Source organism: Photinus pyralis, unplaced genomic scaffold (genome assembly GCF_008802855.1).
Source record: "Photinus pyralis isolate 1611_PpyrPB1 unplaced genomic scaffold, Ppyr1.3 Ppyr1.4_LG4, whole genome shotgun sequence".
Lineage (NCBI taxonomy): Eukaryota > Metazoa > Arthropoda > Insecta > Coleoptera > Lampyridae > Photinus > Photinus pyralis.
Genome location: NW_022170511.1, coordinates 9,876,104 through 9,940,747, shown reverse-complemented (window position 1 = coordinate 9,940,747; position 64,644 = coordinate 9,876,104). Strand labels below are relative to the sequence as shown.

General features: G+C 35.8%; 8 protein-coding genes and 1 long non-coding RNA gene across 15 annotated transcripts; all 9 read left to right on the top strand.

The window, feature by feature from the left end:
- The first annotated feature begins 1,829 nt into the window (after window positions 1-1,829).
- LOC116168244 (RAC serine/threonine-protein kinase-like) lies at window positions 1,830-7,651 on the top strand. Its single transcript, XM_031483950.1, has 7 exons — window positions 1,830-2,030; window positions 2,548-2,690; window positions 4,617-4,826; window positions 4,879-5,236; window positions 5,283-5,672; window positions 5,722-5,955; window positions 6,435-7,651. The coding sequence occupies exons 2-7, from the start codon at window positions 2,557-2,559 to the stop codon at window positions 6,663-6,665; spliced, it is 1,557 nt and encodes a 518-aa protein (XP_031339810.1). The 5' UTR covers window positions 1,830-2,030; window positions 2,548-2,556; the 3' UTR covers window positions 6,666-7,651.
- An 8,958-nt stretch (window positions 7,652-16,609) lies between these two features.
- LOC116168052 (RAC serine/threonine-protein kinase-like) lies at window positions 16,610-19,448 on the top strand. The gene is made up of 6 exons (XM_031483701.1): window positions 16,610-16,698; window positions 16,756-16,956; window positions 18,223-18,502; window positions 18,554-18,943; window positions 18,996-19,226; window positions 19,284-19,448. The coding sequence occupies exons 1-6, from the start codon at window positions 16,610-16,612 to the stop codon at window positions 19,446-19,448; spliced, it is 1,356 nt and encodes a 451-aa protein (XP_031339561.1).
- A 141-nt stretch (window positions 19,449-19,589) lies between these two features.
- LOC116168796 lies at window positions 19,590-31,497 on the top strand. Of its 5 annotated transcripts, none has more exons than XR_004144844.1 (5): window positions 19,590-19,814; window positions 27,174-27,302; window positions 27,428-30,699; window positions 30,760-30,875; window positions 30,921-31,497. XR_004144844.1 is itself a non-coding variant. In XM_031484783.1 (5 exons), exons 2-5 carry the CDS (start codon window positions 27,195-27,197, stop codon window positions 30,975-30,977), a joined length of 3,555 nt encoding a protein of 1,184 aa, XP_031340643.1. In that variant the 5' UTR covers window positions 19,590-19,814; window positions 27,174-27,194; the 3' UTR covers window positions 30,978-31,497. The 5 variants fall into 5 exon arrangements, 4 of the variants coding, with proteins under 4 accessions (XP_031340643.1, XP_031340642.1, XP_031340645.1 ...); XM_031484783.1 differs by having other exon boundaries at window positions 27,174-27,290; window positions 30,746-30,875; XM_031484782.1 differs by having other exon boundaries at window positions 30,746-30,875.
- A 6,646-nt stretch (window positions 31,498-38,143) lies between these two features.
- Window positions 38,144-39,179, top strand: LOC116169482. Its single transcript, XM_031485589.1, has 2 exons — window positions 38,144-38,574; window positions 38,624-39,179. Exons 1-2 carry the CDS (start codon window positions 38,563-38,565, stop codon window positions 39,071-39,073), a joined length of 462 nt encoding a protein of 153 aa, XP_031341449.1. The 5' UTR covers window positions 38,144-38,562; the 3' UTR covers window positions 39,074-39,179.
- A 4,864-nt stretch (window positions 39,180-44,043) lies between these two features.
- LOC116168051 lies at window positions 44,044-47,856 on the top strand. The gene is made up of 5 exons (XM_031483700.1): window positions 44,044-44,070; window positions 44,123-44,541; window positions 44,948-45,058; window positions 45,113-45,227; window positions 47,341-47,856. Exons 1-5 carry the CDS (start codon window positions 44,059-44,061, stop codon window positions 47,761-47,763), a joined length of 1,080 nt encoding a protein of 359 aa, XP_031339560.1. The 5' UTR covers window positions 44,044-44,058; the 3' UTR covers window positions 47,764-47,856.
- On the top strand, window positions 44,914-46,404 carry LOC116169484. Its single transcript, XR_004144965.1, has 3 exons — window positions 44,914-45,058; window positions 45,113-45,249; window positions 45,843-46,404. It is a non-coding gene; the product is annotated as an uncharacterized LOC116169484 (long non-coding RNA).
- A 59-nt stretch (window positions 47,857-47,915) lies between the features above and the next one.
- LOC116169483 (cytochrome c oxidase subunit 6C-like) lies at window positions 47,916-48,410 on the top strand. The gene is made up of 2 exons (XM_031485590.1): window positions 47,916-48,240; window positions 48,299-48,410. The coding sequence occupies exons 1-2, from the start codon at window positions 48,068-48,070 to the stop codon at window positions 48,369-48,371; spliced, it is 246 nt and encodes an 81-aa protein (XP_031341450.1). The 5' UTR covers window positions 47,916-48,067; the 3' UTR covers window positions 48,372-48,410.
- A 5,791-nt stretch (window positions 48,411-54,201) lies between these two features.
- LOC116169481 (heparanase-like) lies at window positions 54,202-56,391 on the top strand. 3 transcript variants are annotated; one of them, XM_031485585.1, is made up of 10 exons: window positions 54,202-54,307; window positions 54,356-54,539; window positions 54,605-54,759; window positions 54,880-55,053; window positions 55,099-55,327; window positions 55,377-55,513; window positions 55,563-55,741; window positions 55,790-55,925; window positions 55,971-56,073; window positions 56,123-56,391. In XM_031485585.1, the coding sequence occupies exons 1-10, from the start codon at window positions 54,280-54,282 to the stop codon at window positions 56,280-56,282; spliced, it is 1,485 nt and encodes a 494-aa protein (XP_031341445.1). In that variant the 5' UTR covers window positions 54,202-54,279; the 3' UTR covers window positions 56,283-56,391. The 3 variants fall into 3 exon arrangements, with proteins under 3 accessions (XP_031341445.1, XP_031341448.1, XP_031341446.1); XM_031485588.1 differs by lacking the exon at window positions 54,202-54,307 and having other exon boundaries at window positions 54,411-54,555; window positions 56,123-56,387; XM_031485586.1 differs by lacking the exon at window positions 54,202-54,307 and having other exon boundaries at window positions 54,411-54,559; window positions 56,123-56,387.
- Window positions 56,392-59,229: 2,838 nt separating this feature from the next.
- LOC116168403 (transcription factor IIIA-like) lies at window positions 59,230-60,594 on the top strand. The gene is made up of 5 exons (XM_031484209.1): window positions 59,230-59,421; window positions 59,468-59,757; window positions 59,802-59,947; window positions 59,995-60,233; window positions 60,286-60,594. Exons 1-5 carry the CDS (start codon window positions 59,275-59,277, stop codon window positions 60,571-60,573), a joined length of 1,110 nt encoding a protein of 369 aa, XP_031340069.1. The 5' UTR covers window positions 59,230-59,274; the 3' UTR covers window positions 60,574-60,594.
- The last annotated feature ends 4,050 nt before the right edge of the window (window positions 60,595-64,644 follow it).

Here is a 64,644-nt window from a genome sequence, read left to right as displayed (position 1 = left end):
GTACATGATAACTCGCGAACGGTTTCGCATTTTTCAATTCTGTTTTCAGTGATAGTTAGACAATAATTAAGGGACTAACTGATGATATTTTGGTTATTGGACTTGTCGCTCGTTGTCTATATTGGTTTGAAACAGTTTAGAATTTCTGATCAATTATAAAACTATACAGGGTGGTGACTTGCGTAGCGCATCATAAGGATTTCAATGTAAAATTAATAACATGCGATTATTTACTCCCCAAATTATTTTAGAGCAAAAATGTATTAAGGTTTTTTGTAGAAATAAATTTTTTTCGTCAATCAGCCGTATTAGTTTTCAATTTTTTGCATAATAAAGACAGAAAATTGGAAAAATAAAACCCCCATCTTTTTCAATAATCTGTGATGCCATGGAATTTCATAATACAAAAACTACGCCAATATCCGTCATGCCATGGAATGTCTGCTATAAAACAAATCAAATTCTATCAAAAAGTATTATATTTAGAACAGCGAATTCAACATAAAGAAAGACCAAATTACAAAAAACGGTTTCCTAATATAACAATTTGCAGTAAATGTTCGAATAAATCACCATTAACTGCAAGATAGTAACCAAGTCGATCATAATAGTTATTTGTACAACTAGTTTTGAAATTGATACTTTTTTGCATGAATTTGCAGTTTGATAAATGAGCGCGAAGCCCGAGTTAATCAAGCAAATTCATGGAAAAAAGACACTTTCAACACGTGTTGTACACGAAATTTTTTGCATAGTGATCCATAATAACCGAGATAATAAGTAATAACCCACAATTGAATAATTTGATTGACATTCACGATTTACTGTCACTCAAAAGTGGATACTATTGTTCGTCTTCATAGACAGGGCTAAACTCCATGGAAACGCATAGTAAAAATCGTGAAAAAAGTACCACTTTCCATACGATTTTTCGTTTAAAAAAGTCCGATAATTTCATCACTATGTAAACAAATCCATTTCGAATTGCTGCTAATTGATAACTGGATCTCTTTTGTTTTAGAAAATTCCATGGCATTGCAGATTATTGAAAAAGATGCGGGTTTTATTTGTCCAATTTTCCGCCTTTATATGAAAAAAATGTAAAACTAATACGGTAGATTGGCGTAAACAATTTTTTTGTACAAAATACTTGAATACATTTTTGCTCTAAAATAATTTGGGTGGCCAATAATCGCATGTTATGAATTTTACATTGAGAGTGTAAGTTTGATAGAATTGGCGACATGGATGCAAAATTTTGGTGGGTTGCACGAATTGAATTCTCTAAACACTATTTTCTTATCATTCCGGTTCAATCGCAAGTGGCCATAAATTTCAAATTTTATATGAGATTCTACAGACAACCCTGTATTCCTGTATAAATTATTGAAAACAACCTATCAGGTGTAAGATTGGCTGTAGTGTTAAAAAGTTTGAAAGCGTACAGGGCCTATATACCATTTAAATTTCGAAATGTATGGTCCTGTTCCTGTCAATCCGAAAGTGATAGAAAGATACTATTTCGAGCATTCCATTTGTTTTTACTTAGGTATAATATCACCTACCAAAATTTCATATTCGGATCTCTAGTTTTGCCAAGGTGTATCTATTTTCATCAAATAATGTGTATTTCGATTCCTCTTATTTAAATTAATGCGATTCTTATTGGATATTTTTAAAGTTGGTTTGATGTAAAATTCTCCTGCTGTGTGGGCAACACACATTGCAATCTATGCGTCAGTGTGCGCAATTTTTTTGAATTTACCTTGTATATTGGCGCCGGCGCCAGTAGAGTGGCGTTATCTGTTGAGTGCGACAAGCAGCATCGTAAATGAATACATGTTGCGTCAATCAAAACAGTCGGTCAAAACACGTCCTTGTAGGTGTAGTAATTTTAAAAACACCTTAAAATTGTGGACATTTGCGTGATTCACGTGTGTACTGCCACTATTTCTCATTAACGATATTAACAAATCGTTCAGTTATGTGTAAAGTGCGGTTTACTCAGCGAGAATCTCTCTAATTATTCGGTATGTAAAACGTGCCAAAATCGTGCCTTATTTCAGTTTTCTCGCTTCCAAAATATCATTACCGTTCGCGAAAATGTGCTAATCCCATGGAAAATAATCTAACATTACTTTTCGATAAACATAACCTTATTTTGGGTGTCGCCTATGTTTACTTAATCTACAATTTTTCTTTTGAAAGCACTTCAATTACTTTAAATAGCGTGTTTTTAATGATTTTTAAGTGGTTTCAAAGGAAATAGCATTATTAAGTGTAATGAAAATATTATCAACATCTGTTACGTCATAACATGTTTGTTTTGCGACCGAATTTTTTTGCTCAACACCCACTTTCTACCCAATTCTTTGATATCGTCGTAATGAACTTGCTCCAATTACCTTCGAGGGTATCTCTTGTTAGTATTGAGCAAATGTGCGGTTATGCAACTGTCTGACATCATATGTAAATAAATAAAAACGTGGAAGACGTCATTGCGAAATCTGGTGGCAAAACAATTCAGGTTTTTCTTTTAATTGCAAGGTACCTACCATGAATGAAGTGGCGCCGAATGCGATAAACAGCGCCACCGGGGGCCCACCGGTCAATCCCCTAATCGGCGCCAATATTGTCAAGGAGGGATGGCTTTATAAGAGAGGCGAACGTATCAAGAATTGGAGACCGAGGTAAAGTATCCGAACTATGTTTCTTTCGGGAAAAGTGTGCGATTCTAGTCATTGCGTAGAAATGTTCAAGGTACGTCCTTTCCATTTTGATTAAGTGTTTACACCGACTGCTAGATAACTTATCTCACAAAAACAGCTTCTATCAGTTGTTAGACGAACGTAATGTGCAAAATATCCAAAATCATCCGCACTGGTTACGGTGCCTTCTGAAAGTACCAAAATCAATTATCAAAAATATATTCTTTCAACATTTCTGCTCAACAGCAACTAAAGAAAATCAGAATATTAACGAATAATCAATTTGCCAAAAGTAGTCATCTTAGTGTCACAAAGAAACAGAATCTCTAAGTACTTTATATGTTAAGAAATCGCACGTTGACGTTTATTAAGGACTTGACAGGTCCTTCTTGAAATTTTGCAGTTGGAAGGTCTAGGAACTAGCTCTCTCTCGAAGAAAAACTGTAATTAATTTGGGTTCAAATCGAAGATCTCCGAAGTCACTAAATATAATCAAAATAGGTATGTCCCTGAAGCGGTTCCGGAAAACATGGTTGGCTGAGTAGAGCAACCCTGCCTGAAACCCCTCCCACTTAAAAATAAAGACCACAAATAAATAAATTTAAGAAAAATAAAATTTAAAAAGAAAAATTGTTACAGGAATTTCTCCAATACTGTTTTCAGATTTAAATTTTGATCGCCCTTCTACAGGGTGTTTTCAAACTACTAATGGTCTATTTTAATAACTTCATACCCGATTTTTTCAAATAAAACATTTTTTTGCACTTTCAAATGTCGAAAATCATTTCATCAATCAACATTTTGGTTTAAAATAATGTTTTCCTCGATGTTTTCTTCTCTTAAGAACCAATTATTCAAACTAGATAAACTGTGCAGTAAGTCCTATCTGGCCAATCCTCGATGTTTACAGAGAATTTTAACTGTTGTAACTTTGGAGATATTAGAAAAATGCTCGGAAAAATGTGGAGAGGAATTAGAGTCTAGACTTCCCTGAGAATACTCAACAATTACTAGAAAAATTAATTTTATGTCACGTGATTCCATTTTGGTGCAGTTGTAAATATACAGAGTGTTGAATTTGAAAAATACTAACTTTGGGTTAAATCTCAGAAACGGTGGTCCAAAACTGTTTTTTGACTACGCCACTGGATTCTACGTAAAAATATCTAAAGCATGCTGTTTTTACCTTTTTTCTATCTTACTTGGGTAGCAAGATACCGGGTGATTCATTAGAAGTGAGGACAATTTGAATTTCCCGCAAATCAAAAAAATTATGAAGTTGGTACAAACTGATGATCATTTATTTAATTGCAGTGGTGTATCATCATACTTTCAGTAAATCGTTTACTTATTTATAATCTACAAATACTGCTTCTGTTTTACCACAAATTATAAACTAAACACTAGACACAGTCACGTTTCTTACATATTTTAGTGCATCAACTCTAAAAATTGTTCAAAATGGAAAAAGTAATAAACCGCAAATGGCACACAACAATTAACGGCGACACTGGTTTCTTAAATGACAGTCATGACAGATAAAAATTACTAACAAAATTCAAACCGTCAATCTAATAATGTCAAAAATACTAAAACCTTACGCGCGAAATTCAAGCGTTCATCACTTCTAATGAATCACCCGGTATTATGATAACATTCCAAAAAGTCAATTTTTTTTTCTACCTGTATCTCAGAGACAAAGATAGCTAGATTGATTCTATTTGTGGTATTAAAAGATTCACAAAAAAGTGGATCGAGGTCGCGAAAGCCGCTCTTATCTTTCAACGAAAATAGGCCACTGTACATTAGGCATAACGAATGTAGACCGTCAAAAACTTGTACTTTCTTAATTAAAATGTTTCTGGTTCTGTATTATGCATACAGTGTTTCAAAATGAGAGTTTTACAGATACTTTGTGCTGCTCGACAATGGCGCTTTAATTGGATTTAAAAATAAACCCGACGTCAACTCGATGGGCGATCCTCTTAACAACTTCACGGTCAAGGGATGTCAAATTATGTCAACGGACCGACCCAAACCATACACCTTCATCATTAGAGGCTTGCAATGGACCACAGTCATAGAACGCATGTTTCATGTGGACGGCGAAAAAGAAAGGTACCTACCCCACCTCCTAATCCCCACAATTAACAACCTGAACTGTTTACAGGGAAGATTGGCTAGCGGCAATTAAGATGGTTTCCGAAAACTTAGCGTCCGAATGCGAGGATGTGGACATGGCGTTCGAGAATCCGATGGTGGAGGATTTGTGCGAGAAGTTCTCCAGACAAGGCACGTCCAATTCAAAAACCAGCGGAAAGCGAAAGGTCACCTTGGAAAATTTCGAGTTTTTGAAAGTTTTGGGTAAGGGCACCTTCGGGAAAGTCATTCTATGTAGGGAAAAGTCGACGCGGCGGTTATTTGCAATAAAAATTTTGAAAAAAGAAGTGATTATTCAAAAAGACGAAGTTGCTCACACCCTAACCGAAAGCAGAGTGCTGCGATCTACAAATCATCCGTTTTTGACCGTATGTACTTATTTACCGACCGATTTTGTTTTAACGCGTGTTTTAGTCATTGAAATATTCGTTTCAAACCAATGACCGCCTTTGCTTCGTGATGGAGTATGTGAATGGGGGCGAGCTATTCTTCCACCTGTCCAGGGAGAGGGTCTTCTCGGAGGATCGCACTCGATTTTACGGCGCCGAAATTATCTCCGCACTCGCCTATCTGCATTCGCAAGGCATCATTTATAGGGACCTCAAATTGGAAAACTTGCTGTTAGATAAGGATGGTCACATAAAAATTGCCGATTTCGGACTTTGTAAGGAAGATATCACCTACGGACGTACGACGAAAACGTTTTGCGGAACGCCCGAGTACTTAGCGCCTGAAGTTTTGGAGGATAACGATTACGGGAGAGCGGTCGATTGGTGGGGAATTGGGGTCGTTATGTACGAAATGGTGAGTTGGTGGTGGTGAGTTTGAATCCATTCCGAATAGGGTGTTTTAGATGTGTGGTCGGTTGCCGTTTTATAATCGTGACCATGATGTGCTATTTACTTTAATTATTATGGAAGAAGTTAAGTTCCCACGCACTTTGAGCGCTGAGGCGAGGGATTTATTAGCAGGTTTGTTAATAAAGGACCCAACTCAACGACTAGGAGGAGGACCGGATGATGCCAAAGAAATTATGGTTCATCCATTCTTCACGCCTATTAATTGGAGAGATCTGGAACAAAAAAAGGTGGGTTGAATTGAACTAACGCTATTTGCGATTCGAATTAAGGATGAGACCTCTAGCGTCAATAAAAAGAACTTAAAAATGTGAACCAATTTCTGAAACGTTTAAATAGCTACTTCTAGTCTAAGATCCCACATAAGGTCAACCTTCTGTTTCCTGAGTGAAATGCATTTTTTAGCAATCTTGATATGTAAACAAACACATTGCAAATGGGTTGCACCCGGGCGGCTCGAATTCTTTTCTTTGGTACAAAAAATTTCTTTCTTGTGAAATTGTACTAATTTGGAAGTGAAATGAGGGTTATCCTGCTGTTTGGAATTAGCTCGAACACGCAATTAGCGGTATTTTCTAATTACAAATAAAGATAACAATTTATCATTCAATTTCTAATGTACTCGTACAACTTTTACAACAACTCCCAACAAAACCCTTAGCTTTAATACTTTCCCTTCGAAATTAGTAAAAATAACAATTTTTCCCAGATTCCACCCCCTTTCAAACCTCAAGTTACGAGCGATATAGACACGCGATACTTCGACTCTGAGTTCACGGGCGAAAGCGTCGAACTGACGCCGCCCGAACAGTCCGGCCCGTTGGGAGCGATTCAAGAGGAGCCCTACTTTCCCCAGTTTAGCTTTCAAGATTTGTCTTCCACCCTCGGCAGCTCTGCGCATATTAGTAGTAGCATCAGTAGTGTAGCTCCTATGCAGTGACCTATAGTCGATTAGACGACGGTAAGTCGATCGGTAAATCCATGACCACCGCGCGTTCTTGTAGAAATCGTACTTACGTGTGAGGGGAAGAGGTGTTACTTTAAAAATGAACGACTGTTGTTGCATACATTTGTGATATTTTTCACGTACCGCATAGGAATTACCTAATTTTAATTTTAAGATTCGCCCACTGGTAGATGACTGTCTTTGTATATACAAATCTGTATATAACTTTCTATATTAAATAGATATAGTCGCTTCCATTAAAATTATGTACGGAGACTCCGATTATTTGGGAAATTTTAAGGAAGTGGGATTGTTGGTATCAAAATAATTAATATTTTGTAAAAACTTTTTGGATTTTGTAACTAATTATCTAGGTAAGTGTGTACATAGGCTCTATGTAAACTAAATTAGCTGTAATTATGGGGGTACTAGTGTACTACTACTTTGATTTAATTAAGTTTTATGCTGCCAAAATGTTCGTTTACTAACAAAACTTAGACCTCGCTATAGATTAATTGCCTTTAAAAGGTAGGAGTGTCTTAAAAGATTAGTTATGCCTAGCAAAGTTATATACCTAGTAATAATTTATATAGACAAAGTACCCCGTTAAATAATTTGTTGTGAAACTACTTAAATTAGAGAATGTTGTAGATGCTAACGTTACAAGTGCAACTTGCTAAGTATACTGCAAAAGTGTTTTTGTTTTTCTTTGCTTCACAGATTTATATAATTAGTGCAAGTATTTATTAATATTTACCTATTGATACTTTTGTACTCGGTATGCCTAATAAAGGAATTTCTAAAGAAATGTATACGATAGGACGGTAGAAAATATTTATTGTGCATTGGGTTGATTGTAGATTTTATATAAGGAAAAATTTGAAGGTTCCCAACTTTGTTATCTGTTTCTTTTTTACATTATATAAATAATATATGTTTGGTGCTTGTTAGTACGAAAAAATATATTTACTTGCACATTATGACATTTTGTAAAATGTGTTTTATTTCTTTCAGCTGTAGATGTGGGCCAATTTGGATTAGTATTTTTCCTACGTTTATGTGCTTTGTACTATTCTACTCTAACTTGCGTACATTTTCAACTACTAAATCATTCCATCTTATGGATTATACTTTTATATATGAAAAGAGTGTGTATGTGACATTTTGCTGTAATGAAACAAAATAAAAATTTTATATTACCCTTTCTGCAGAGAGCAGTTAATCTGTACTCTTTGTTTGATTAACAAACTGGTTGAACTCTTCGATATTACTATAATAGTCCTTCATATGTACCTTACTTTGCAACAGCAAAATTCAAAGTACTTACCACCAAAATTGTAACTAGCACTAATAAAGGCCAAGACAATGGGCTCTTAAGGGATGTGTAATTTTATTGTAATGACAATTCGACTCCTGTATAAAAAATCGCATAAGCGGCAAAAGTTAGCTGTAACTTTTCCAGCGACAAATGTTTTCACTTATTTTCGAACCAATTATCGCATTATTCTTTCCCATATGACTAGTTTGACGTCTGTCAATAATTAATTAGTTTGGTGAATTTCTTGTGCGTTAAATTGTCGTGCTGAATTACACTCGAGGTTCATATTTAAACCGAGGAAATTTGTGTTGTTGCAATTCAGACCTGTTGCCTTTTAGCAATTCAAAAATCTATCAACTAATAAAAATGCAGCACCAAAGTCTAATTGCTAGGCAACAGATTTTCATTACCTGAACAACCCAAATTTAGTCTGTAAAATACAAACCTCTTGTGCAATTATAAGTGAAAAATTGCTCTTACACCACGTATACCCTACACAAGATACGAAGTCAAAATATGCTTTCATAGCCATGTGCACCCGAATTTTAAACAAATTATGCAATATATCATTACCATTAGAAAATTACAATCCTAGCACTAAATGAACGGCAGGACAATGGGCTTTTTTCTTAAAGATTGTGTAATTTTAATGTAATGAAAAGCTATTCTTTTAAATAGGGTTGCTTTTGAATCACATCCTACTGGAGATAAAAATTGGATGTAGGTACCTATCAAAATACTAGAAACCCTTCTGTAGGTCATTTTCAAACAAATTATACATCTAGCACTACATGAAGGTCTGGACGACTGATTTCCTCCTAAAAACTGTGTACTTTTGATGTAATGAAAAGTTACTCTTTTAAGCGCAATTGCACAGATATAATTGAACCACTTAAAACATATCAACAGAAGATGCACATCAAAAAATTATTACCTACACCCCGGCTTTTGTAGGGTACATAAACCCGAATTTTAAACAAATGTACGAGGCTAGTCTCTAACTTTGAATAAATTCCGTAAATCGGAAGGTTTTTTCAGAAATATGCTCAGACCCGTCGATTGCTATTTTAAACTGCGCTCTTGAATGTGATAACATTTTATTTTATACGACTTTAAAATCTGTTACGAAATATAGGATTTTCTTGATCAGAGAATTCGTAGCTCCTAGTCCATCTCTTCTGTTACTCCATTTTCGCATCCATAACATCGCTTTACTTCCATCTCACACTAATTTTTTCTTCCCCCACTTCCAAAATAGCCCTTGCAATCAGTTTTATCATCTTATTTGCTTTATTGCGTGCCTGTTCATCTTGGTACACCACTCATTCATTGTAACCGTCTAATGTGAACCCTTTTGGGCTAGTACTACCCAATTTAGTTACTAAATTACTCGCCACTCGACTAAATTACTGTCCTAATTCGAATCAAGCTTTAGTGATACTTATTGCTTTATAATTAACAGGTTTGGTTGCGTCTTTTCTTGGTTTTGGGATCGGAATAATTATTGCTTACCTCCAGTTATCTGGGTAATTTTGTTATAAATGGTTAACAAGTTTTTCGTAGGTAGAGGTTTTAACATACCGTCAACCGGGGTTATATCTGACGATATTTTCAATTATCTGCCTGTAATTGTTTTGTTATACGAAATTAAAGCTATTTAAGACATCTATAGTCTATAGCAAGAAGTTAACCTAGTAAATATATTTAAATAAATAAATCTTCTAAAATTTATAACGGTTTTTCTTTTTTTTTTTTAAAAAAGCCCCAGATTTGGGTAATTTCGGACGATTTATTTTTTACATTGAAAAAGTACGTTTCGAATCAGGGCTGGGCAGTATTCGATTTTGTAAATACTTTTTAGTATTCAATCCTTTAAAGTATTCAAATACTTTGTAATTAAATACTTTTATGGAAGCAGTATTTGTTTTTGTAACTCAAATACTTTCACAAATATTTAGTATTCGAATACTTCGCAAAGTATTTGGATACTTTGAGAAGTATTCGAATACTTCACATAGTATTTGAATCTTCCTTTTTTTTTACCAAAATTCGACTACACCAAAATTTCTCGGGAAAACACTTTTTCTTATTAATTTTGGTGCGTAGAATCGAAAACAATTCGTACGTTTTCGATTAGACCTCTCAATAAAAAGTTATGGACAAAAAACAAATTTCGAAAAAAAATTCAAAGGGCTGTAACTTTTGATCTAGTAGCCCAATCTTCAAACTGTTTGAAATTATGGACTCTCGATCGATCTCGATCTCAGACAATTTTTGTTTCCCGCCTCAAAAAAAGGCAGTACTTTTAAGTTATTCAAATATTTGAGAACAATTTAGAAATGTTTAGGGAAAGTTTCCATTGTCACAAAATCAAATATAAAAATCTACATCTGAATACCGAACTCGATAGTCTACGTAACTTAAAAACAATAGGGACCTTTCTTATATCCTTAAGACCATGTGTACCAATTTTCAAAGCGATCGCACGTTTCTAAACAAGTTATCGTGCACACGGACAAACGGATGGCCAAAAATGGATCTGCTCCAAAATCGCTAGGATTAATTTCAGAAAGGCGTACGTATCATGTGCACGACGTACGATCGCTTTGAAAACTGGTACACGTATTCTTAAGGATATGACTGGTATAAGAAAGGTCCTGGTAGATACCTCCTATATAATAATAATACGCTTTACTCTCCTTAAATTTGTATATAACATGGAAATATAAAAAAAGCTAACCCCATACAAAGTATAACTTGATTTTTTAAGTAGTATTAAGCCTTTTATCTAGTATACTATTTTAAATTTTTAATGTATTTGAGTGACAAGTATTCGAATACTTTTCAAAGTAAGATAATGAAATACTTTTCAAAAGTATTTGAATACTTATTTTTTAAGTATTTGAATACTTTTCAATGTATCTGTATCTAGTATTCGCTTGTGCTGGACGTAAAAGTATTTAGTATTCAAATACCTTTGATTTGTATAAAGTATTTACTATTTAGTATTCAAATACTTTTTGAAAGTATTCTGCCCAGGTCTGTTTCGAATCTACTATACTTATTTGGGATAGGTTTGCTCTAAAACCTTTATCGAAAATTTTTAAACGTCCATGCCATATGAAGGTGTTAAAATAAAAGCGATATTGTAGAAATAAACGCCTTTATTAATGGAATGGATCCCCAAAAAATTAAACACAGAAATAAACGTCAAACAGATAAAAAACGAAAAGTAACATTCTGTAAAATATAAGTAGGTAGATAGGTATACCTATATGTAGTAGGTACCATTGAATAATTCACTCAACGGTGGTACCTATTTATTCTCTTATAAGTAACTCTGTAACTGTAGACCTTCAAACACATGTACATACGCCACAAGCCACGATGGATTTTAGGTGCACGTGTTGAAGTTTGATTTTGCTCTTGTCTTCAATTACGTTTGGAAAAATAATAAGGAATCTTTTTGACCTTTGTAAAATCTAAGGCAAATCACAGCAATGTATTTTTTTGCAATCTTTTCAATTAGCGCAACGAATTTTTTTCCTGTTTTGTCCACAGTTTGGTAGGTCACTGGTCCTAACAGTCACACGATCTTCTCCTGCTGTCATTTCGAATCTTCTCCTCCCCCAAATTTTCGGGCCATCACAGACGCTAACTATTCAAACATTCTTGCAGTTTTCATAGTCTTTTCCTAGTTTTATCGAACTTTCAGACGGTGATGTTGTAGGTGGTGCTCCTCTTGTGGTTGTTGCCGTAATATATGTTGAGTTATCCAAAATCGATCCATTTTGACTTCCCAATCTCCCGTGCTCCGTTTTTTTTTAACTTCTCTTGCTTTCTTGTACCATTCTTTGCACTTGGCCATTTGAGGCTGGATGGTAGGTACGACTAAATAACTCGAGTATGTAGGATTCCATTCTTCCTAGTCCACAATTGGAATTCTTCTGACGCAAACGAACTTCCATTGTCATTTACAATGACCTCCGTAATTCTATGAGTTGCGAAAATAAGCTAGCACCCAAATCTACTTCAAATTCACATTCCCTGTTATTAACAGATAACAAAACCCGATATGGCGCTTCACCTTGCTCGATATTGTGGAGCCCTAGAATACATTTGTCGTCATCAGACACATCGCTGTCATCACTTACATTCGATTTTACTAAATATTGTACGCTCTTATTTGGATTCTTGATTTTACCTACCCTTTTTTTGTTTGTTTGATTGCCTTTAGCACGTTTCTTCTTCGCTACGTAAGCACGCTCTAAATGCCTATGCTTTGAACAGAATCTGCACTCAGCATCCCAACGACACGTTGTCTGTGCACATCCAACCCTTCCGGGTATTTGACTCCTTGGAACGTTCCATTTTGTTGACAGTAGCACTGTCTGGAGTTCTTCAAAGCTCCACTATGCTGGCATGCGGCATTTTCGGCCGCTATCACTGTGTCAAATGCCATCTTGCTCCCGCCAACAAGGGTCGTTGATTCATCTCTCGCGCCACACACGATACGGTCCCGAAATTGGGGTTCAAGATCATTTCCATAATTGCATAAACCACCAATTTTACCAAGTTCTGTAACCCCCTTTTTAATGCCTTCGATTAAATAAAAACTTCTGTAGAATTTCAGATTGTTTAGGGTTAATATGTGTCTGTGTCGTCAACAAATCAATAATGCGATCAAAATTAGTGTCAGCTAATTAATTTGGTATGCACAAGCTTCGCGCATCTGAAAAGTCTGTTCTCTACAAATGCTAAGAAAATCCGCACGTTTCTTATTCACGTTTGCTTCGAGATAATAATCTTTTGATGTACGAGTATGTACACAGTCTATGTCTCAGGTGCTGTTACATTAAAATGCTCTAAACTTACCAAACCAAAGGAAGTCATCTTCGTTTTTATCCTCGTCCCCAATTTGATATTTCCGCTTTATTATCAAACGTTTATTACATTAAATACATTAATTATTCTGATAGGAAATAAAGGGCGATCAAAAATAAGTTGCTGTGGAGTCGCCTTTGGAAGCTTAAGTTAAGTACCGCGATTTCCCATGTAAACAAAAATTCCAAAGAATTATTATTATAATAATAATTAGAAGAGTCATCAGTCACATTAATCTGACAATAATTCTTTGTTTGTATTTTTTTCTTTCGAAATCTTCCCCGTATGTGATGGTTTTGTCCGACTGTCTGTCCGTTCCTCGTCTAACTCGAGAACGAAAAGTGACAGAGATGTCTAACTTTCGCCAATAGATTTCTATGAGTCAAGGATCAGTGCTATTGAATATGAGCCGGATTAAAACTCTGCTTTTCGAATGCGAGCTGAGTGTTAAAAAATTCCCTACTGAAAACCGTATGCGATTCTTCGTATCTTGTTTATCATTCTCTCTGGTTTGCCCTGGGCAATACATAACAATAGCGTAATGAATGTTGTCAGGATCTGGTGTTGAATCTTTTCTAATATGCAATGCATCGTCCAAGTCTTGTAATGAAAAGGGTTTATTGTACCTAGTCCACCTCATGTACGGGCCTGATACCTAGCTCATTAATTCTTTTGCATAAAATCACGACTATAACTTATTCAAAGCTACTCATAAACATGAAATGTTCCGCCAGAGTTTCTACAATCTCATTTAGGTACTCAATTAGTTTAATTCTCTTCCAAACCTCGGATACTTGAGGTTAATTGAATTAACGTAGTGTTGCTGTTGCCACGTAGTCCTCTTGCTTTCTAGAGTAATTTTTCTTGACTCGGCACGTGCCTTTTTAAAAGCAACTAGGTTCTCAATACTCTTGCACATTCCTTTAGCATTTGCTTCTTTAGAATGTCCACCAAAGAATCCATGTTCTTTTGCTTACCCCATTCGTTTGGGGAATATAGGTATTATTGGACCATTGTTAAGATTGTTGTAAACATGCCTAATTAGCTATTAATTATAGGTACTCCATGTTATCTTAACATACCTCAACGAGTGCTCTATTTAATACCTTTGAATATCCTTCCCAATTAGCGTTTTTAATGATTCATTTTGGTGGACCCACTTCGTGTCTCTTTTTTGTAGATAGCAAAATGCTTATAGGACACTGGTCACTATATTGAAAATCATCATGTGCTAGGCGGTTTAGTGCCATTGCAGAAGATGTTATTTGCTTTCAGAGAAGATGTATTAAATATCAACATTTATTGTAGAAAACTTATTATTGACAATATGTATGAGATATCCCGTGTGTACCAGGGAGAACGCACCATAGGGAAACAGAATTAATTAATTTTTCGCGAAGAATCCACGAGGCCTTTGATATGTATTTGAAGTTAGCGTTCAACGTACGCTATTGCACTTGCTTGATGGTAGAAAGGGTTGAAGTATAGTACGTTTGAACGCTAATTTCAAAGCCCTCGCGGATCCTTCACTAAAAAATAGATTGGCGATTATCTATGGTACGTTGGACACACTGTATATTTCAGAAAAACTCGTAAAACAAGCAATCTTTGAAAACCATGGCCCACTGTAATTTATATTTAAAAAAATTACCTTCGAGTTGCAACGCAGTTACTAAAAGGGCTAGAAACAAGCGACTGACGGCACTGATTACTACGCTAAAAAGTGCCTGAATAGGTAATGCAAAAGCGATTTTGTTCTAGCTTCAAAAATAAAGGAGTTGTCATAAATTGAAGGAATCGGTCATTTTTCAGTTTTTCTCTTTAAGGAAAAAACATAAGACGACAGATTCTTTCTGGCAACGATAATGGAATAATCATGAAGAACGTACGAGTACGTAAGTCGTTTTCATTTATCTGCGCTAATAAGAAAGTTAGCAACAGCCCTCGCAATTTACAAATTTCCTTCTCGTTTTAAACTTTCATGTTTTTTGTGGAAGACACTTATTGTGTCTCGCTTTAAGCTTGCGTAAGTAATTTTTTAGGAAATTTACGTGGGTTGCAACCTTTGGGCACACCAACTATATTCTGGTTCTCTGGCCGATTAAGTGTGTTTAAATGATGTACAAGCAACTGTCTAATTGTCGTCTACAAATTAAATCTCATCCTTTTTAGATACATAATTTTTTCTAGAAAATTGTGTCTTACATTATTTACATACGTTAGTATAAGTATTTTTTCTGAAACTACTTTAGAAACAACAACTTTCGCCTCTAAAAAGGGCGAAGAAAATGTGATTTTCCTCTCTAGTGAGGAAAGTAAAAAACAGTTGCTAAAATAATCTTAATAATGACATTTAAAATTGAAACGTACCCGTATCTAGATTGCTTTGTGTCAAACCTCATTATTGCATACGCTAATTTTTCAATTTTGATTGTAGTTTTTTTTCCGAAAAAATTATTGGTAAAACTTGAGAAGAAAGTGTTTTTCAACCCTCCTTCAGTTAATACACTCGCTACGCTCATGTGTCAAACTTTGAACTCGAGTTGACAAACTCCACCTTCTTCTCTAGTTATACAAATAACTATTTCCTAATTTTACTAATCTTTTTGGAAATGAAACGGGACATTTTGGTGGTGAAAGGTTTATGAATTGATATACCCACTTTTTTATTTTTGCACAAAAGGAGCGCATTACAAGTAATTAATGAACGTCCAGCTTCAGTATTGGGTTTTTTTGCTACTTTTACTTGGTGCTCATTTTAATCACCTATACCAATCGAAAAATAGCAATATCCTTGCCTTGGAACTAAAAAATGTTAGTTTATAATTTCCTTTTGTTCTTAGGAAGAATGGCCTGTTTAGTATTGGTTCTTCCCCGAACTTTGTTTAATAATATACAAATTTTCCGGATTTTCATTTCATTTCCATCTTATTGGCCAAAATCACGGACACGTAAAAAACAAAAGAAAGCGCTAGCAGATATTACATTACTGAATTTTTAAAATTGTTTTCAATTGCGTGGAAGATCTCTACAGGGTCTGATTTTTATCAGTTCCCACATTTTTGTGTTAATTTGCTACTTACCTACACTATTACGGGAATTCAAAACGATTGGGATAAAGATTATTGTGATTAGCTTCCAAAGGTGTTTGTACTTCACAGTCCATTAATCCAAACATGCTACAATTATCAAAGAATTTGTTGATAAGATGCCTTATTACCTCTAAATGGCCATAAGCCGAACTTTCTCTGATGAGATTAGTAATACCTACCTGTTTTCACAAACGATGATTAAGGTTAATCAAAAATATTAGAATGTTTGCCGTCTGATATCTTTAATTAATTGTAGATTAATCATTTTGTGAATTTGTCCATTAACTTACCTTTATGAAGGATTAATTTAAACAGGTTCAAGGTGTTTTTCAGAATGCACATTAGAAATTTGCTAATGAGATTATCATCATGGATCTTTTTTCATATTTCTGTTATTACCAAGTGGACTGTTGTCCGTTACGTGTCGCGTAATAACCTGTGATTAGTGGAGAAGTTCTTTTTTAGTGCGCAACGTGGTGAATGGACAAACGTGTTAAATACTACCTTTAAGCTGTTTTTTTTTCTAAATAATTAGGAATTCGTACATACGCACGTACCAATAAGGTAATTGCTAGTTAACGCGTTCTCAAATCTTGCCAGTCCATTGTAGTTACCTAAGCCATTCGTGTTTTTATTGTGACAAAATGCAGTGCCAACGGGAATTAAAAGGCGCCATTATGCGAGACGGATGGGTATGGAAAAAAGGCGAGCACATACGGAATTGGAGGCTGAGGTATGCCTTTTAATCTTTTTAGAGAAACTTTTGGGATTAATTTTGGGCTGTTTCCAGATACTTCGTGTTAATGGACAACGGGTTGTTTTTGGGTTTTAAGAAAATCGGCGATTCACATGTAAATCAAAATGCTTTTAACGTGAAAGGGTGCCACATTTCGGTGGCTGATGGAGTAAAGCAGTTTAAATTCACCATACGTTGTCTACAAGGAAGTTCTTTTATTGAAAGAACATTTTATGTGGAAACTGAAAGTGAGCGGTAAGTTATGCTATTATATAATGTGCATAAGGTACTTAGGTATTATTTTTCGCTTTATTGTTTTGTGACAATCCAAAAAATATTTACAAAAAAAATGTATATTCAAAATTATCGTGAGCTTAACAATATTCCAGTAATTTTGAATATAAAAATTAGAATGCTTGCAAAATTTAAAAAAAAATGGTGGAATGAACACCCTGCCTAGTCAATGCATTTCATTAGTTCTTAATTTTTATAGTCACGAAATACAATTGATAGTGGTATAGAATATGCTTTGAATATAAACATCAGAATATTTGTTATGTGCTCATACTCGTCCTAAATTGAGGTACTGTGTTTTTTCACAGTTTTTCATTTTCTAGGACATTTATGATGGTTTGAATGATGCCAACTCCTAGTTCGTGATGTAATTGTGATGTTCTTATATATCATGGCGTGTTTACTCATTTACTGTTAGAATTTTGTTCTGTAGTATGTGAAGTTAGTTAAACCAGTTCACATAGAAATTCCAGTTTGTAATAAAATCTACGCCAAGGGATATTTGCGTATCCCATCGTGGGAACTCAAAAACTCGTAGGTAATCGCTTTCGTAAGCGAATTCCTTAGAAAACTTTAACTTGTATCGGTGGAGTGCCATTAAGCCAAAAAGGCAGGTCATTTTAGTGAATGCAACGCACAAAATTGTAACAAAGAAAACTTTTAGTAAAATCAAATAATAAACGTTCATTATTAGTGTCACAAAATCAGTGCGTGTATGCAAACGCTTTTTTCTGAACAAAACTATACTGACCAGCAAAAGAATTATCATTAGGTGCAAACCTGTATTTTCCAATCAATCATTAAAGTCCAACACAAAGAGTAAAAGCCGGCGGGTTTAAGTAGGCAGTCTTTTAGAAACAATTTGCCCCATATCGACGAGTCAAAAAAGTCAGCCGTAAGAATTCTAACCCCACGTCAAAGAAAAAATTGTAAATAAAGGTTAAAACTAAAAAAAATTAAACTAATGATAGTCCATGTTACCCGCCTCAGAGGGTAATAGTTACAATTTAATTTAGTTTACAAAAGTGGGTTGATTTAATTAGCGAACAACTCGTTCAAGTTTAAGTATTAGATAAAAGCAAAGGCCACTTATCACAGAAAAATTTTATCACGTCTATACTGTTCGAATGACCGGCGTGATAACAAATCTGATACAGAGTGTTCGGTAGTCATAGACCAAACAATTTCAAAGCAATTGCAAAGTTCTTACAAACTTGACGTTTGTAGGCAAGAATGGGTGTCAGCTTTACAGTCATTCTCATCAAACCTGGACGCCATCCACGACACTCCTTTTAATTCAAAACGGGTGACACTTGCCGACTTCGAGTACCTCCAAGTATTAGGCAGAGGAACATTTGGCAAGGTGATGCTGTGTAAAGACAAATCGACAGAAAAACTTTACGCAATGAAAATTATCAAGAAGGAAGCGATCGCCACGAAGAACCAACAAAATCGGACGTTGACCGAAAACAAAATTTTAAAATCCATCAATCATCCGTTTCTGGCAGTAAGTACAACTAATTGTTTATAACGATCTTTAATAATCTTAATTTTCTAGTCACTAAAGTACTCATTTCAAACGAGTCACCATGTTTGCTTCGTAATGGACTTCGTTCAGGGAGGCGAAATCTTCTTTCACTTAAGGCAGCGTACAACATTTTCAGAAAATGAAGCTCGATTTTACGGCGCGGAAATTACCTCCGCTCTGTCATACCTGCACTCGCTGAACATTGTGTTCAGAGACATCAAATCGGAAAACTTGCTTTTGGACAGAAGCGGTCATATAAAATTAGTCGACTTTGGACTTTGCAAAGACAACCTGGATCAAGACGAGCGAACCAAGAGCTTTTGTGGTACTCCGGAGTACATGGCGCCGGAGGTCATACGCCGCTGTGCTTATGGACGCTCGGTTGACTGGTGGAGCTTGGGAATTGTCATGTACGAAATGGTAATGTCCCATCAATACTCGCATCGAATTTCTGACAAACTTATTTTTCTAGATGTGCGGAGAGTTACCGTTTTATCATTCGAACTACAATAATCTGTTTAGCCTAATTTTAATTAAGAAACCTAAAATTCCTTCGAGACTTAGTAAGAATGCCAGAGACCTTTTAACGAGTTTATTACAAAAAAATCCAGTGCAGCGCTTGGGAACAGGGAAAGGGGCGCAAGAAGTAAAAAAGCACCCCTTTTTCGACGAGATAAATTGGTTACATTTGGAGGAGCGAAAGGTACGTTTCCCTGATTTAGTAAACTACCCTCGTATATAACCTTTTGTTTTGTTCCAGATACCGCCGCCGTTTGTACCACAAATCGAAGACGAAACTGACACCAGATATTTCGACTTGGATACAGCCAGTGATGCGACTTCGCTAACGCCACCTTCATCCGTTGCAAATTTTGACGATGAAATGCTGTTTCGAAGATTTTCGTTTAGAGACAAACGCGATTGACTGTTCTTTTTCATTTTTCTGTAAATAAAAATTTTAGAAGTACTTCTTCACACGACATTATTGATTGATTTTCCATTATTGTATAGGTAGTAGCTCCAGCTATGGGCCCAGCTTAAAAGCAAATTTGTACTACTACTCATGCGTCGCGACACTCGACATCGACGTCGTGCGTAAACGTACAACCAATTCTTAGTGATTTACATAGTGGTGCTGAAATGTTAAATAGAGAAATAGTCGAAGGCAATATGAATTGTTACATAAAAGAAATAAAGTGCCCAACGTAATGTAGGACTAATCGAGTCATATCACAATATTCATTTCATAAAGTCGGCGAACAATTAACACTTTTTGGATAACCAATTACAGGTAAACGTTTTATTTTTTTGTTATACATTCCGATTTAGTATCCTCGGTAGATTTAACCCCTTATAGTCGGACGCCAGAATGGACGCACAAAAGATCGCATGTCTTCGAAGTCAGAATTGAATAATTATCGATTAAATTATGTTGATATATGCTTCCTTTTAAGTGCATTAATAATTAGATCAGAAAAACTACAAACGGATTTTTAAATTAGTGAAGAACCGAGTGCCCTTTACGTAATTGCAGCGGGTAAGGGCAACCTGTTAATCGACACACTTCAGAAAATTTGGCCCTTTTGGTCGTAACATTTACCTGCTGACGGTGCTGCACGTTACTGGCACCGAAATGATGAGCACTAATCATATTGTTAATGCCCCTCACGAATGGGTGGCGTGTGTGCCATTATAAGGGGATGAATTCTTAGCATTCCTTTTCTAGCAAAGTTCAAAAACTGCTTTTAATATAATTTTCTGTCAGTAGAGTAAAATGAATTAGACAAATTAGCTCGAAATGAAAAGCTCGAAACAATTCGCATTGCGCATTTTAATAATTAAAATGATCTCTTTTGTGAAATGGGAATCAAACGTTTCACGCCTGATAATCAAATGCGCCCAGGGGAATGAATAGAAGAGGGACCGCAATAATGGAGTAGGTAGATATTTTGGGATTGGGTGCATTGCTTAATTTAGGGAGTACAATTTGATGGTTTTTATTGTGTACATAATCATTCTCTAAGTGGGCCGGTCGTAGCATGATGGTTCATCCCAAAAAAACTATAGCCCAAATTAAATGGTGCTTTATTTCGGTTTTTAGTTAAACGATAGAGTGCGCGTTTTAAGGGAAAAAAATCAAATGAGGCGTGTAAAACCCTTCTTAGCTTTATGCGTTGGCTGAACTTTTCTATAAAGCGGTGAAATTGAAATCTCGATAAATTATAGAAAGCTGAAATGGTTATTTCCATAAAAGTCAGAAGGATGGCATATTACTGGCGAGGAAATATTTAATTTCCGAGTCAAGTATAATGTCATTTTACTCACGAGTTTTGTATTACCTAAATTTTACCAAAAATCGTATTTTAATATAAAATTTCAATTTTTATAGAACTTTTTATTAATTTCAATCTGTCAGTGATGACAGGAGTCATTATAGACATTTAGCAATGTCACAGGTGCGGCCGGTAAGGTGACAGGCGGCAAGAATCGTAGTCTGGTCCATGGTCTTGTTTGCCTCTGTCATGGACACTAAAATTTCGTGATATAAGTAAAGTAGGCTTCATGAAAATGAAGGTTTCATGACGATTTTGGGTAATAGTTATTTGAGCAAACTCGTTCAACTGACATACTCGCTACGCTCGTGAGTCAAACTTTTCACTCGACTTGAAAAACTTCACTTTCTTCTCAAGTTTTACACATAATTTTTTTCTGAAATTACAATCAAAGTTGAAAAATTATCGTATGCAATAATGAAGTTTGACACATAGCAATCTAGATACGGGTATGTTTCAATTTTAAATGTCATTATTAAGATTAACGCAGCAATTGTTTTTTACTTTTCTCACTAGTGAGGAAAATCACATTTTCTTCGCTCTGTTTAGAGACGAAAGTAGTTGTTTCTAAAGTACATTCAGAAAAACGATTTTAATTCATTCTAAATGAGAGTTTTTAGGTTTCCCAGTTTTAGATTAGAAAATTTGGTCGCACTTAATTTGCTGAATTTTATCGTACGTACAGAACATTTCATTTTTTAAAGTTCTGTACCATGTTATCCGAAAAGCGTGTTAAGCCAAGTTTTGGGTGCTTGTTTTTCATAATAAAAATTGTGACGTAATTAATATCAATGTGGAGAGAGCCTTTTTTAGTTGAAAAGTAAAAGTATGTCCCCCTACTACGAGAACAATTGTAGCATACCAAATATTTACATGGTATCTAATCAGGGTGCTGATTAAAAAGTCTTCTAATACGGAAGATTCACTCTGCTTCCGAAAAGATTCGCCCTCTTGAATATTCGTCGTCGGAAGACAGACAGACAAAACCATCACATAACGGAAATCTTTTTTCTTCCGAAAAATTCCTCTAACAATTCGCCATCTGATTAAAAATATTTTTTAAGCTCTTATTCCATTTAGGTACACAAAAACTAGGTTACAAGATTTTCAAGTAATAACATTTAAAATTACTCTTTGCATCCGTCATTTATTTCATAAAAGTGAAATTTCAGAACCATAAATGGAAGATATGACATATGGGCATCACGCGAAACTAAATTTCAAGCAGAATAAATAAAAAAAAAATAAGAGTTACTTCGGTTTTCAGAATAACTCCTACCAATAGATTTTCACATTCTATAAGCGTTCCCGCAAACGTTCAACTATAACTCTTGATAAGCAAATTGCACAGTTCAGTCTAGATACGCTCAAAAACTTATCAATTTTTGAGTTTAGAAGAGACGCAAATATTTTAATAGCAACCTGTTCCAGCACCTGAGACACTTGACAGAGTACCTTTATGAAACCTCTAATTTTTCCTTTTGTCATTTTTCGCGTGCACTTATCGTACAGAAAACAGTAGTCTCGTATTTTAGAAATCTGACAAAATTCTCTGTGTGGTTATTGTTTTTAGCGCATTTTCCAACTCATTATGCGCACTTTCTCCGTCCGTCCGATGCCTTAACTGCTCCTACAGTTTTCGATAAATTTAGTTCGCTCTGGCACCTCAACTAAGAAAAGGAATAAATTATTATTATTATTCTCCCTTTATTAATCGTTCTTACTTTGTACTTAGTTTTAAAATAGGGTGAGCTTAAAGGGATAAAACAAAGTAGTGCTCGCATATAAACATATAAATCAACGTTTTAAATGTCTCTATCTCACTTAATTTTTGTTATATAGAAAATTCCCGGTGAGTAACATTTTTAGAATTAAAAAAGCTACAATTTGAAGCTGTAGCATTTGTTTACGTAGCTCCAACTGTTTTGGAGTTCTCTTGAGGAGAAGGCCGTTTTTCACAAAATTGCAGAAATTCGTTTTTCACTTTTAGCTTCAAAAATTTTCTAAACTGGTCACACTTCTAGAATGTATTACTAATATGTACGTACCTAATTAGAGAAAACTGGTAGTTAGGGTGGTAATTAGGGGGTTGCTTTCGCTGAAAGAGTAGGAACCTGGCTTATTTTCATCATCACTCGCTTAATTTTTATATTAAAGTTTGTTCTTAAAAAAAAGAAGAAAGGGTTTTTAAAGTTTTTTTTTTTAAATGCCTAATGTTGCCATTATTTCTGTGTGAAACTCTCTAACTTAGCGTTTCATGAACAAGAGGTAACCTATAACAATCCACAACTCGATTCGTATTGGTCGTACAGCAATAATTTAAAAAAAACATTTTCTTTGTTTTTTAAAAGCTATGATTTTGTTCTTCACAGTTTTTTTTAATAAAACGCATACTTTTCGAGATTTTCAATTAAAAACATTGGTCTGCTCTATGAAAACTCATGCTTTATGTCGGAAAAACTGGAAAAGTTCCCTTAGAATTAATTTTTGCATCTATTTCTGTAGTCAAAGAACAATAAAAAATTTCCACCTCTGAGATTAGGTGAAGGCTTGATTTTGATCCTTAGCATATTTCCTACCTACTGTCAAAATTTCAAGTTAATCGGTTCATTTTGAAAAAATTTCCAGGGAAAAGTCTTCATCTCCTGGACTATAATTATACAACACACACATCGTACTATTCCAGAATTAAAAACACGCTCTTTAAACGTTTAAACACATCCATAAAGTAAATTGAAAGAAATCAACTCGCGAAAGATCTACTAAAGTTAAATATTTATGAAAATGTAATGATGCAATTGCAACCCTCAATAATGAACATTGTAAAACATCAATATGGTAAACAATACAAATGCCTCGTACATTTTTAAAGAGGTTTAATAGTAATACAGGGCCGTAGGCAGGAAATTCATTCAAGACGGGCTGGATTTCCGATTGATCACATATTTATTACCGAGTCATATTCATAAAACTACAGCTATCAGTCGTATCTACTGCAGACCATATGCGCCCATCTCGACAAGGCGCGGAGAGTACCCTCAGTGAAATTTCGGAGGGGGCTCAGCTCCCCCTCTGGTACGTGCCTGTAGTAAAACGTATAAAAGTCGAAATACTGTACAGATATGTAATGAAGATCTACTATTAGATAATGATAACGACTTGATATTGTTAGTACCGAACGAATTAGTAATCAAATTGCTTCATACTTATTACTCTAACTTTACTTGATAGATTTGCAGTTTTAATTTAGCAATTTTTGCGGTGTTTTTGATAAGATCTTCCAGCAGTGGCCTACATTATTTTTAACGATCTGATTTAAATATACTGAGCTATGATTTTCGTTGAATATGCAGTTTCAGAGGGCAATTTTTGAAAATATTTCAGTACTCCCCCGCTGCCACGCAAGGTCTCGAGATGGAAAATCTTACGAGCTTAATACGGTTCTGAACTTAAAATCAAAACAATAGTCTATCTCTATAGCCTTACTATGGGGAGTCACGTATCAAACATTGAATAGCAGCTACATTTCACGTACCTACGTCACCATTCATTAAAGGAGTAATATATGGTGACCAATTCTATGAAACGCGTATAGGACGTCCGGAGAACGTGCAAATTAATGTACCTACGTGTCCATTTTTATGAATACTTTTTGTCTTAATTTTTTGGACGGTAGTTTATAGTTATATTGATGACGAAAAATTAATTTTCATCTACCATCGTCTGTTCCTGTACATCGCCCATCCACAATTTTTCGTACTGTTTACCATATACAGAAAATTGTCACGAGAACGCTGAATCCTAACGTCGAATGACATATACTCCATGGATTTTAGGTTTGCAACGCTCCACATGATGTAATAAATCATTATCTAACACCAATTTTATCGGGGAACTGCAAAACACATTAGCACATGAGCTAAATTGTGTGCTCTTCTTGTGATACTGTCATTTGGGTTAAGATGGTGGAGCAAAATTTTTATTTTATTAACTTCGTCGCGGAAACTCCAAATTTATTGCCTTGATGCATAATAGGACGTATTTATAAGAAAAAGGATATCCTTTGAAAAAATCAAAGGATTTACTTCACATTTTATTCAAAAAGAAAAAGAAGGAAAAGGCATACGCCAGATTTACTTCAGAAAATGTGCATCTAGTCCGAAGAAGGTTTTGTTGATTTAGTTTATTCGTGTACAATCAATTGTAGAGCAAAGGTGTTTAGTTTTCGAGATTTTGATACAATCCTAACTACCCAGTGCCCATTCGATATGGTGCACGTACGCCCACGAAAAGTGTACAAAAAAAGGCCCACTTCACCGTTTATATGTGATGCATAGGTACGATTTATAATCCTAAATCATTTCAAACGCCAAGAAGAGATATTTCATTGTCATTGTCTCTTTTCTTAAACGGTCGGAAATGTACGGTTCCCGTTAACACTTTCTACGGGCCGTTTTTCGGAAAATTTGAATGTACATAACACTAGATGTAGAATTAGAAACTACACCCATACTTTCTTATTTCTTATGGACGCTATATTGGATTATTACGGAATAAGATAGAGGACAAAAAGGAAATTCATTTGAATGCATCGCCCTAGTTACTCGTGTATGTTTTGTTGAGAAATCATATTTTTCTTGTACATTTATGTAAAAGTATAGAGTGTGACACGTCATTATTTTTCTTTTTTGTTCTTTATCTCATTCTGAAAAAATCCAATATGGTTCCTAAAAGAAATAAGAAAGAATTCTTTAAAAAGTAATTTAACTGATATTCTTTTTCGGAATGAAATTGTAGCGTTGTTAAAGGGCAACAAATAGTGGTCTTACCACCTAATAAGTTAACAAATAATTCGTTTCACTTTCTATAGGTAGTTAGTAACTACCAATTGATAGTGTGATGGGGATACATATCGATACTGTCGGTAAATCTGTCAATCGTTTAATACGACGTAAATAAAAGGGGTAGTAGCTTCTTAACAATTATACAATTATAAAGTATAATGAACAAATTTCTGAAATCAAAAGCGGTTTGGGGTGAGCTAGGGTCCCACTATCTGTCTCTGTCGTGGATCATCATTGGGACCTACCTAACGTTGAGAGATACAATGTATGTTAAGTCGGGTCCTCTTTTCCTGACAAAAAAAACACATTTGAAATTTTTGAAAAATCTTTGAAAATAACTGAGGTATCATCGAAAAACTGAAAATTCTGTTTTCAATTTCCCTAACTTGAACGGTTAACATTATATGGGCCTTTTTTTTCGGAGAATCTAAATCTGTTCAGAATTTTCATAACAGGCTAGATGTAGAAGCTACAGGCCACTAATTTCTTATCTCCTATGAACGCTACATTGAATTTTTACGGATTGTCGTAGAGGACAACTCATATCAATGCATCGCCATCACAGCCATATTGATTCAGCAAGATCTAGTTACCTGTTTTGTTGAGAAATGAATGTAAAGCATTTGATTTTTAAATTTTGATTGTAAATTTATGTTAAAGTGCTATTTTTCATTTTTTTGTCCTCTATCTCATTCAAAAATCCTATTGGCTCTCATAATAAATAAGAAAGTAAAGTAGCCTGTAGCGTTTATATCTAGCGTGTAGGGAAATTCTGAAACAGATTCAAATTCTTCGAAAAAAGTGACCATGGAAAGTGTTAAAGGAACCGTCTATTTGCGACCATTTTCAGTTTTTCAATGATATCTCAGATATCAAAGATTTTTCAAAGGCGGTTTAGTTAGTCACAGAAAGGGGCAACATTATCCCATTTAACCTACACTGTATCTCTCGCACCGTTACGGAGATCCCATGGTGAGCCACCAATTTGAACCACCCTGTACAGTGTACAAGTAGATAATATTTATATTATGTTTAGTAACTCCCTATCATTCCCCTTTCAATTGGTTCAACCAATTTTAATTTGGGATTATAAAAAAAACTGTTTTTGTATCTCCTGTGGAACAGTTAACGCTTTGTTGAATGTTGACATATCTTAACAAATAACAAATTGCGAATTAGTTGTACTTGAAAAATACTGTAAAAGTTAACTCTATTGGAAACTTATCAAATTCATGTCGCACTTCAAAAGGAAGCATTTTGTTCGATCTTTGTTAGATACATGAATAGAACAAGCTGTTGCCAGTTCAACTTTTTTCTGTTTAAGTATATTACTTGTTATAACGGTGCTGCAACAAGTGGCAAGCTGTCACTCTACTTCGATTTTAACACATGAATTTGTTGCACTTGTGGGTTCTGAATGGATTCCTTGTTTAGTAGATTAAGAAGTAAAGTAAATATTCCTTTCCTTGCCAGTGTACCCCATTAATTACCATCATGTCCGCTCCTGGAGTAACATCAAGCGCTTCCAACCGTCGTCAGAAACGTATGGGCCCCGCACCTTTTGCTTCTTTCGAGGACCTCTCAGACGAGGTGAGAACCCGTGTACGTATCAAGTAGCAAATCACAATGCTAACGCAACACTTTCACCTATTGCACTTCTCACACACGTAATTTCTCTGTTTAATCAGAGTTCTTTCATTTCCTAAATAAAACGTGTAACATTGCAGTTGGATAGTCCGGAGGATAAGCACCTGGGGCCTTCTGTGGTTCGTCTGCCGGGCATTCGAGAGGATGCGACGCCATGCACGCCGGTTCCGGATTGTATTTACACGGTAACAGGGGCACCGACCCCTGCACGCTCTAGCACCCCACCAAGCACAACAATTTCATCATTGTCAACACCGCAGGAGTCTCAGACTAGTACCAAAATGAGCCTACAAACACCAAGTACGCCTAGAATCGATATATCAAGAGCTAGTAGTTCCTCACATCACGAAGATAGTCGAGACAGCACACCTGAAAGAGAGCTTTTTGACGGACACGAACATGGAAGTGCCAAATTAGGGTTAGCGTTTAAAGAAGAAGGCGCTCTCGACCTGCGGTCTTCCACCGAAGAATTAGACTTTCACGATCCGCAAGAGAAAACGAAAGGGCACAGGGAACGGCCACAATCGCCTTGTTACCACGATTGTCAACGTAAAGATTCGCAAAGCTCCGAAATAGGCTTACTCTCAATTTCTGGAAGAACCTCACGATTATCTAGCATCGGTAGCCAGGGATCTGCACATAGCAGAATATCTAACGTTAGTCATTTATCTATCGTATCGGGGCAGTCCGGAAGATCACCCTCGCCTCACAAAATGTTATTGGAGACTTCCTTCTGTGGATATAAATCGCCAGTATCCCTCCCACAGCCGGTGGGTCAACATGAAGGCAAAATTGACGCGGAAGTTTTAGAAAAGGTACTGTTGGCACGCAAACATGATCCACGAGAAGCGATTTTGGCGGAGGGAATCACGATGGAAAAGAAAGCAAAAATGGAATCGAAAAAATCCGCCGAGAAAGTTCCAAAGTCGTCTCAAAAGCTAAACCCGGATATCACCATAACAGTTCAGAACCCTAGCGAAGTCGACAAGCCGAAACTTCCAAGAACTTTTGTATCCCCTAGCGGGGTGGAATATATTTACATACCTCTGAAGGGTCCCCTACCGCGCGACGACAGAAAAGGAAGCATCCAAAGGGTGGTGTCGGCCTCGCATGCGAGACCGACGGTTCAAGCAAAAGGCAAGGAAGCTCCTCTCGGTAAAAGTCGGTCAAAGTCGGCGTGTACTTCGCCATCTATTCAAAAATCGCCTTCGGTTCGTAGCAATGAAGAACCCAAGTATATACGAATTAAATTGAAACCTGATCACATGTATGAAGACGACGATAGTAGGACAGATGTGAGGAAACCTGCGTGTTTAAATTTGCACGAAGGTAGCAAAAAACAATTTCAATCGTTTACGCAGGTAGTTAGTGAACCTCCAGCTGAAAATTTGCACTCTATAGCTCACGCACCCGAGAAACCTATCGCCGGAGCAAGCCCTCAACCTACGCGGCACAAAGTCCTTAAAGAGCCTGCGAGTAGTAAAACACCGTCCCCGTCTCTGTCTAGAAGAAGCTCATTCACATCGCTGTTTAAAAGCCGCGAGACCGTGGTCAGTCCCGATTCACCCACTGTAGCCGGTTTTAAGCGTAAGAACACCATATCGGGTATTTTGAAGGACGCAAGCGAGAATATAAGGGAAAGAACTAGGAGTAGGTCTAAAAGTAGAGAAAGGGATAAATCCTCTGTATCCACTGCCCCATCGTCCACCGAAAGCATCGATAGCGCTAAATCGAAACCACAAAAGTCGGTGTTGTCCATCTTCAAGCCCAAAAAAAGCACAAAATCGAAGTCTGACTCGGCGAGCACGTCGCCCGAGAAGTTTCCCAACATTGATGCCATCACGAACGTAGAGTTTCAATTCGACAGTTCTCAGTCGAGTAGTAAAAAGTATTACGAAACCCCCCTCCCCGGTGAAAGTATACGGATACCACTCCATTCGCCTACTCATTACGAGGACCAATCTATTTTACAAGAATTTAAAAGTTCTAGTCAAGATTCTCAAGAAACTGTCATAGACACAACAAAGCGAGTGGCTGTTGATATCGAACACGACACCCCAACTCCAACACCGACAGTCAGCGCCGAAGTTAGTAAAAGACAAAACAGCCCCGGTAGCGAAAATGTAGTTTTTACAACGCAGTTAGGTAGCAATAACGATTTATTCACAACAAAGATACCGAAGGAGAAACAAACGAGTAAAACGCCAAACGAAATTAAACCCGAAATTAACCAAAACGGGATTGTAACTTTTCTAGCGAGTAACGAAAAAAATCCGCCGGCGATCGACAAAAGCGTAACACTCAACGAACTCAAGAGAGTGGCCGTCGATGACGAGGAACGAAATAAGATCACGAAAACGGAAAGCTTGAATTTGACAAAAGCCATCGTGGCGTCGATGAGTGAGCATCAGCTTTCCAAGGAAGCAGTCATCAAGGAACTGACCGAGGGTTCGAAATTTTTGCGGAATTCCGTATTGGGTTCGCTGACTAACGAAGAGCGTTACTCCTCGGAATCGGAGAAAGATAGTGAACTCGATTATTTAAAGGCGAAGAAAGAGGAGGAGAAAATGGAAGTGGAAGTGGTCGAACCGGAGCGGAAGGGTCTGGTGCTTCAACAGGATTCCTTCGACGATGAGTTGCCCTACGTTCCAACTACGCTGCCGCTGGAAAGATCAGTCGCGGTTCCGATAGTACCTGTAAAACAACGAGGAAGTTTCGAGGTGAGAACGTATCCCATCGAAAGGCCCAGATCGACGACCCCGATTAATCTAAGCACGCTGGAAGATTACTGTGAAGACGTTGTCGGATATATCAACACCGATAACATTACCAAAGCGATTGAGAAGTTGAAGATCTCTCTACCAAAGGATGACGCACCCGAACGTGTTACGAAGGCAAAATCTCCAAGAAAACCAACCGGTGGTGGCGCAAACTGGTTTGCGTTCACGGATAAGGGGGCGAAGTGGACTTCTCCTACTCAAGAAGGATCTCCCCCACCGTTACCCCCCAAAGGGATGCAAAAGGAGTGGATTAACTTTGAGGAAATTCCGGAACGGCGAAAACCCCCGCGTAGAATTCAAACAATTCCGTCTCGGGGAACGATTGAGGTACCCGAATCCGTTTTACAGGAGCACGTCGTTTACAGTTACGTAAACCCCGAAGATTGCAAATGCGAATGCCACGAGTTGGCGAGGGAGCGAGAGCACCAAACCCGGCAGCAGGAGGAGACTCGTGTCCAAGAAGACGAGGTACCTTTATTGGAAGACGAGCCGATAGAAGAAGAGAAGAGTTCGCAGGAGGTGGATCGGATTAAAGTGGAAACGACACAGTTCGACAGGCGGAGCATTATTAGGTAAGGTTCGATTTCTTCTTTGCGCTACCTAATTAATTGTGGTTAGTGATTCCTCTTTAGATCTAAGTACAAGTCTTGAACATCAGGAGGCCTCGACGAATTTAGATGTTTCTCTTCGCACTCCTTTTACTGGCGATTTAGGTATTTCTAGTAATAGATCAAGTATTGTTTCACAGGTAAGTGGCCGAGGGAGCTTTGCGTTTTTAAACGTCTTCTTTTAGGATGAACCTGCATCGCCCGATGTGACCTCGCCAAATGCCTTTCCTAAAACTTCGTAAGTTTAGTTAGAAAAATTAAGGAAAAAACAATCATACATTTTGCTGACATCAGTACTGTGTTAATTATAATTTTATTATATTTATAGTGACCAATATTCTTATGCAATTGAGGTAGGGAACTTAATGCTCCAATCCTAAACCAAAGCCTTTTATGTGAAATGTAAATGTGAGCCCAACTCAGTCCAATGTTAATTATGACTGTTGAGGTTGTATTATATCTTGAATTGTTATTGCGATTAATTGTTATAATTAATGATTATAATCCGGTGTTCTGATCGGAACTGTTATTGGTTGTTATATCTATCATCATTACACTATTATTCATTGAATGACGTATATGCCACTTTTGTTATTTCGGCAAAGAAAAACGTACACAATAATTTGCTTCTTTGGACGTAATCCGTTCGGTGCAATAAATATGCACGTTGTGCATAATTATCTTATTTAGTGTATAACTTCTTTTGTATTTAAAGTGTTACCCGATATTTTAAATAGGAAATTCTATTGTACATAAATAATTAACTTCAAATTAAATTATACGTGTTATAAAAAAAGTTGCACTTTTTGAATATTTTAATTTGTTTTTTTCTAAAAGTGATCCCTTTTTCATACACTTACATTCTGAATGCATGCAAGGATTCGTGTAGAACAAACACTTCATAGATAAATTACAATGACATCGAACTTAGAATTTGATCAATGCTCTCCCTTTCCATGTGATCAACCCTCTGTACAAATACGGACCGTCATTAATTTTGCATAGAGTTTACCTCTGCGTAACAGGGTAAGAAATGGAATGAGGTGCATTCAATACATAGAGATATCAATGGTACCTATCCTTCACGTTTAATCATATTTGTTAATAAAATCGCCGCCAGTTATTATTCAATTACACAGTAGCAATTTAATCAATCGTGAGACCTACCTATTTCATTATGAACTAATGGCATAGGCATTATTAAGCAAAGTGGTTTCAGCGTATTTTAGATACATTCGTCGCATTGGAACTTGAAATACGTACAAGAAACACGGAGCATTCGAGAAAATTTCCGAACGGCTAGCTTTTAGCCCCTACGATTAAAAAGAGAATATCCACTTCCGTTTGTTGTTTAACTTCCTAATTATATAAAATTTGTATGTAGTGAGGTTGCATAGGTTTTTAAATGTCGTCTAGAGTTCGAAGTTTTTGAACATTCTAAACACTGTAAATATCTTCACGGGGCTGCAACTTCTGAAAATTGCAATTGTAATGATTATAAAGATTCTTGAATGACACACTCACATTCTGAAAGTACTACATTTTTTAGTATGTTCGTAACGTTTTGCAGATTCCGTCAGGCATTTTTTAAGATGCTGTTAGTACTAATAATAGATTCCTAATGCTTAGGAAGATTCTCAGGGTTGGAAATCGGTTCTCAAAACGTTAAGATCGAAATTAGTTTATTAACGAGCGACCCAGCTCCGTCCGCGAAGGGTTTCGAATTTTCTAATTCTGTTTTAAGTAATAAGAAGACAATAGCCAAGGGCTAGGCCATCAAGGGACTTAAAAGAAAAGTTTGGTGCGCTACTTTGAAATAACTTTGTTAACTTAATTTAAAATTTGAACATATCGTGCTTTCGCAAATACCATTGTTTTTTATGTGTACAGACTTTTTGGTATGGCACGGTCCTAAATACGTAAAATACCGTAATTGGTTTCTACTCTATAACTTTTGATTAAGAAGTCTAATCGAAAAAGTACGAATTGTTTTGGATTCTACGCACCAAAATTAATAAGAAAAAGTGTTTTCCCGAGAAATTTTGGTGTAGTCGATTTTTGGTAAAAAAAGAAGGTTATACACTGCCTTTTTTTGAGGCCCGAAAAAAAAATTGTCTCAGATCGACCCGGAAAAAAAATTTTCTTATAGAATGGGGCCTGTAGAATCCATAATTTCAAACAGTTCCAAGATTGGGCTACTAGTTCAAAAGTTACAGCCCTTTGAATTTTCTTTCGAAATTGGTTTCTAGTATATAACTTTTGATTGAGAAGTCTGATCGAAAAAGTACGAATTGTTTTGGATTCTACGCACCAAAATTAATAAGAAAAAGTGTTTTCCCGAGAAATTTTGGTGCAGTCGATTTTTGGTAAAAAAGGAAGGTTATACACTGCCTTTTTTTGAGCCCCGAAAAAAAAATTGTCTCAGATCGACCCGGAAAAAAATTTTCTTATAGAATGTGGCCTGTAGAATCCATAATTTCAAACAGTTCCAAGATTGGGCTACTAGTTCAAAAGTTACAGCCCTTTCTAATTTTCTTTCGAAATTGGTTTCTAGTCTATAACTTTTGATTGAGAAGTCTGATCGTAAAAGTACGAATTGTTTTGGATTCTACGCACCAAAATTAATAAGAAAAAGTGTTTTCCCGAGAAATTTTGGTGCAGTCGATTTTTGGTAAAAAAGGAAGGCTGTTTTTTTTTTGAGGCACGAACAAAAAATCGTCTCAGATCGACCCGGAAAAAAAATTTTCTTTTAGAATGTGGCCTGTAGAAACCACAATTTCAAACAGTTCCAAGATTGGGCTACTAGTTCAAAAGTTACAGCCCTTTGAATTTTCTTTCGAAATTGGTTTCTAGTCTATAACTTTGATTGAGAAGTCTGATCGAAAAAGTACGAATTGTTTTGGATTCTACGCACCAAAAGTAATAAGAAAAAGTGTTTTCCCGAGAAATTTTGGTGTAGTCGATTTTTGGTAAAAAAGGAAGGTTATACACTGCCTTTTTTTTGAGGCCCGAAAAAAAAATTGTCTCAGATCGACCCGGAAAAAAATTTTCTTATAGAATGTGGCCTGTAGAATCCATAATTTCAAACAGTTCCAAGTTTGGGCTACTAGTTCAAAAGTTACAGCCCTTTGAATTTTTTTTCGAAATTGGTTTCTAGTCTATAACCTTTGATTGAGAAGTCTAATCGAAAAAGTACGAATTGTTTTGGATTCTACGCCCCAAAATTAATAAGAAAAAGTGTTTTCCCGAGAAATTTTGGTGTAGTCGATTTTTGGTAAAAAATGGAAGGTTATACACTGCCTTTTTTTGAGGCCCGCAAAAAAAATTGTCTCAGATCGAGCTCAAGAGCTATTTTTGCGCTTCTATTTCATCAATTACTTTCGACTATAGTAGTAGAATTAAATCATTATTTTAAATACTGTAGGAATAATTGCGGTCGTGGACGATAAACAACACCGTTAAGCAGACTCTTTTCTGCCAAAAAAAATGTGTATATAATAGTGCAGTATATTCAATTTGTGGGTAAAGAATTTGAACCGAAGTGCACCAAAATATGACACGCAAATAATATTTCTGACATTATTTGGCAGCAGATTAGCACTAAGGTAGCATCAATCTTTGGTATACGGTGCTATCATATTTTCGACCGGAGGCGCATAATTCTCTATATTCAAATACATTTCCACGTTATAAAAAATTGTTTCGTTGGAGGGCTTCCCAAGTTGCTGGAAGGATAATTAACCTGTCAACCAAGCATCCAATATGTTTCACTTTCTATCTTCTTTATTTGTATTAACATACTTATGTTTATAAATTTTACTGAAATTTTCCCGAAAGATGGCACACTATTAAACTGAGATGTGATCAAATTTATCACCTATCTATGTTTCTTTCATCATGAAAATCAATTGGCTGATGAGTAAAAAGTCTTACAAATCACAGATAAATTTTTGCATTTTTGTATGTCTCAAAATATTGCATTACATTATTACATTACATAATCATTTTTTTTATTATACCTGAATCACAATCTCCGTTTTAAACACCCAAATGCGTGCGAAAAAAGGCCTTTAAAGCTGGATTTATAGTTCCGTAGCCGTAAGAACGTAAGAACGGAACCGTAAAATCTTACGTTAACGAAAATAATACGATTTATAGTTCCGTAGTGGCAAGTGATGAGCTTGTGCATTAGCGCGTAGCGAATTCTGTCATTGTATGTCATCTGTCAGTAAGAGTAACGTGCATTTCAAAATAATAATAACCAACAAAGTGTCAATAATTGTTGTAAATAAACAAAACGAACGTCAGGATAAACTCAACTGTTTGAATTATTCGAGTACTACCGAAGACAAGCGCGTTAGCACGATTTACCGTAAGAAATAAGATTTGGGCATTTCCTACGTACCGTAACCGTTCTAACGCAACGTTAAGGCGAATTATAAATGTTAACGCGCAACACGTAGGGTTTAATTCCAAACGTTACGGTACGGTGTTGCGGATACGGAACTATAAATTCAGCTTAAAACACACGTGCTTTAAAGTTGCTAGTATCACAGACAACATATACTAATAGTATATGTTGTCTGTGCTGGTACAATGATAATTCAAGTATGACTTTTAAAACTGTCATCTGGGGTTGAAATACAAAATCCTCTTAGGTCGCTTTCTGTAAATGGAGAACCTTTCTTTGGCTTGTACCTATCCTTTGGTTGAAGCTTTCACAAACGCCCGTAATTTAGGGTATGCTTCCCAATCTGTTCCACTTTTAATCGCAGCATTGTTTGAAGTTTTGAATGAATGCACCAAAAGATAGATGATTTAAGTACCTTTGACATTTCCTTCATATATGCCAGCATTATCGATGCATTTAAGACTTTATTCGTAGTAACTTCCTATTCATCCATGGAAACAACTTTTCATATTCTTTATTTTGAATTTTATACCTACCAACGTTTCTTTAGATTTTACAACAAGCGATTTAATGGACGGTGTATTATGTTTTTCAACGGAAATCGTTTTATTCACAAAGACGATGATTTTTATAAGCAAACGTCAAGTGCATTTCCATGGCAATCGTGAAATTACGAACACCCAGCCCACTTAATTATAGACATGTATTCGAGTCTAACGTCAATATGATTTCATTGTATTCCTATTTTTAAATTATACTGCAGGTATAATAAAAAATACTATAAGATACACGTGTATAATTGGTCTTTAAAGCACTTGCAACGTTAAAGGCACTCCGCTTTGCATCGTGCCCTTAAACTCGTTGCGCGTGCTTTAAAGACTTGATTATACACTTGTATCTTAATATACTATTTTTTACTTGTAAGAACGTACACGCCGTATTATTGATCTGGCCGGCTCGTGTGGCGCAGTTGAGTTGAAGCTCGGTTGCGATACTTACGGTCCCTGGTTCGAATCCGGATTCGGGCATGGATATTTGTAAATGTATAGTGGGTTGGATAGTAGAACAGCCTTGGCTGAAACCCCGCCGACTCAAAAATAAACGCCATAAATAAACAAATAAATAAGGTTTACAAAAATTCACCAGGCCTTCTTTTTCAGTGCAAATTTGTATGTTTTTAAATTATAAAGTGTAGTTAACAATCCTTTTAGCATTTGTTTTCTTTTCAAAAATATGTATACCATAAGCGGGGTCAATTCTTCCTTTTTATCCTATATTTTATAGGTAATCTACTAATTCTAGGTGTCAAATATTAAATATCGCAATCATCGTAGTTGGCGGTTTGCAAATGTTAGTTTAGTCGACAGCGCCACGCCACGGCCACATTTTATATTTTTTTTCGTAAGCAACAACTGTTGACGATCGATTTTTAGTGAAGTGGAATTTTGTCATTACTATCTTCAACAAATTCAGTGAGATTCATTGTTCTACCCTCTACAGGAACACTGACAGTGATATCAATTAAGCAAGTTTTCAAATCATTGCAGACCGCCAACTAAAATGATTGCGATATTATTATTTTACACTTTGAATAACAGCTATAAAATATAGGATAGGATAAAAAAGAAGAAAATAAGGGGGCATATGATATGATATCACCATATTTTTTAAATCAGATAATAAAGCTCTGTCTAGTGTTGAAAATGAAAAGCTGATGATTGTTTTGAGAGCATTGCAAAGCCATTCAACTCCTCTCAAAAAAGTGTAGGAACGTAAATATATTCCCGATAACTTAATACACAAAGAAGTTATAGGCTTTCTCTGTCACTATAGTTACTCCCATATTAACAACGAAATTTGGCTATCCTGTGCGTCTTGCTAAGCTTTATACTATGCAATTAATGTCGTTTACTTTGCATAATTTAACCTTTATCTTACATTGATCTTGGTTGATTTTAGTATCAAAATTTACCAAAACTCTCGTTTGCTTAGAGCGGCATTGTGCTAAGGTTTACGTTTGTTGGTGGAATAGATTTCTTGCTTTTTGTTTCAAAAGAGCATAGATTGTTATAAAATTATTAGTAAATAGTAGTGTGATTAAAGAAAATGCAAATATTAGTGAACGGTAACATTTTCGGTTTTGGATAAAAGAACGAAAAACGTAATTTTTTAACTAATCTCGTTAATAATAATAATAATATTTAATAAATGTCCAACAGAAAAAACGTTCCAATTACAGGACAAACTTAAACTAATCATTAAGGAAGTAGTGTTTCTTGTAACTAAAAAATAACTAAATTAGTAAACTTATAACTAATATAAAAAGAATTGTAACCAAAAATTAACATTAAAAGCGTAGATCAAGATTTACCTTAAAAATGCCGGTTACTTAAAGAAAAAAACGAAACAAAAATGGTGACAAAACCGTGAATTTCCATATTATGTATATAACATAAAAAAGAAGAAGCAAGATAGATACAAAATGGACTTAATGGAATAACGACAACATTCCATTATTACCCAGCACAAACTATAGCGACGACGTTAGAGATACCAACCCCTAACAGACTCCAGAAACTGAAATGTTTGAATTATTCATAATGGATAGCCGATTTGTGTACTTTTTATTTACCCTTCACCAATTTACAACACCCCAAAGGAAAATGTAGTCATCATTTGTTACTCTGGACAAGACGACAAAGTTTGAGTGGTACCATTGAATAACATACTCAATACTGATACTTCTACATACATGTTAGCATTTACCGAAGGATACAAGGCTGTGATGAATAGGTAGAATGATGGGCTATTAGCATCCCACCAATATAATCTCAACAGACTTGTAGGTTTCCAAAACGCGGTAAAAAGTAGTTGTAGAAACGGTTTAACTTTTTTTCAATGCATAATTCATGAATCTGGACATTCACTTTGCGTGAAGTTATTTGACATTCAAGTTTATTTAGCTTTTTTAGGTACAGTAGGAATGTAAGTGCGCATTTATAATAGGTTAAATCGTAATTATCACAAACCTTGCCTTTGATTATTACTGACTGTAAACATAGAGACTAAAAAATTAGTCCATGAATAAAGAAGAGATCGACTTACTTTTTGTGTACGTGTGATTAGTGCGTAATGTGGAAAGACGAGCTTCTCTTTTACTCATCCTGTCATTCTCAAAAGCTGCTAATGACAAGGTGAGTCAGTGGTGGCTTCTATAAGGAAATTCTCATTGATAAAAATTGCGATGCAATCTAATTCCTTAATTAGAACGTTAGAAATAGGTGGAGTAAAATGAAAGGGGGATTAACAATTTGTCATAATTACTAACGGAGTGATGAAGGACAGGTGCGTATGTATAAATTGGAGGGTTAAACAAATGAAATCAGTGTACAGTCTTATTTTAAAAGAAGAACACAATGAACTCCTTCGTAAGTTCCTTACTCGTTTTTATTTAGATACTAAGTTCTAATTTTACAGGTCGTTGCATTCGCTTGCTTGGTCGCTTGCGCTAGCGCCAAACCCTCCGGTTTATGGGCTCATGGTCACGACCACCTCCCCTTAATCGGAGCTTCAGGTGTTGTTTCTAGTCACGGAGCTGCTGGACCAGCTGGCATCGTCACCGGTCACGGAGCCATTGGACCGCACGGAATTCACAGCGGAATTGGACATGTCGCCCATGTAGGCCATGTGCTCGCCCACGGACACGACGATGGACAATGGCACGGAGAAGGCCTTTTGGAATCACAAGACTGGGCTGGTCACGGCGCACACGTTATCGGTGCCCATGGTATCGCAGTTGGACACGGGCTTGCTCTTGGACACGGACTTGCCCACGGTCACGGTGCCGTAGTTGCCGGCCCAGCTGGCGCCATCGTCGCCCATGCACATCCAGGTGTTGTGATTGGTCACCATCATGGTCACTGGTAAACCTACAAGGAACCAGCAAAGAATCATTACACATGTGTAAATTAATCATTTTATTTAATGCATTTTGTAAATTTATAAAAAAAAGTATACGACACAAGATTGACACTCCATTTTTGTTCGTACCCTCGCCGCTTCTATAACCCAAAGCGAACGGTGTGTAGGACAGACTTAACAAACAAGAAAATATTTTCTTACAGTTTCATCCCCAACAATACTTTGATAACTATAAAATTGGTTGAGTGAAAAATCCACACTTCACTCAACGTTAATTTGTATCAAGGTTCATTTTGAATTGCCTTTAATGTGTATTAAACTTATTATTTATTTAACTTGACTTGCATGAGTATTCAACTTTAAACATTATTTGGAGGTTAGTTTCAAATGTTTCTTAAAAAACGATTCGATCTCTCGATTCCTCCATGTTGCTTGTAACGCGACCTACCAAAGTTATTTTTGAATTTAAACCGTACTTACTTATAGAATAACAGGCGTTAATATTACTTTCAAAGATGTTATAACTTGACATAACTGATAACTTCTTAATTTTGAAATTTACTAGATCTATGTGCACATGGCACATTTAAAGGGGTTAACAATTTATATTAATATTTATTAAATATAAAATATTTCTTCCATTGAACATGTTTGAGAAAAGGTGCCCATTATACAAGCTGCGTTTGCACGTAGTATATGCGATACTAATTTTTTGTTTTTGCACGAATTTCACCAGTAACTTCAGAGGTTAGTTTTCCTAAATGATCCACAAATTTTATCGCTTTAAAATTCCAAGGACCTAAGGTTTTTACAGCGAACGGGATAAAATAGAAATTTAACGCACCGAGAAGATTTTGTCAGTCTAGTTAGCTGACTTGGATGAAAATTGATTTTTGACGAGGATTAAGGTGGCGCGTTTACATTGAAAAATTGGAAATTTGTTTCCACAATAACTTCCTTCTGGGTACAAATTTTTGTTTGAAATAACTTTCATTCAAATATATAGCGTTCCGACATTTGCATGAAACAAAAATTATTTAGCTAATTCCGGTACTTTCGCTGTTATTTAGGAAATAAGTTCTTAAAAAACTCCCATTTAAAATATATATCTTTCATTTTTATCACACACATAATAATTTGTTATATCAAATTTAACTTCATTCACAAGCTTAAACCTTTAGCAACCATCGGTCGTTAACAGAAGTTCATTTTTTCACCTCGAAACAAAGTTGTTGAGGAAATTGCAAGGAAACTTTTGCACTTTTTGTAAACGCCACCTTAAGATCACTGCATACGTTGGTTATTGGTATTGGGTTGTCCGATGTTTCCCGTGAGAAAAACTCGTGCATTTGCACAATTGAAATGATGTAACGTATGAAAGAGCACCAACTTATGCAGTTTTGATCTTAATCCTCGATAAAAACCAATTTTCATCCAAAATAGAAATTCCGATCAATGAAATTCCTACATTTGTTTTCTGATGTCATCTTCAGAAGCCATAAGAGGATCAATTACATTAGGTAAAGGGTCAGGAATTGATAAGGACCTTGACGGAGCAGGATGTTCATCGCATAATTTAGTGAAAGTCTCTAACATCTTCTGGAATTACTTATTTAATTTTTACCGCATTTTCAACAAACCCGTAGAACTCAAGCTAGATTATAACGTCTGTTTGTCTGCCGCTTTGGCAGTGCGAACAGGCGTGTAGACAGTTAAACGTTTAAATTTCGTGCAGTGGCGATACCTTACCCTAGATCAAAGTAATAGAATAACTTCGTAGAAAGAACAGCCAAAATTCAAATGATAGGTATAAAAGTAGTTTCTTTCTTTTTCTAATTTAATCTGCGGTATTCTTTCGCTTTGATGATTGTCCAAGAAAAACAAAAAGTTAGGGATAATATTAAGTTTAACTTTTTTCTTGGTTGAGGTGCCAGAGCTTACGCTACCTCATGCAAAAAGAGCGAACTAAACATCTTGAAAAATGTAGGAGTAGTAATAGCCTCGGACAGACGGACGGGCGGAGAAAGTGGTCATAATAGTGCCTTCCAACGTGAGTTTGAAAATGCGCTAAAAATCCGTTAAAATTTCAAGACGATATCGGTACGTTTCTGGGTGAAAATTTATTTTGAGATGTATATATGTAGGGGAGAGGGTTGCATATATAACTAGGAGCTAATTTTTCTGGAATGGAAACGAATCACCTGAATCTTATTTACCTGGGAGTGTGTGGGAAATTTTCTGAAGCGAATATAGTTACCATGTTTTCACAGAAATCAAAGAGAACCGAGACGATTGTGGAGAGGTATTTCGGTAGAACCAAATTTTCGTTGTGAGAACAAATTCCTGAAGACCTAAAGAAGTGTTTCTTATGTTTTAACATGATTGTTTAAAAGCTGTTCCAGCCTGTTACAAAGACAACTGTAGAATTTGTAATTTTACCCTACATTTGGGGGGTAGATTCTTCCATTTATCTTCTCGATCTGCGAAATTTGTCCTTGCAAAAATTGTTGATTTTAACACAATATAACTACCTCTATCATTTCCATGACTTTTCTAGCGTTTGTGGCTTATTACAACGTTAATTATTTAAAGATTCTTATGGGAATTACTTCTAGAGGGTAGTTGTTGTTTTGTATGTTTATCGTAGTTTGTTTAAGTTATTTTCATTACGGGCATTTGCTTTTTTCCCTCATATGTTTAATAGAATCATACTTTGGTAGAACTTGGTTGGTCGACTGTAATATTTGTGTGAATTCAAATTCGAGTTCCAGAGAAAAAACTAAGAGGTTAACTGTTTAGTAGAAAAAAATGAACGCAATTGTTCTATTTTCGTGTTTTCCTATTAACACGCATAATTTTACTACAATACTCAAATCAACACAGAATTAATCCCTACGTTTGGATACCCTTGCAATTAAAGTGATCACTTCATCTACCCTTACGGTTAAAAAAAACACTACACATTCAAATTTTAAAGTGTCAATTTAATATCTGCCATAAAATAAATTATTTGACTCTATCCAAACGTAGGGATTAATTCTGTGTTGATTTGAGTATTGTATGTATGATTCTATTAAACATATGAGGGAAAAAAGCAAATGCCCGTAATGAAAATAACTTAAACAAACTACGATAAACATACAAAACAACAACTACCCTCTAGAAGTAATTCCCATAAGAATCTTTATAATTAACGTTGTAACAAGCCACAAACCAATTTCATAGACATCTGTCATTCTTATTAAAAGTAGGACGCGGAGCAGGATATAAAATGAAGTTCCCAACAGAATATACATCCATGGAAACGACGGGAGAATTTAAGCTTGTCATTTTGGGCGTGTAAATTAAATACCTACAGTTTTAAGAAGTTTCATAATTATTCTATGGCTTCTGCTATAAAAGTTTTGTATTATACACGTCGATAAAGGGAACGTAACACACTTCATACTCATGTACAATTTACGCATTTTTATTTCAGATTCATAATCCAAAACGCAGAATGACTTTACGTTGTACGTTTATACATTACCTTCAATTCAAGTAAGAACTCGTATATAAAGACGATCTATTTAAAAACAAGTTGTAAATCAGCATATACATGATTAAAGCGCATTTTTGGTAATGCAGGTCAGTATTTTATTAGCGAAGCTTAAAATTATCGATCTCACGAGTAATTTTGGCTGCGTTAAATAATTAATTTTATTTAATTTCAATTGACGGTACGTCTTCATTTTGTAAAACAAATTTAATGTTTTTATACTGGTAGCTATCTAACGGTAAAATTATAGACCTCCGAAACCCATATCGAAATTATTTTCTTCAATTATCGATCTCATAATCTAACTCAAAATAGACTAGTGCCTGCACATCTACACTTAGCAGAAAGCTTTTAGTGAAAATTTGAAGTCTCTAGCTATTGTAGTTGTGGAGATCTAACGCGGACAGCCGGCCTGCCAGCAATAACGAATATAATAGCGTATTTTTTTCAAAAATGCGCTAAAAAATGGGCAAGTTTACATTTTGTATTGCTTGAATTAATTTTGTCAGCTTTGAAGATAAAATCTTACCTATTTTATTATTTAACTATCTTTATCTTATTATTAAAATTAAAACAACTCTTGCTAACTCATCCGTAGGTATTACAGATTCATTACAAAAGGTGTCACTTACAACTATAAGTAAAACACTACGATTTTTAGTAGTAATTTTCTAGGAGAGAAAAAGATTCTGATACCCTGGCGCTGTCCCGTTCTGGTTAGCAGTCATCGTTCATTTTTATTTTAATTCTTGCCATATGTAGAAAACCATTTAAGTGGAAAATCCGAAAATGTGTTTTATAGGCGCAAACACCGTATATATTTATTAAATGTAAAATGCGACTTTAAAAAGGTCGTAATCTCGGTCGTAATTGCTGGTGGTGAACAGTGGTTTTTAGAACTTAAATCCCACTGACTTCTGAACTCCGACTGATTGGGACCAATTTCCTAGGCAGATCCCTTTAGCTTTAAAAATAGTTATATCCACTCGGTTTTTAAGTTACACATCGACCCCATACACAAATTGAGCTTTTAATTTCCTTGTGGGTTAAACAATAAGCTTTCACTTAAGGACCAATTGATTTGGGAGTAGGGAAGCAGAGATTTTACGTTTTTCTCGCCCTCGTTCAGTAGCTGACCAACGCCTCCGCGAAATATTTCACACCAGCAATGCGTATCCGTTTGTGGGAGCATTTTTTCCACGATCATTTTCTTGGAGGTTACGTTATGTAGGCAAACAAGAATCTTAAATGGGTTATTGAAACGATAGTAAATTGTCATCTAAGGCGGGAAACGCCCTGATGTAATTGACCACGAACATTATACGCAATGAAAAATAGATTGTCTAGGTCTTATGACAAGCAAGAATACGGAAACAATGAGCATTGAAGGTTGTTGATCAGTATAAAAGACGAAGGGTGACTTAAATGAAGCATAATCAAACACATCGGCAACATGAACGCTTTGGTAAGTAACTGAGTTTCTCGCCTTCCATTGAGATTAACTCTTTCATTACTAGGTCCTTGTCTTCGCAATCGCCGTGTCTGTAGCACACGCGTCCATTATCCATGGAGGTCCCGCGGCTTTAGTTGGACCTGCAGCACTTGGTGCAACAATTAAAGGACCGGCATCTCAAGCTTCGGTCGTAGGACCTGATGGAAGCGCAATTTCCGCGGTTGCTGATTCGGGCGCCGTCGTTGCCGCTCCCATTCCTGGTGGAGTAGTGTCATCCGCCGTTACCCATGGTGCTATTGCAGCACCTGCCGTTTTGGCAGCCCCAGCAGTTATCGCAGCTCCCGCTTTGGCAAAAACCATCGTTGGCGCTCCAGCTGGCGTCATCGGTCACGTTGGTGGTTACGGATGGCCCGCAGTCCACGGATGGCCAGCAGCTCACGGATGGCCAGCAGCCCACGGATGGCCCGCAGCCCACGGACTTTGGCTTTAAATTAAAAAGGCTGTTCTCGCCCCAGGATTGTGTTCAAATTATAGTTTCCTGAACTGTACAGAATAATATAATAATTTAATGCTCGAAGTTGTGCATTTCTAACCACAAAATCTTACGTCCCAATTGGTATGTTCCGCATTGTTACAGCTACCGTTTAAATTATGTGGTGTACCTACATGCCACACCTAACAATTGCATTCCTTCGGATTAAAAATAATTTTTTGTAGCAAATACAAGAAGAAAGGAAGCTAACCTTGATATCAATCGATCGCATATACAAACAACAAAAATCTCAATCCTGATTTCTTCTAATGCATACTGCTATTTTTAAAAAGAACTGTCTCGCCTTGCTGTTATGAATGTGGTTAATTCCAAAAATGACTTTCATTTCCATTGCAGGACGCATGACGCGTCCTCATTAAGTGTAATTAACACAAAGCGCTATAATTATGTTAAAGTAAATGGTGTGAAAATGTCAAAACCTGACGCTGGACCAGATAATCCCGAAGAGTAAGTAAAAATTCAACTAAAAAATGACACCTGTCTTTAGACAAATCCTTCTAGGGACTCCCCGAAGAAGAAAGTGAGGTTTTGGCACCGAACAATTGTAGTTAAAGGACTTGAGCGAGCAACAACCTTCATCATGATTATGTCCGCAATGTTTATAACGACCTTTGTCGTAACACTATTGGCTTGCATCAGTGAGTATTCGTGTACGCCTTCTTTAGAGAACAACCCTTCTGAAAAATCTCAATACCAACCCTAATCCTTTTTAACACCACTGTACCACCTAATTTTAGGAATAGGTACGATGCTCATTTACTAAAATAACATTTGCAGTGCTCAAATGTCCTTTTTTTAAATAAACATCGAATCTTAGCGAGTAATTAGAATATAACCAATATTATGCAACTCTGGTTTTGTAAAAAAAATACTCAAAATGTCGTGTGCATGACTAGTTCCATGCGTTTTTATGTCAATGTTAATTAAAATTAGATTAAAATCCTTGATATTGACCCGATACGCATGAAAAGTTTGATTTCAAAATCTATCGAATTACACAAATTTGAAACAAGTACTTGCTATTTTTAATTTTCAATTGAAGAAATTATACTACAAAATTGCTTGTATTTTTTAATTTTAATTTTTCGCTAAAGTAATACACGAAGAAATATTCTCTTTTATCTAAGTTTACAATTAAAATACGCAAGCTATATTGTAAACCGATATTTATGAATGGCGACATTCTCAGCAAATTACTCGAAACTATTTAATCGAAAATATTTACTCGTAGGTTAATTCCACTCCAAGCGTTGACAGTTTCTATGAAGAAGGTTTACTGAGGAAATGGAATTAAGCAAGTTTATGGCTGTTATTAGCAGACTCTGCACTGTGAAGAGTTTAGATTTTGATGTATCAAATGTAAGATTTACGCAATAAACTCATTTTTTTACTTTAATCTGGACACCATCTTATACAGAAGGGCCACCTCGAAGTTTAAATTCTGTGTATCTCTCTCTTCATATCCCACACTCTTGCCAAAAGTTTTACATTTTAGGTTTACAACATTCAAGACCCATGGAGATTATTAATGTGAATTGCTATCATTTTCACTCTTTTACTACGTATACCTATAGTGATCTTCAGGTGTTTCTAAAAAAGACTAAGTTGAATATAATTATATTAATTTAATATTACCTTTTTCCGCAGAGTCCAGCATTTTGAAATATAATACCACAATAATACCTAAAATTATAAATAACCAAAAAACAAAAAGTTTACTTGCAAAGTGCCTTAATTTGCCCATGCTCCCATGCGTACGAAAATATAGTTCGTTGTTTATCTCTTACACTTATTTTTTGGCCATCATCTCGATCACGAAAATTGTTGGGGAACCAATCCTGGACAATTGCTCCGTATCTAAAGGTGTTTTCTAAGTAGTACGCCGCATCAGAAAATTGTCCGCGTCGTGCTTTTAAAACTAATCCATATAATCTTGTCCAATGAAATCCCGTAGAAAATTTCATCAGATTTTTTAAATCTCTACAAAATTAGACTAAATATCGTTCTCGGAAAAGTGCCAGTAGATATTGGAAAATGTCCCTCAAATTTAGGCCCTCAACGCTTGCGTTTGAAATTACTTTCATCTGTGCTCTGCTTGCAAAAACACAAAACGTAAAAAAAGACATTTTTACATCAAACATGTCATTTTAGAAACGATTTGGATGCCTATAATGCAGACATTAAAATATAAAAATGCATTCTTTACGAACATGTACCTAAGTCAAGTTATAAGGTTAGTGCACCTACAAATTGTACTTGACCTTATATATTTCCTATACGTCATAGGTAATTAATCAAGTTTTATAATAGATCGCGTCCTCCTCCCTTGATCGATCACGACATAGTTAACGCTTAAATGATTCACTATTTATCACTTAATTAATATAGATGATTCTAATGGAGCTTTAATGGGTAGCAATTGGGTTTTTGTTAATGGCATCCTAGTGCTTTTGGTCTAAGAAAACCCAGTCCAGTATTTCCTCTTCTGGGTAAATTTAAGGTGTTGCACATGATAATAAGACACGTGTCCTTTTTAAATATTTGGCTTTGTGTCTGGAAGCTGTGAAAAAACGTGAATGGGTGTGTGCGAGGTCGCCCAAGAAGTATAAAACGCATTCTTCCGACATATGGGCATCATTCGTCAGTTTGTGCACCTACAACACAAAATGTACTTTTTCGTAAGTATACCACTCGCGTAATTAATTGGGGGATTAACGTCGCTCCTTTAGGCTTTTGCAGTTTTATGCGTCGCAGTGGCAAATGCCGGAGTTATCCCCGGTGCCATAGTAGAGACCATCGATGGAGGTGCTATCGTCCAAGGACCTAGCTCAAGCACCGCTGTACATGGACCAGACGGTAGTGTTATCGCCGCCGATGCTCCAGGTGGTACCGTTATTGCCGCTCCCAAATCAGCCGGTGTTGTAGCTGTCGCTCCTGCCGCCGCAGTTGTTGCCCACGCAGCTCCTTTGATTGCCGCCCCCGCCCACATTATCGGTGCTCCCTTGATTGCGCATTCGAGCCCACTTATCGCCCGTGCCCATCTCGGGTATCCCCTTCTCGCACCAGGATCGGGCCTTGAAGGACAATACGTGCACGACTACACCGAAACCTTATACGATAACGGGCAGTACCATGGAGAAATCTACCACTAAAGCATAATTTTATTGTTATTTAGGAGTGCGTTTTTTCTGTTGTACACGTTAGTCAAACAATTTAAAAAATAAAGAAATAAATTCAAATGTGAATATGGTAATGTGAAAAACGAAGGCGGTTCCATTTCTTCAATGCCACATATCTGGTAATTACTAGGTAACAGCGCTAATAATGGAATCGCGTTTTGGATAAGTCCGCCAAAAAATCACGATATCCGCATTTTGTTTGGGGAATGTTGGTGATGTTGCTGCGGTAACCCAAAAGTGATCTTTCAATCAATTAATTTTTCTGGTTTAACGAGCCATGGAGGTAAATCCCGCTAAGAAAAAGCTAGTAAGACCCGAATTTACTGGTCACTTGGCACGCCAAATTCAGAGAAATTTGGCTATGGCTATTGCTGGTGGGGTAACCAGTAGTTGTCTCTTTTACTTCTTCTACATTCGTAAGAAGAAGCAAGCGTATGCGGACTATCATAGGTATGCAAATTGGTGTATACCTAGATGTGTTTGTGTATTATTTCAGAACGTTTTTTAGGCAGTTGGACCCCGACGCTCTGTTTGAGGAAATGAGAGAAAACGGTGTGTTTCAGTCTCTAGGTGGTGCTTGAACTTGATATGTATCTGTAATAAACTGTTCCATTATGAAAGAAGGTATTATTTTTTGCCCCAACTCCTCGAGGCGCGAACCACAAAGCACTTTGCTTAGCTTTATAGGAGAACTCCAATTTTTGGATATCTGTGATCGTATAGACAAAAGGTTTTTAAAGAGGGACTTATATTATGATTGTGGTTGCCATAAAAACTAAAGAGACCATTCCGATCTTGGCTTCATCGGGGTCGCAGGACACGGCTCTTAGGGATTTTATATGTGGCGCTGTCCGGGGCAGGCGACTGCCATAAGATCGGAAGCACATTTGTCCGGACTGAATCGGTCCGGACCGGCCGGCAAAAATTCCGGAGTTGGGTATTCTGCTGTGACAATAAATCGTGAATGTCAATGATATTATCTTAGACCATATAGTACATGGACTGCTATTAGCCCTATGCTTTCAATACAAAATGAGTGGTCACGGATAGAGGGCACTGTAGTCGTGGGTATGTGAATCTCAGGGTAAACTAAAGTCGTGTAAACACCATTCTGATCCCGTAAAGAGTAGCTTTTATAGTAACCGCGTAGTACGGGAAGCTTTAAATCCTCTTGATTATCTTCTATGCGTCCACAAATAGCAATAGGTTTGTTTTTTGGCATATCTAGGCGATTAATTAATTGACGTTTATAAATTTATAGGTTGACAGTCTCAAATAGTGTCTAATCGGACAACTTCGGACAGACTCGTTTACCCTGAAACTCACATACCCAAGCGATGTCCTTGACCCTATTTTAGTTACAATTAGCAGTCCATGTACTATATGGTCTAAGGATATTATTCAATTAGGAGTTTTAAAGATCACTTTGTAAAAAAATTTCGTGTGCAACACGTGTTGAAGGTGTCTTTTTTGGTTGTCGAAAAGGGGATACGTCGGGATGGCTGACGAATCATGGATTATGCAGTGACAGAATTCTTCTAATCCATGATTCGTCAGCCATCCCGACGTATCGCCTGATGATGGACGAGAAATAAAGTCCGAAATCGATAGCGACTAACATTTTTATAATAAACAAATTAGTGTAATATTTTCGACAACCATAGACCACACACTAATTCAATATGGAGCCATTCATCAACAGTGTCTTTTTTGCTTGATTAACTCGGGCTTCATTCTCATTAATCAAACTGGAAGTTCATGAAAAAAAAACTATCACTTTCGAAACTTTTACAAATAACTGTTATGTGTCATTTTTTTCATTAAATTTATGCAATCTTTGCTACCGCTTCAAGAATCACTGGAGTCATAATACATAACACAGGTCAACAAAAAAATATTTTTTTTTGCGCATGGGATTTACATAATATATTCTGACTATAATAAGCAAATAAAAAGTGCAATTAGACATCGAAAATATTTGCTTTTACAAAAGTTATAGCGATTTGATTGAAAGCTTTCAGGGGCGAAAATTAAAACTGGAATCTTTGTTTTCCCTCAAATAAAAAGAAAAATGGAGGGTGATATTTTCCCGCGGTTACTTAGCAAAGAGGAAAAGAAATCCTGGAACAGTTTTAAGGCGATAGTCCATGTTTTCCCGTTCAGTGTTTCCTGGGAAACCATCGAGCTGAAAATTATGACGAGCTGACAGGTTTTGGTGTTGCATCATCGGGTATAGAATGTCTCTTAAGATGCACAGGTTACATTTTCATTTAGATTAATTTAAGGATAATATGGGAGCTTATTCGGAATAACAAGGACAACCCTTTCATCAAGACATATTGGAATTTAGGCACGTTACCAAGGCCAGTAAGCTGGAAGCATGATGGAAGGTCATACTTGGGGGGTTGATGAGAAAAACTTCAGTTGAACATGACAAAAACAGCAAAACTGTTCCATTTTTAAACATTTAGACTCTAAGACAAACAAATTTTAAATGTAGGAACGTTACCTTATAATAAATCATGCCAATGTAAGTAAGATTTTATAGGTATTTTTATTTTTTGGTTTTTTGCATTTTTTTCGCACAAAAACAAATACATAACCTTTTTTTGTTCTAATTCTTATTTGTGGCTATACAAGCAATACAAATAAGGTATATATGTCCCATGCGCAAAAATGCTGTAGACCAGTGCTGTTTTAAGTACAGCCTATTATTATATCTCTTTGGATACGTGTCACGTAATTGAGACCAATTTCCTTTTCAACTTCTCGGATTAGGTAGTAGTTGTAGTGCGCTATTCAGTCGCTTTTCTGAAGGAACGTAATAGGGACGATCGATGTCATTTTAGGGATGAATGGGGAGCAATTGTTCAAATATTTAGATCGATTATACATTTACACGTATCGTCCCTTAAAAAACGCTAATACATTTTGTTTCGGAATTGTTGACCACTTGAATGAAAATATTTTCCTAAGTGGGTTTTTTAGGGAACATGTAATGGGGACTATCAGGATCATTTTAGGGATATTAAATCGCAATTGTTCAAACATTCAGATTTATTATAAATCTACACGTACCGTTCTTCAAAAAGCGCTAATAAAGTTTGTTTCATTCTGAATATTCAGGTAGGGTTTAGTCAAATATTCGATTTATAAATCAACGTGTATCTTCCCTTATTATTATGATCGGTGTTTCTTGTGAGAACTCAGGTCTAGCCTGGTTAACTAATCGCACGGATAAAAATCAAGTAACGATTAGTGTCTGGTGAAGTTATGTAGAGTCCTTAAAAAAAAAAAAAAAAAAAAAAAAAAAAAAAAAAAATTCACACACGTACATTGGACATCTAGGGATAATGTAATTCGTACTTACCAACATACCTATTGATGGGCACAATAGCCAACGCTATCAGGAAAGAGGAAAACAAAACAAAAAATCATTATAATAATTCCTGTAATTTTATTAAATGGAGTTTATTGTGTAAGTGTTTCTTTGGCTTTGCGTTTGGGTTGAATACGAGTGGGTTGTGATAAAGTGGTGTGTTTCTGTGAAGAAGGAGTTTTGTGTTTTTTAATTGTATTTATGGTGTTTCTTTGNCGTCAGTTAGAAAGATATGGAAAACCTTAGAAAATGAAGATAAACTGATAAGTTCTTTAAGGGTTTTGGCACATAATGAATTGAACTAAAATATTTTCAAGATGGCGCCACTTCCGGAAATACCGGAAGTAGCCATCAACTTTGTTATTTTAAATAGGGACCCACTATTTTTTCTACATTTTTCGATTCTACGTCAAATTTAGAGTACAACGATACCCCATAGTTGACCCTTTGCTCCAAGGGCTTCGCCGATATTCAAGTTTTTATTTCAAAAATTGAATTTGCAGGGGTAATTTTAAAAATTTATTATTCGAAAACGGTGAGAGATATTGCAACACAGTTTTCACTGATTTATTAAAGAAAGATCCAATGGTATGCGTAACAGCCTAAAAAAGTGAGACTACGTCACTTTTTCAAAGCTCTCAGCTTTTAAACTTTTAAGTAACTATAACTCCATTTTTTCAAATGACACCCCCCATTTTGTTCTTCGCCCTTGTTTTCCTTTTTCTCAGACTTTTAATTTGATACAAAATGTCAAAAGCTCCTTCAAACGGTTTCTGAGATATTCCAGATTTTTAGTTACTTCTTGTGGCAAATTGATAAAAAAATTAAGTCGCTTGATGTTATTCTTTTGTTTTTATTATGATAATATTTAAACGTCAAATTTTTGCTGCTTGAACTTATACTTCTCGTCAATAATGGCTCGTTTGGGTTACACTATTGAAGATTTTTTGAATTTAATATTAATACACGGTGAATGTAATTGAATAGCGGCCAGGACTTGCCGTCTTTTTTCCGAAAAATACCCTGACAAGGCGCAACCCACAGAGGCTATAATTCGCAAATTAATACAAAATTTCAGGAATAACGGTACGTTTCAAACAAAAATACAAAAAAAGGAAGCCTATGGTAGACCCTGAAGAACAAGAAATAACTGTAAAATACGACAGTACAGAGAATTCTTTGTGCACTCGTGTCTGATATGTCAATTTCTCTTTGGATATCATTATGCGATGCAGTTGGATTTGCAGCAAAATACGCCAGTACAGCTGTTATTTCTTGTCCTTTAGAGTCTACCGCAGGCTTGCTTTTTTGTATTTTTGTTTGTAACATACCGTTATTCCTGCAAATTTGACGTTTAAACATTATCATAATAAAAACAAAAGAATTACATCAAGCGAATTAATTTTTTTATTAATTTGCTACAAGAAGTAACTAAAGCATGGAATATCTCGGAAACCGTTTGAAGCAGCTTTTGACATTTTGTATTAAATGAAAGGTCTACGAAAAAGGAAAACAAGGGTGAAGAACAAAATGGGGGGTGCCATTTGAAAAAATGGAGTTATGGATATTTAAAAGTTTAAAAGTTGAGAGCATTGAAAAAGTGGCGTAGTCTCACTTTCTTAGAGTATTACGCATACCATAAGAAAATTCGATCTTTCTTTAATAAATCAGTGAAAACTGTGTTGCAATATCTCTCACTGTTTTCGAATAATAAATTTTTAAAATTACCCCTGCAAATTCAATTTTTGACATAAAAACTTGAATATCGGCGAAACCCTTGGAACAAAGTGTCAACTATGGGGTATTGTTGTACTCCAAATTTGACGTAGAATCCGAAAATGTAGAAAAAATGGGGGGTCCCTATTTAAAATAACAAAGTTGATGGCTACTTCCGGTATTTCCGGAAGTGGCGCCATCTTGAAAATATTTTAGTTCAATTCATCATGTGCCAAAACCCTTAAAGGACTTATCAGTTTAGTTTCATTTTCAAAGGTTTTCCATATCTTTCTAACTGACGCTCGTCAAGAATGACCTGTATAATGTTCGGAAATGACAAGTCCCGAATGAATGGCGCATCAATATATGACACTATAACTTTGAAGTTTGGCAGAATCAGGCTCAATGAAATTATTAGGAGTAATAATTATCGATCAAACTTTTAAATGGAACAATCTTGTGACCATCTCTTTCATTTCTGTACACGGTTATCCAAATTATGCTACCCGTTGCGTATCACGTCGATCAACTGCAGTGAAGATATTCTAACTTTTATTCCGTCATGAAATTCTGGGGGGTTGCTTCAGGGGTTTTGTCATTCAAAAAAGAGCAATACGTATCATATTTAAAATAAAGCTGAGTGACATTTTTAAAGAAAAGAACTTGTTAAATTCAATGTCTGTATGTAGTGTAACATACATATGTACGTTGCTGTATTTTTTTATCGAAATTCAAATTTCTACAACATTTACACTCATGGTATTGTCCAGTGCCACAAACACAAATACGCTGTAAAAACTAGGTGCTAACGCACCACAAAGCCTTTTTTGTTGTTTTATTAATTTCTTCAAAGTCGCGGACGAATTTTGATTTTGGGTACATTCCAAGACTACCTGTATGTTGTATATTTCAAGTATTTGTACATCGCTGCAATGAGGACAGTTGGTTGATGGCATTCCATTTAAACAAAATCGCCTTAGAAGGATCATCCAGTTCTTATTCGATCGAAAGCAGGAATGTTAGTTGTATTGCACCTATACATTTCTGCTTCACGAATAAATATCTCATCTTATCTAATTGATTACGTTTTAATTGTTTCATTTCGTTAATCAAATCCAGATTGCCAAAAACGACATTATAAACGAGCATTATTTCTGATAGTGATACACACAGTATCGTTACGTACCTAGGATAAAAGATAGCAATCTCATAGGAGCTAACTATAAAGGAGGCAAAAAAAAGATTATGCTTCCTTTTTCATTGCTCGGTCATATTGGCATATTTAGCTCCTTTCCCCATTTCGCTTTTGCAACCACTACGCAAAGAGTTCGTTTTGTGGACTGTATTATAGCATTAAGGTTTTTTTCTGCTCTAGTACCTACTTAAGCACAAAAATGCCCCACAGTCCCTCATCACCAATGAGTAAGTAAAAATTGAGTTATATTCTTTTAAGGCAGTTGTCATCTTTAGTTTATACACTGGGTTTATTGCTGTATGTTATGGTAGCATTCCCAGGAATCACGTCTGCAGACGACATCCTCGTTGTCTTTAACGTTGAAGAAAAACTACCTGTGCAAAAGACAAATAAAAATTTTCTGAATGTAGCTATAGATACCTCGCAAATGATGAAGAATTTTTCAAATATCGACATAAGGTAAGGGGAACCGGGGGTAGGTAATCGAATCCTTTTTTAACTTAACGTATATTCTCCTCTTGTAGAGATGACAAATTGGTAAAGCTGATGAAACCTTTAGCGCCCGGATATTTAAGAATCGGTGGCAATATGGCTAGCAGTTTACTATTTGATCCAAACGTTACAATTACTCTATACTCTGATGCCGACTACGAAATGAGGAAAGAATTTACAATGTCAGGTTAGTAAAAACCTGTGCCATATCCTTGCAGAAGAGTGTTTCCTGTTCATCAATTTCAATTTGAATATGTTATACTTAATTTGATTGTTTTACTTTTTATTTACACAATTACTTTTGTAGCAACGGTATGGGATGATCTAAATAACCTCGCTAAAAGATCAGGTTTAAAAATTCTTTTCGACTTAAATTATTTAACACGTCTCGATGGAGATAAGTGGGATCCCAGTAATGCCGAAGAATTAATCAAATACTCGGCTAAACGCAACTATTCTCTCGACTGGGAGCTGGGCAATGGTAAATTTAATTCTAAAATGTCGTTACCGAATTTTCAACTTTTAGAACCAAATCTTTACCCGAAACATTTCAACTATACACCAAAGCCTGAGCAGATGGCCGAGGATTTTAGCACCTGCCGTAACCTTTTGAATTCTTACCCGATTTACAATACTTCGTTATTGGTTGGACCGGCCACAACGAGGCCCACTACGATGACCACACCCGCGAGCAAAATACTATCTGGGTTCGTTAAACATGGAAAGGATTACGTTGATGCTGTCACTTGGCATCAGTAAGTTACGTGTGTTGTTAGATCAGACAATTTTAACGCGTTGCTGCAGCTATTATTTCGATGGACGTGAAGCTAACATCTCCCACTTTATGAATCCAGATGTCTTCAACCTACTAGACACGCAAATCACTAATTCAAAGGAAATACTCAAAGAAGCTGGAGCCAAAAAGAAGTCGATGTGGTTAGGTAAGTACTTACTTAAAGTAATTTCAAAGTGCACAATATACCCTTTTAGGTGAAACGTCCTCGGCTTTTGGTGGAGGTGCCCCGGGTTTATCAAATACATTCGTCGCTACATTTATTTGGTTAGATAAACTTGGGCTGGCGGCACGACAGGGGATAGATTTGGTTATTCGACAGGCATTATTTGGAGGTAACTATTCCTTATTGGATAGTGATCTAAACCCGTTACCCGTAAGTACTTCATCGATGACGATAAGCATATTACTTACGTTATTGTAGGATTGGTGGCTTAGCATCATCTACAAAAAGCTAGTGGGCCGTCGAGTGGCCCCTTGTAAGATTTTCGCCCCAGCTGAAGTCAGACTATACTGTCATTGCGCCCGAAAAGTCTTCCAAGGAACCAAGTCTGTTGTTCGTAAGTAGTTATATAATTTGACAATCTAATCATCGTGACTTTCAGTTTTTGGTTTGAACGTTAAAGACTCCGCAGAAAATGTCAAAATAGCAGAGTACGCTGGAGACGTTTGGGAGTACAGACTGAGTGCAAAATATCTCACTTCAAAGTACGCTGAACATTACCCACGCTTGCGTGCTAATTTTGTATTTTTCCAGGAAGATGCAGCTGAATGATAAAACATTATCTGTTACAAGTGACGGCATCTTATCACGCATATCTCCCGTAAAAATTAAGTCGAATAATCTTAAAATACATGGCCATTCCCTTGTGTTTTGGATTATACCTATGGAACTTGCAAGTTGTTCATTGGAATAGGTTTCTTTATCATGGTTGATGGTGTATATCACGGAAACACTTATTTTAAAAAATATATTTTTTTAAATAATATAAACTGTTAATTTGTGATATTTATATAAAAATACGTAACTAAGATATGAGCAAACGTCTATCTCTGTCTTTCAGGGCCAACTCGAATCACTGAATTATAATTCATCTTTATAAAAAAATAAGTTATTTATGCGGTAAAGGGAGATTTTAACCTTTAACTGAATTAACTTTGACGAGATGGTTAGTTTCCCTTTATCGTCTGTATAATACAAAACTTTATTTTATAGCAGAACCCATATAATTAAATATAAATGCTGGTGACAATTCTGAATCATTGTATTGTTCTGAACTTCATTTCATTTCATGCCCCACGTCCCATTTGAAATAATTATGAAAGATGTCATCAGAATGCACAATTATCTTTTCACTAAATCCACCCTTGCGGTTAAAGTGATTCTATCCTTACGATTAAATAACCTAATCACTTAAACCTATATTAAAATATCATAATTTAACATCTGCTATAAAAAGAGTTTTTTTAATAGTGAACAATGTTACTTTTTTTAAAGACTTACTATGGGTTTGCATGACGTTGAACAAAGCATCAATTTTTGAGTGACAATAAATCGTAAATGTCAATGATATTATTCAACTATGGGTTTTAAAGATCACCTTCTAAAAAAATTTCGTGTGCAACACGTGTTGAAGGTGTCTTTTTGCTTGATTAACTCGGGCTTCATTCTCCTTAATAAGAAAAAGTGTTTTCCCGAGAAATTTTGGTGCAGTCGATTTTTGGTAAAAAAGGAAGGTTGTACACTGCCTTTTTTGAGACCCTCAAAAAAATTGTCTCGGATCGACCCGGAAAAAAATTTTTCTTATAGAATGTGGCCTGTAGAATCCATAATTTCAAACATTTCCAAGATTGGGCTACTAGTTCAAAATTTACAGCCCTTTGAATTTTCTTTCGAAATTGGTTTCTAGTCTATAACTTTCTATTGAGAAGTCTGATCGAAAAAGTACGAATTGTTTTGGATTCTACGCACCAAAATTAATAAGAAAAAGTGTTTTCCCGAGAAATTTTGGTGCAGTCGATTTTTGGTAAAAAAGGAAGGTTATACACTGCCTTTTTTTGAGCCCCGAAAAAAAAATTGTCTCGGATCGACCCGGAAAAAAATTTTCTTATAGAATGTGGCCTGTAGAATCCATAATTTCAAACAGTTCCAAGATTGGGCTACTAGTTCAAAAGTTACAGCCTTTGAATTTTTTTTCGAATTGGTTTCTAGTCTATAACTTTTGATTGAGAAGTCTAATCGAAAAAGTACGAATTGTTTTGGATTCTACGCACCAAAATTAATAAGAAAAAGTGTTTTCCCGAGAAATTTTGGTGTAGTCGATTTTTGGTAAAAAAGGAAGGTTATACACTGCCTTTTTTTGAGCCCCGAAAAAAAATTGTCTCAGATCGACCGGGAAAAAAAATTTTCTTATAGAATGTGGCCTGTAGAATCCATAATTTCAAACAGTTCCAAGATTGGGCTACTAGTTCAAAAGTTACAGCCCTTTGAATTTTTTTTCAAATTGGTTTCTAGTCTATAACTTTTGATTAAGAAGTCTGATCGAAAAAGTACGAATTGATTTGGATAAGTATAAGGGTAATGATTACCATTACGTTGAGGTATAAATATTGAATGTGTGAATATTTTAATATGAAAATACTGTTTTTACGGGAATAAATGGTACATAGAAATATTTTGTTTTACAATGAATATTTCCCCACACAGGAAAGTTGAAGGTGAAAGGTGACTTTACGCCAACTCTTCAGTTACCTATCTCGTACGAAATTGCACGAAGAGCATTTTCAGCTAAAAATATTTCATCTAGCCCTAGCGATATATTTGCAAAAAGCCACGAAAATTGATGATTTTCGCCGCTTTTATGAATTTCCTAGGCTAATAGGTACACCTAGGCTAACTTCTGAGTATCTACCTTGTATGAAATTTCCCGAGAAATATTTTCAGCTAAAAATATTTCATATAGACCTCATAGATTGCGAGATATCAGCCAAAAAGAGCGCAAACACGGTTTTTGGGGGATGGTGGGGTGGCTGGAGCCTTTAGCACAGAGTCTGGAGGGTGGGATTTTTAATATGTTGTTTTTGACAGCTAACTGAAAATATTCTATCATTTTTCCTTTTCCACCTCAAAATGTCCAGTTTGCCAATTTTACAGTCTCTATCGCCTAGACTACTTCCAACTATAAGTTGATTTTTCATTTTCAAGTTTCAATATTTCAAAAAATTTTCAGTAGTACCTAGTATAAAAGGCATTTTAGGTAACAGTGTTTGCGCTATAAAATTTTTAATGAACTAAACAACACTAATCAGCGTGTTCCAGGATTTTACTAGAAAAACAGGAAGTGTAAAAAAGTGTTCTGTGTTTAATACATCGAGGATAGTTTCTTATTAAATTTTCAGTATGTGTGAAATTTTAACACGATTTGTAGATTTAACGATCCAAATAAATTCTAAAGGCACAGTCACCATGAAATGTTTGATGATGATACTACCTGTTTTGTTTTGAGTGGCGTGTCCGTGAAATTAATATCACGAACTGAATTACAACAACTGACTCACTGACACGTCCGAAACTCAACAAGTAATTAAATTAAATTCATTAATACATTAAATTAAATTAAATGCACCAAGGGTTAAAATCAATTCTGGTTTCTGATTGAATGAATAATCCTATTAATTAAAGGTCTCAATACCTATCTGTTAATCTCTAATTCGTAATTTATATATCTAAAAATATTAAACGCATGGGCAAATTTGAAGGTAAAAAAAAACCATCCCACTTCCATTGATTATACACAGTGCATACACGTTATTGGTTACTGGCTGTACATTAGACACTGCAAAATTGCCTTTATGGCAGACACGGCCACATATATGCTTTTCATTACCTAACCTTAAAAAAATATCATCATGGAAATTACGACACAAACAAACGTAAAGGCATCTTCAAAAGAAAAAGTCAGAAAAAAATTCCACGATTGCCCCTACGAGCATTGCTCAGCTTCTTTCACGAAGAACAGCAAGTTAGTTTACCACATTCGGAGACATACTGGAGAGGTTTGTGCGATATACTTTTTTAATTTGATGTAATACCCACTTCTAGCGACCTTTTGCTTGTGATGCACCCGGTTGTAATAAAACGTACCTCTACTCCTTTCATCTACGTCGCCATCAAGAATCGCATAGTGCAACACCTCGAGGCCAAATAACATGTCCCATTCCTGGTTGCTACCTTCAATTATCCAATCACAGCAATTTGAAGAGGCACATAAAACGCAAACATAGCAGTAACGATCATTACCAGTTTCACTGCGACTATTGTAAGCAAGGGTTTCATAGGAAAAGGCAATTACTGAATCATATTCATTTGCACACCGGCGTCGCATCCTTTCAGTAGGTCACTGTTGTTCTTATGTTGTGTAATCCGTATATTTTAGATGTGTACTGTGTGACAATCTGTTTCTTACCACGACAGAGTTAAACAGGCACAAGCGCCTGCATCAAAAATACTATTGCAAATGTGGTGAACAATTTGAAAAATGGAGTGTACTAGTCGCTCACAGGAAAACTTGCGATAGTTCTAGTAAGTTGTACTCTCTCACTATCTGATTTTGTTTAAACTTGTTGCAGAGAAAGTGTGCCGTGTTTGTAACATGTCATTTGAGCACAGTGGTAACTTTAAGTCTCATTTGGAAACACACTTCGCGAACGCCGCACATAAATTTATATGTGGTTATGACGATTGTAATCGATCGTATATGTATAAGAAGAATCTAACATGCCACATTCGGAGATTCCATCAGAAACAACATCTAATTAAGAAGTTGAAGTGCACAGCACCCGGATGCCAGATGACGTTTGGTAGAAATGTAAGTAGGTATAAGGAAAAACTGGTTTAACACTTACTTGTGTGCTTTTCAGCAAATTCTCAAGAATCACATTCAGAAATGCCATAGCGGAAAATCAAAACTAAGAAAGGAACGCAAGCCTCGCAGAGACAAGGGTGTATCGAAGCAGAGTACAGCAGCAATCTTAGCTGGCTTAGAACTTCCGAGATCAGTACATACGGATATTATTAAAGGGGGCACAATAGACTTTTCCATGATAGAAAAGTTACCTAATCTCATTAACCCTGTGTTAAATAAATGTTCTGGTAGTCCGATTGAGAAATCTGATTCGGAACCAGAGCTTGTAAAAGAAGTGTGTTAATAAAATTTATACTAAGAATTTTTTTGTTCGTTTATTCTATATAGTTTTATGCTTGCATGTTGAAATTTTCAATATGTTCAAAAATCGGCGACATCAAATGCTAATGGGATACCCAGCAAATTATATAAAGGCCTCTAATTACGTGTAGTGTCGCTATTGTTTAGGATTTAAATTCCCAGAACGTGTTTCTTTTGAAAACGGTTTTTAGGGAGGACATCTAACGTTAGTGCAATAAATTGGATGCTTTCTGGCAACAATTATATTAGCAGCATCTGTGGGGAAGTTTAGATCATATATTTGTATGATCTGGTGATATTGTAATTATAATAATTAAGTGCCCTGCATTATGCTTGGAAAATGCGAGAACGCAGTGCACGATATTGTCAACAGATGTCCGAACGATGACTTGAATAAAAATATACTTATTGAAACCAAAGATCATGTATAATGCTCGCGGTAGGGCTATTCTTTCCCGACCCTTACACGGATACTAGTTTAACGTAATTTCATAATATCAGAATTCAAAGACATTGATTAAAGTTGTAGGTGTGTGTTGTTAAATGAGCAAAGATCGGGATAACCCTCGCATCCTTAAGAAGTTGAGGAGTCGCCACACTTCATTGACCTTACTCCTCTATACTTTAATCGTTACATTATATTATTTGTTTTCTTAACATCAGACTGTTCAAGTATATACGATAAAAATACGTTCATAGTATTTTACAGTCCATGGTGATAATTTGTTGTCCCGAAATTGTCTGACTATTGTTCTTCTAGTATAAAAACAGTCACGTCAATCATCGCAGGCAGCCGCCCACTGCAAAACTGGTCGCTTGTGGAGGTGTGCACGAATTATGCTAATCTCTGTCTAGCACATGTGAAGAAAAAGACATAAGTTTTACAGTGGGCGGCTACCTGCGACTGTAGAAAACAGCAGCCACAACATGTTAAAGTTGTAAAACCATTTGTTTTGCAATTAGGTAAATTGTGGTATAGAACTATAAACTTTTAAGCGTAACAGATGTCACGTGCTTGATTCTTCAGGAGTGAAAACAGTACATATATATATACAAAGAATATATAACGTTATACCGGGTGAATATTTTAAAACCGAACATAGGTAATTAACATGGGGAAAACGTTTTTTGCATATCGTTGCGCCCCATGTTAACTTAGAGGGTTATCATAGGGATTTCAATGTAAAATTCGTAACATGCGATTATTGGCTCCCCAAATTATTTTAGAGCAAAAATGTATTAAACTTTTTTGTAGAAAAATTTTTACGCCAATCAACCGTATTAGTTTTCAATTTTTTTCATATAAAGACGGAATTTTTTTCAATAATCTGCGATGCCATGGAATTTTCTAAAACAAAAAGATATCCAGTTGTCAATTAGCAGCAGTCCGAAATGGATTTTATGATCGACTTGGTTACTGCCTTGCAGTTAATGGCGACTTATTCGAACATTTATTGTAAATTGTTATATTAGGAAACCGTTTTTGGTAATTTGGTCTTTCTTTATGTTGAATTCGCTGTTCTAAATATAATACTTTTTGATAGAATTTGATTTGTTTTATAGCATTCCATGGCATGACAGATATTGGCGTATAGTTTTTGTATTATAAAATTCCATGGCATCACATATTATTAAAAAAGATGCGGGTTTTATTTTTCCAATTTTCCGTCTATATTATGCAAAAAAATTGAAAACTAATACGGTTGATTGAAGTAAAAAATTTATTTCTACAAAAAACCTTAATACGTTTTTGCTCTAAAATAATTTGGGGAGCCAATAATCGCATGTTATAAATTTTACATTGAAATGCAGCATCGTTTTGGCCACTGGAAGAACATTTGTTGTGTTGGGAGAGGATTGGGACAATTATTTATCGTGCTATTTGTTCTAAATTGACGAACTCTTTAATTTATAATGACATTATGAACCCATACTTTAGAGAGGATTTATGCATATAACGACACCAAATTCTTATGCAATATAGTAAATATGATAAAGATATTTAATTTAAAAAATGGTAACGTAATAATCAAGTGAAACCATTTTAAGGATGTGTAGGTACGAATTTACGAAATATTTGGATTGATTTTACAGGGTATTTACGGTCTTCTCTGTATCCTTTTAAGGGGCGGCAGTACAGCTCAAAAGGAATCGAGAAACCCCATAAAACCTTAGTAAAAGTTATTTAATAAGCGAGATGTTTTATTTTTTTACATTAAACGATTAATCTGTGTACAAATCTAGCAATCTATACTACTTAATCAGCATTGTCCACTTAAATTATTTTTTACAAAGGGGTTTTGGGGTTTATCGACTCCTTTTGAGCTGTACTGCCGCCCCTTAAAAGGATACAGAGAAGACCGTAAACACCATGTATACATTTACACGTAGGTATCACTCTTAAAAAGTGGCAATCATTAAAAATAATTTTTAGATTTTGTTGCCCTTCTCTGGAAATGAAATGGGGTGACGCGAGACCACTTTAGGGATGCTTAGCAATGAATTTATGAAATATTCAAATTGATTATAAATTGACACGTATCACTATAAAAGTTCTTTCATTTATCCTCAATTTCACTGAATATAATTTTCTAAATTAATGCCGGTTGCACCGACAAATTTAAGCGAAGCTTAGCTTAAAATCCATGGCAACCATTGTGGCAATAATCGCTGCCATGGATTTTAAGGTACGCTTAAATTTGTCGGTTCAAACGGCCATTAGTCGTCTTTGTCAGAGAACGTAGCTAGACTGTTTTTAGTGATGCTTAGGTAAGAATGTATGAAATACTCGAATTCGTTTTAAATTGACACTATGGTCCCTTACACACCCTATAAAATTTCTTTAATTGACGTTCAATGTCATTAAAGTATTTCATTTTTTCTAAATTATTGCAAATTCAACCCCCGCATCGCTTCATGGTGGGAGTTTAGTGGGAGAGACTAATTAGTTCTATTAGCAAACTGTTAAAACGTGACGTGAAGTTCATTATCACTAACCATACAATTATTCATTGTTCCCAGACGCAATGGGTGGATTTACGCATAGGTTGAAAGGGTAAAACCTGGAGCGATAGGGAAACAAAAGCGCCAACGATTAAAGTAATATAAAAATCGCTTTACTTCGAAAGGATTTTGTTTATTCCTCAACCTTGTTACATTGTCAAAAAAAACTTACTTCGAACAGTACACCCTCGAGTACACCATTGCTACAGATTCTGCTCACTCGTGCCATATGTTACACACGTTTCTATCGTCTTATCAAACATACATACAGATTTATACTTGGACTGAATCAAATTAGAATGATTAGAACCACACTTACCTAAATGGAAACAAGTATAAATATTGTGTACAACTCTTAAAAAAATTAATACTACGGGAAAAATACTAAGGTACGTGAGAAAGGAAGATACTACGAAGAATGTATGCGAAGAGATGGCATAGATGGCTATTACTAAAGAACAAACAAAGAATTATACGAGATCTATCAAGCAAAGAATACTCCGGAGGTTATAGAAGAGAAGGCTGCAATGGGCAAGAAGTTATAGAACAAAAACTCTGCTCAGACGGAAATTTATAATAAATATGAAAATGTTCATCCATAATTCAATTAAAGTGGTAATAATAGATTTTGGCTACACCGTCCTAGTTAAAATTAGTGATTAAATATTTGATCAGCTTTTGAGCGGTAATTATAGTTCACATACCTACCTACTACAACTTGATATTGTACTAAGAATCTCGAAATGGTCATCTCAAGTGCAAAGCTAGTTTGTTGACAAGTGAATGAACTTAATTTTCCATGACCTGCTGGATAATTGCATGAAACATGAAATGGTCGTAAAAGAAATTACGACTTTCTACGAATGTCATGTCACGGCCTCTTGCTGTTTATATTTAAGTCAAGGTTGTGTTATATCACCATTAAGTAGGTACCATCAAATGTAAATCAAAACCCAAATTACTATTATTAAATGTGCTCAAGGACATTTTCCCCACGAAAAATGGGAAAAAAGTTTCATTCCTCCTGGTTTTCACTGGAAAGTACTATCAC

Excerpts from the sequence above, each read along its gene's own strand:
- LOC116168244 (XM_031483950.1), top strand. The coding sequence starts at position 2,557 with ATGAATGAAGTGGCGCCGAATGCGATAAACAGCGCCACCGGGGGCCCA. Across the intron at positions 5,237-5,282 it reads CAAATCATCCGTTTTTGACC|TCATTGAAATATTCGTTTCA; the intron begins GTATGTACTTAT and ends CGCGTGTTTTAG. Across the intron at positions 5,673-5,721 it reads GGGTCGTTATGTACGAAATG|ATGTGTGGTCGGTTGCCGTT; the intron begins GTGAGTTGGTGG and ends AGGGTGTTTTAG.
- LOC116168051 (XM_031483700.1), top strand. Across the intron at positions 44,542-44,947 it reads CCCGCAGCCCACGGACTTTG|GACGCATGACGCGTCCTCAT; the intron begins GCTTTAAATTAA and ends TTTCCATTGCAG. Across the intron at positions 45,059-45,112 it reads GGACCAGATAATCCCGAAGA|GGACTCCCCGAAGAAGAAAG; the intron begins GTAAGTAAAAAT and ends AAATCCTTCTAG.
- LOC116169481 (XM_031485585.1), top strand. The coding sequence starts at position 54,280 with ATGCCCCACAGTCCCTCATCACCAATGA. Across the intron at positions 55,742-55,789 it reads GTGATCTAAACCCGTTACCC|GATTGGTGGCTTAGCATCAT; the intron begins GTAAGTACTTCA and ends ACGTTATTGTAG. Across the intron at positions 55,926-55,970 it reads AGGAACCAAGTCTGTTGTTC|TTTTTGGTTTGAACGTTAAA; the intron begins GTAAGTAGTTAT and ends CGTGACTTTCAG.
- LOC116168052 (XM_031483701.1), top strand. The coding sequence starts at position 16,610 with ATGCAGTGCCAACGGGAATTAAAAGGCGCCATTATGCGAGACGGATGG. Across the intron at positions 16,699-16,755 it reads ATACGGAATTGGAGGCTGAG|ATACTTCGTGTTAATGGACA; the intron begins GTATGCCTTTTA and ends GGCTGTTTCCAG. Across the intron at positions 16,957-18,222 it reads GTGGAAACTGAAAGTGAGCG|GCAAGAATGGGTGTCAGCTT; the intron begins GTAAGTTATGCT and ends TGACGTTTGTAG.
- LOC116168403 (XM_031484209.1), top strand. The coding sequence starts at position 59,275 with ATGGAAATTACGACACAAACAAACGTAAAGGCATCTTCAAAAGAAAAA. Across the intron at positions 59,422-59,467 it reads TTCGGAGACATACTGGAGAG|CGACCTTTTGCTTGTGATGC; the intron begins GTTTGTGCGATA and ends ACCCACTTCTAG. Across the intron at positions 60,234-60,285 it reads AGATGACGTTTGGTAGAAAT|CAAATTCTCAAGAATCACAT; the intron begins GTAAGTAGGTAT and ends TGTGCTTTTCAG.
- LOC116168796 (XM_031484782.1), top strand. The coding sequence starts at position 27,195 with ATGTCCGCTCCTGGAGTAACATCAAGCGCTTCCAACCGTCGTCAGAAA. Across the intron at positions 30,700-30,745 it reads GACAGGCGGAGCATTATTAG|TGATTCCTCTTTAGATCTAA; the intron begins GTAAGGTTCGAT and ends AATTGTGGTTAG. Across the intron at positions 30,876-30,920 it reads GATCAAGTATTGTTTCACAG|GATGAACCTGCATCGCCCGA; the intron begins GTAAGTGGCCGA and ends GTCTTCTTTTAG.
- LOC116169483 (XM_031485590.1), top strand. The coding sequence starts at position 48,068 with ATGGAGGTAAATCCCGCTAAGAAAAAGCTAGTAAGACCCGAATTTACT. Across the intron at positions 48,241-48,298 it reads GCGTATGCGGACTATCATAG|GCAGTTGGACCCCGACGCTC; the intron begins GTATGCAAATTG and ends AACGTTTTTTAG.